The sequence below is a fragment of the Vicugna pacos genome, unplaced genomic scaffold (genome assembly GCF_048564905.1).
Source record: "Vicugna pacos unplaced genomic scaffold, VicPac4 scaffold_202, whole genome shotgun sequence".
Taxonomy (NCBI): domain Eukaryota; kingdom Metazoa; phylum Chordata; class Mammalia; order Artiodactyla; family Camelidae; genus Vicugna; species Vicugna pacos.
In genome coordinates, this window is record NW_027328881.1 from 196,418 (window position 1) to 268,506 (window position 72,089).

The following is a 72,089-nucleotide window of genomic DNA, read 5'->3' on the forward strand; positions in this document are numbered from 1 at the left end:
AGCACTTCCTGGAAGGAGAAGCGCCGTCGTGCTGGGATCTCTGTGAGGACAGGTGGCAAAGGCCAACCGCCCAAAAGGGGACGGATACTGTGCCAGGACCTACACCTTCCAGGTGTTTCACAGTAGGCGTTCTGTTTAAGGGAGGCAGTGGGCATCGAATCCAGGAAGTCCTGCAGGCTAAGCATGCATTCACTCTACCGCAGAGCTGCACTGCTCCCTCCGAAAATTGAGTTTCTGGACAGACGCCTGATCAAGCCAAGAGAGGGACAGCAAAGCCCCAGACGTGTACACTAGCTTACCGAACGTGTCAGCTGGGCCAGCTCCATCAACACAGCTCAACGTGTCATGCGCTGTGACTGGCCCTGGAGCAAGTCCAAACGTCTGGCTATCGGTTGCTGGCTCAGTCGCCAACCCCTAGGAACACAGAGGGCAATTAAACAAGAACCGAACGCCAGAAACCATCACATTCACGCACGGGCTCTTTCCCCCAGTTAGTCATGGGGACAACAAGTACGCACGCCACCTCTCAGATCATAAGCCCTCTCCCCTGGGAGGAGCTGCCGATACACATAAAAGGGAGGCCCTTCTCTCGACTCTGCCACCGGGAGGGAGCCAGGAAGACGACTCGCCACGCAGAAGTCTGACCGCTCTCCAACCCAGGGCGGAGGCATACGGCGAACGGCACAAGGGACAGGAGAGCCCGTGGCAGGTCGCTAGGTCACGGAGCGCTGGGAAGCCCGCACTGGGTCTTCAGAGACACAACCCAGTGCACACAGGGGGAAGCGAGGGCGCTTCCGGGGAAGGGCAGCCTGGGCCAAAGGCTGCGGGGTCAAGCATCAGAGGAAGTCGCAAGGGAAACTACAGCACTGTTACTGGCGATGGGCTGGAAAAGGGCAAAAGCCCCTACACTCAAGGCCAGACATCCCCTGGTAACTTTCAGATCGGGATGGCCCCAGGAAAAAAAGCCAAGATCAAACGACGACAGGAAAGCACCTGACTGCCACAGGGCTCTGTCCGCCTCCAGCGTCCCCTCATAAATGCTAACGGAAAAGAACTGGGCCACACCACGTAGATACAGACACCCGTTTCACGAGGTGAGTCTCCAAAATTACTGCAGGTGCGTCGGTCGTGCAGTCACACGACGTGAAGCACCCGGTAACTGTAGGAGGTGTGCACTGGGATAAACCCTGTAAGCCCGCAGACCTTCCCGGGCAAATGCAAACTTGGGGACGCAGGCTCAAAGCACCCAGGCGTCCCCGCTGCAGCGTGCCCTGACGCTTACCTACCGAACGAAGGAGAAGAACAGTGACAAAGGGAGACGGTACCTCTTTATCAGAAAAGAAATCGGCCTCGTCCGGTTCTCCGCTTTGGGGCACTGTCACGTGGCCTGTAAGAAGGAGTCACACGTACATTAATGGGGACACGAACCTCTGGGGACTTCAAACCCCCCCCTCCTCTCCTCACCTATCCCCAACTCATGCGTGCTTCAGTGCAACCAAGGGGCACAAAAGGAGGTCAGGGGGCTAAAGCGCTTCCTGGAAGGAGAAGCGCCGTCGTGCTGGGATCTCTGTGAGGACAGGTGGCAAAGGCCAACCGCCCAAAAGGGGACGGATACTGTGCCAGGACCTACACCTTCCAGGTGTTTCACAGTAGGCGTTCTGTTTAAGGGAGGCAGTGGGCATCGAATCCAGGAAGTCCTGCAGGCTAAGCATGCATTCACTCTACCGCAGAGCTGCACTGCTCCCTCCGAAAATTGAGTTTCTGGACAGACGCCTGATCAAGCCAAGAGAGGGACAGCAAAGCCCCAGACGTGTACACTAGCTTACCGAACGTGTCAGCTGGGCCAGCTCCATCAACACAGCTCAACGTGTCATGCGCTGTTACTGGCCCTGGAGCAAGTCCAAACGTCTGGCTATCGGTTGCTGGCTCAGTCGCCAACCCCTAGGAACACAGAGGGCAATTAAACAAGAACCGAACGCCAGAAACCATCACATTCACGCACGGGCTCTTTCCCCCAGTTAGTCATGGGGACAACAAGTACGCACGCCACCTCTCAGATCATAAGCCCTCTCCCCTGGGAGGAGCTGCCGATACACATAAAAGGGAGGCCCTTCTCTCGACTCTGCCACCGGGAGGGAGCCAGGAAGACGACTCGCCACGCAGAAGTCTGACCGCTCTCCAACCCAGGGCGGAGGCATACGGCGAACGGCACAAGGGACAGGAGAGCCCGTGGCAGGTCGCTAGGTCACGGAGCGCTGGGAAGCCCGCACTGGGTCTTCAGAGACACAACCCAGTGCACACAGGGGGAAGCGAGGGCGCTTCCGGGGAAGGGCAGCCTGGGCCAAAGGCTGCGGGGTCAAGCATCAGAGGAAGTCGCAAGGGAAACTACAGCACTGTTACTGGCGATGGGCTGGAAAAGGGCAAAAGCCCCTACACTCAAGGCCAGACATCCCCTGGTAACTTTCAGATCGGGATGGCCCCAGGAAAAAAAGCCAAGATCAAACGACGACAGGAAAGCACCTGACTGCCACAGGGCTCTGTCCGCCTCCAGCGTCCCCTCATAAACGCTAACGGAAAAGAACTGGGCCACACCACGTAGATACAGACACCCGTTTCACGAGGTGAGTCTCCAAAATTACTGCAGGTGCGTCGGTCGTGCAGTCACACGACGTGAAGCACCCGGTAACTGTAGGAGGTGTGCACTGGGATAAACCCTGTAAGCCCGCAGACCTTCCCGGGCAAATGCAAACTTGGGGACGCAGGCTCAAAGCACCCAGGCGTCCCCGCTGCAGCGTGCCCTGACGCTTACCTACCGAACGAAGGAGAAGAACAGTGACAAAGGGAGACGGTACCTCTTTATCAGAAAAGAAATCGGCCTCGTCCGGTTCTCCGCTTTGGGGCACTGTCACGTGGCCTGTAAGAAGGAGTCACACGTACATTAATGGGGACACGAACCTCTGGGGACTTCAAACCCCCCCCTCCTCTCCTCACCTATCCCCAACTCATGCGTGCTTCAGTGCAACCAAGGGGCACAAAAGGAGGTCAGGGGGCTAAAGCACTTCCTGGAAGGAGAAGCGCCGTCGTGCTGGGATCTCTGTGAGGACAGGTGGCAAAGGCCAACCGCCCAAAAGGGGACGGATACTGTGCCAGGACCTACACCTTTCAGGTGTTTCACAGTAGGCGTTCTGTTTAAGGGAGGCAGTGGGCATCGAATCCAGGAAGTCCTGCAGGCTAAGCATGCATTCACTCTACCGCAGAGCTGCACTGCTCCCTCCGAAAATTGAGTTTCTGGACAGACGCCTGATCAAGCCAAGAGAGGGACAGCAAAGCCCCAGACGTGTACACTAGCTTACCGAACGTGTCAGCTGGGCCAGCTCCATCAACACAGCTCAACGTGTCATGCGCTGTTACTGGCCCTGGAGCAAGTCCAAACGTCTGGCTATCGGTTGCTGGCTCAGTCGCCAACCCCTAGGAACACAGAGGGCAATTAAACAAGAACCGAACGCCAGAAACCATCACATTCACGCACGGGCTCTTTCCCCCAGTTAGTCATGGGGACAACAAGTACGCACGCCACCTCTCAGATCATAAGCCCTCTCCCCTGGGAGGAGCTGCCGATACACATAAAAGGGAGGCCCTTCTCTCGACTCTGCCACCGGGAGGGAGCCAGGAAGACGACTCGCCACGCAGAAGTCTGACCGCTCTCCAACCCAGGGCGGAGGCATACGGCGAACGGCACAAGGGACAGGAGAGCCCGTGGCAGGTCGCTAGGTCACGGAGCGCTGGGAAGCCCGCACTGGGTCTTCAGAGACACAACCCAGTGCACACAGGGGGAAGCGAGGGCGCTTCCGGGGAAGGGCAGCCTGGGCCAAAGGCTGCGGGGTCAAGCATCAGAGGAAGTCGCAAGGGAAACTACAGCACTGTTACTGGCGATGGGCTGGAAAAGGGCAAAAGCCCCTACACTCAAGGCCAGACATCCCCTGGTAACTTTCAGATCGGGATGGCCCCAGGAAAAAAAGCCAAGATCAAACGACGACAGGAAAGCACCTGACTGCCACAGGGCTCTGTCCGCCTCCAGCGTCCCCTCATAAACGCTAACGGAAAAGAACTGGGCCACACCACGTAGATACAGACACCCGTTTCACGAGGTGAGTCTCCAAAATTACTGCAGGTGCGTCGGTCGTGCAGTCACACGACGTGAAGCACCCGGTAACTGTAGGAGGTGTGCACTGGGATAAACCCTGTAAGCCCGCAGACCTTCCCGGGCAAATGCAAACTTGGGGACGCAGGCTCAAAGCACCCAGGCGTCCCCGCTGCAGCGTGCCCTGACGCTTACCTACCGAACGAAGGAGAAGAACAGTGACAAAGGGAGACGGTACCTCTTTATCAGAAAAGAAACTGGCCTCGTCCGGTTCTCCGCTTTGGGGCACTGTCACGTGGCCTGTAAGAAGGAGTCACACGTACATTAATGGGGACACGAACCTCTGGGGACTTCAAACCCCCCCCTCCTCTCCTCACCTATCCCCAACTCATGCGTGCTTCAGTGCAACCAAGGGGCACAAAAGGAGGTCAGGGGGCTAAAGCACTTCCTGGAAGGAGAAGCGCCGTCGTGCTGGGATCTCTGTGAGGACAGGTGGCAAAGGCCAACCGCCCAAAAGGGGACGGATACTGTGCCAGGACCTACACCTTTCAGGTGTTTCACAGTAGGCGTTCTGTTTAAGGGAGGCAGTGGGCATCGAATCCAGGAAGTCCTGCAGGCTAAGCATGCATTCACTCTACCGCAGAGCTGCACTGCTCCCTCCGAAAATTGAGTTTCTGGACAGACGCCTGATCAAGCCAAGAGAGGGACAGCAAAGCCCCAGACGTGTACACTAGCTTACCGAACGTGTCAGCTGGGCCAGCTCCATCAACACAGCTCAACGTGTCATGCGCTGTTACTGGCCCTGGAGCAAGTCCAAACGTCTGGCTATCGGTTGCTGGCTCAGTCGCCAACCCCTAGGAACACAGAGGGCAATTAAACAAGAACCGAACGCCAGAAACCATCACATTCACGCACGGGCTCTTTCCCCCAGTTAGTCATGGGGACAACAAGTACGCACGCCACCTCTCAGATCATAAGCCCTCTCCCCTGGGAGGAGCTGCCGATACACATAAAAGGGAGGCCCTTCTCTCGACTCTGCCACCGGGAGGGAGCCAGGAAGACGACTCGCCACGCAGAAGTCTGACCGCTCTCCAACCCAGGGCGGAGGCATACGGCGAACGGCACAAGGGACAGGAGAGCCCGTGGCAGGTCGCTAGGTCACGGAGCGCTGGGAAGCCCGCACTGGGTCTTCAGAGACACAACCCAGTGCACACAGGGGGAAGCGAGGGCGCTTCCGGGGAAGGGCAGCCTGGGCCAAAGGCTGCGGGGTCAAGCATCAGAGGAAGTCGCAAGGGAAACTACAGCACTGTTACTGGCGATGGGCTGGAAAAGGGCAAAAGCCCCTACACTCAAGGCCAGACATCCCCTGGTAACTTTCAGATCGGGATGGCCCCAGGAAAAAAAGCCAAGATCAAACGACGACAGGAAAGCACCTGACTGCCACAGGGCTCTGTCCGCCTCCAGCGTCCCCTCATAAACGCTAACGGAAAAGAACTGGGCCACACCACGTAGATACAGACACCCGTTTCACGAGGTGAGTCTCCAAAATTACTGCAGGTGCGTCGGTCGTGCAGTCACACGACGTGAAGCACCCGGTAACTGTAGGAGGTGTGCACTGGGATAAACCCTGTAAGCCCGCAGACCTTCCCGGGCAAATGCAAACTTGGGGACGCAGGCTCAAAGCACCCAGGCGTCCCCGCTGCAGCGTGCCCTGACGCTTACCTACCGAACGAAGGAGAAGAACAGTGACAAAGGGAGACGGTACCTCTTTATCAGAAAAGAAATCGGCCTCGTCCGGTTCTCCGCTTTGGGGCACTGTCACGTGGCCTGTAAGAAGGAGTCACACGTACATTAATGGGGACACGAACCTCTGGGGACTTCAAACCCCCCCCTCCTCTCCTCACCTATCCCCAACTCATGCGTGCTTCAGTGCAACCAAGGGGCACAAAAGGAGGTCAGGGGGCTAAAGCACTTCCTGGAAGGAGAAGCGCCGTCGTGCTGGGATCTCTGTGAGGACAGGTGGCAAAGGCCAACCGCCCAAAAGGGGACGGATACTGTGCCAGGACCTACACCTTTCAGGTGTTTCACAGTAGGCGTTCTGTTTAAGGGAGGCAGTGGCCATCGAATCCAGGAAGTCCTGCAGGCTAAGCATGCATTCACTCTACCGCAGAGCTGCACTGCTCCCTCCGAAAATTGAGTTTCTGGACAGACGCCTGATCAAGCCAAGAGAGGGACAGCAAAGCCCCAGACGTGTACACTAGCTTACCGAACGTGTCAGCTGGGCCAGCTCCATCAACACAGCTCAACGTGTCATGCGCTGTTACTGGCCCTGGAGCAAGTCCAAACGTCTGGCTATCGGTTGCTGGCTCAGTCGCCAACCCCTAGGAACACAGAGGGCAATTAAACAAGAACCGAACGCCAGAAACCATCACATTCACGCACGGGCTCTTTCCCCCAGTTAGTCATGGGGACAACAAGTACGCACGCCACCTCTCAGATCATAAGCCCTCTCCCCTGGGAGGAGCTGCCGATACACATAAAAGGGAGGCCCTTCTCTCGACTCTGCCACCGGGAGGGAGCCAGGAAGACGACTCGCCACGCAGAAGTCTGACCGCTCTCCAACCCAGGGCGGAGGCATACGGCGAACGGCACAAGGGACAGGAGAGCCCGTGGCAGGTCGCTAGGTCACGGAGCGCTGGGAAGCCCGCACTGGGTCTTCAGAGACACAACCCAGTGCACACAGGGGGAAGCGAGGGCGCTTCCGGGGAAGGGCAGCCTGGGCCAAAGGCTGCGGGGTCAAGCATCAGAGGAAGTCGCAAGGGAAACTACAGCACTGTTACTGGCGATGGGCTGGAAAAGGGCAAAAGCCCCTACACTCAAGGCCAGACATCCCCTGGTAACTTTCAGATCGGGATGGCCCCAGGAAAAAAAGCCAAGATCAAACGACGACAGGAAAGCACCTGACTGCCACAGGGCTCTGTCCGCCTCCAGCGTCCCCTCATAAACGCTAACGGAAAAGAACTGGGCCACACCACGTAGATACAGACACCCGTTTCACGAGGTGAGTCTCCAAAATTACTGCAGGTGCGTCGGTCGTGCAGTCACACGACGTGAAGCACCCGGTAACTGTAGGAGGTGTGCACTGGGATAAACCCTGTAAGCCCGCAGACCTTCCCGGGCAAATGCAAACTTGGGGACGCAGGCTCAAAGCACCCAGGCGTCCCCGCTGCAGCGTGCCCTGACGCTTACCTACCGAACGAAGGAGAAGAACAGTGACAAAGGGAGACGGTACCTCTTTATCAGAAAAGAAATCGGCCTCGTCCGGTTCTCCGCTTTGGGGCACTGTCACGTGGCCTGTAAGAAGGAGTCACACGTACATTAATGGGGACACGAACCTCTGGGGACTTCAAACCCCCCCCCTCCTCTCCTCACCTATCCCCAACTCATGCGTGCTTCAGTGCAACCAAGGGGCACAAAAGGAGGTCAGGGGGCTAAAGCACTTCCTGGAAGGAGAAGCGCCGTCGTGCTGGGATCTCTGTGAGGACAGGTGGCAAAGGCCAACCGCCCAAAAGGGGACGGATACTGTGCCAGGACCTACACCTTTCAGGTGTTTCACAGTAGGCGTTCTGTTTAAGGGAGGCAGTGGGCATCGAATCCAGGAAGTCCTGCAGGCTAAGCATGCATTCACTCTACCGCAGAGCTGCACTGCTCCCTCCGAAAATTGAGTTTCTGGACAGACGCCTGATCAAGCCAAGAGAGGGACAGCAAAGCCCCAGACGTGTACACTAGCTTACCGAACGTGTCAGCTGGGCCAGCTCCATCAACACAGCTCAACGTGTCATGCGCTGTTACTGGCCCTGGAGCAAGTCCAAACGTCTGGCTATCGGTTGCTGGCTCAGTCGCCAACCCCTAGGAACACAGAGGGCAATTAAACAAGAACCGAACGCCAGAAACCATCACATTCACGCACGGGCTCTTTCCCCCAGTTAGTCATGGGGACAACAAGTACGCACGCCACCTCTCAGATCATAAGCCCTCTCCCCTGGGAGGAGCTGCCGATACACATAAAAGGGAGGCCCTTCTCTCGACTCTGCCACCGGGAGGGAGCCAGGAAGACGACTCGCCACGCAGAAGTCTGACCGCTCTCCAACCCAGGGCGGAGGCATACGGCGAACGGCACAAGGGACAGGAGAGCCCGTGGCAGGTCGCTAGGTCACGGAGCGCTGGGAAGCCCGCACTGGGTCTTCAGAGACACAACCCAGTGCACACAGGGGGAAGCGAGGGCGCTTCCGGGGAAGGGCAGCCTGGGCCAAAGGCTGCGGGGTCAAGCATCAGAGGAAGTCGCAAGGGAAACTACAGCACTGTTACTGGCGATGGGCTGGAAAAGGGCAAAAGCCCCTACACTCAAGGCCAGACATCCCCTGGTAACTTTCAGATCGGGATGGCCCCAGGAAAAAAAGCCAAGATCAAACGACGACAGGAAAGCACCTGACTGCCACAGGGCTCTGTCCGCCTCCAGCGTCCCCTCATAAACGCTAACGGAAAAGAACTGGGCCACACCACGTAGATACAGACACCCGTTTCACGAGGTGAGTCTCCAAAATTACTGCAGGTGCGTCGGTCGTGCAGTCACACGACGTGAAGCACCCGGTAACTGTAGGAGGTGTGCACTGGGATAAACCCTGTAAGCCCGCAGACCTTCCCGGGCAAATGCAAACTTGGGGACGCAGGCTCAAAGCACCCAGGCGTCCCCGCTGCAGCGTGCCCTGACGCTTACCTACCGAACGAAGGAGAAGAACAGTGACAAAGGGAGACGGTACCTCTTTATCAGAAAAGAAATCGGCCTCGTCCGGTTCTCCGCTTTGGGGCACTGTCACGTGGCCTGTAAGAAGGAGTCACACGTACATTAATGGGGACACGAACCTCTGGGGACTTCAAACCCCCCCCTCCTCTCCTCACCTATCCCCAACTCATGCGTGCTTCAGTGCAACCAAGGGGCACAAAAGGAGGTCAGGGGGCTAAAGCACTTCCTGGAAGGAGAAGCGCCGTCGTGCTGGGATCTCTGTGAGGACAGGTGGCAAAGGCCAACCGCCCAAAAGGGGACGGATACTGTGCCAGGACCTACACCTTTCAGGTGTTTCACAGTAGGCGTTCTGTTTAAGGGAGGCAGTGGCCATCGAATCCAGGAAGTCCTGCAGGCTAAGCATGCATTCACTCTACCGCAGAGCTGCACTGCTCCCTCCGAAAATTGAGTTTCTGGACAGACGCCTGATCAAGCCAAGAGAGGGACAGCAAAGCCCCAGACGTGTACACTAGCTTACCGAACGTGTCAGCTGGGCCAGCTCCATCAACACAGCTCAACGTGTCATGCGCTGTGACTGGCCCTGGAGCAAGTCCAAACGTCTGGCTATCGGTTGCTGGCTCAGTCGCCAACCCCTAGGAACACAGAGGGCAATTAAACAAGAACCGAACGCCAGAAACCATCACATTCACGCACGGGCTCTTTCCCCCAGTTAGTCATGGGGACAACAAGTACGCACGCCACCTCTCAGATCATAAGCCCTCTCCCCTGGGAGGAGCTGCCGATACACATAAAAGGGAGGCCCTTCTCTCGACTCTGCCACCGGGAGGGAGCCAGGAAGACGACTCGCCACGCAGAAGTCTGACCGCTCTCCAACCCAGGGCGGAGGCATACGGCGAACGGCACAAGGGACAGGAGAGCCCGTGGCAGGTCGCTAGGTCACGGAGCGCTGGGAAGCCCGCACTGGGTCTTCAGAGACACAACCCAGTGCACACAGGGGGAAGCGAGGGCGCTTCCGGGGAAGGGCAGCCTGGGCCAAAGGCTGCGGGGTCAAGCATCAGAGGAAGTCGCAAGGGAAACTACAGCACTGTTACTGGCGATGGGCTGGAAAAGGGCAAAAGCCCCTACACTCAAGGCCAGACATCCCCTGGTAACTTTCAGATCGGGATGGCCCCAGGAAAAAAAGCCAAGATCAAACGACGACAGGAAAGCACCTGACTGCCACAGGGCTCTGTCCGCCTCCAGCGTCCCCTCATAAACGCTAACGGAAAAGAACTGGGCCACACCACGTAGATACAGACACCCGTTTCACGAGGTGAGTCTCCAAAATTACTGCAGGTGCGTCGGTCGTGCAGTCACACGACGTGAAGCACCCGGTAACTGTAGGAGGTGTGCACTGGGATAAACCCTGTAAGCCCGCAGACCTTCCCGGGCAAATGCAAACTTGGGGACGCAGGCTCAAAGCACCCAGGCGTCCCCGCTGCAGCGTGCCCTGACGCTTACCTACCGAACGAAGGAGAAGAACAGTGACAAAGGGAGACGGTACCTCTTTATCAGAAAAGAAATCGGCCTCGTCCGGTTCTCCGCTTTGGGGCACTGTCACGTGGCCTGTAAGAAGGAGTCACACGTACATTAATGGGGACACGAACCTCTGGGGACTTCAAACCCCCCCTCCTCTCCTCACCTATCCCCAACTCATGCGTGCTTCAGTGCAACCAAGGGGCACAAAAGGAGGTCAGGGGGCTAAAGCACTTCCTGGAAGGAGAAGCGCCGTCGTGCTGGGATCTCTGTGAGGACAGGTGGCAAAGGCCAACCGCCCAAAAGGGGACGGATACTGTGCCAGGACCTACACCTTTCAGGTGTTTCACAGTAGGCGTTCTGTTTAAGGGAGGCAGTGGCCATCGAATCCAGGAAGTCCTGCAGGCTAAGCATGCATTCACTCTACCGCAGAGCTGCACTGCTCCCTCCGAAAATTGAGTTTCTGGACAGACGCCTGATCAAGCCAAGAGAGGGACAGCAAAGCCCCAGACGTGTACACTAGCTTACCGAACGTGTCAGCTGGGCCAGCTCCATCAACACAGCTCAACGTGTCATGCGCTGTGACTGGCCCTGGAGCAAGTCCAAACGTCTGGCTATCGGTTGCTGGCTCAGTCGCCAACCCCTAGGAACACAGAGGGCAATTAAACAAGAACCGAACGCCAGAAACCATCACATTCACGCACGGGCTCTTTCCCCCAGTTAGTCATGGGGACAACAAGTACGCACGCCACCTCTCAGATCATAAGCCCTCTCCCCTGGGAGGAGCTGCCGATACACATAAAAGGGAGGCCCTTCTCTCGACTCTGCCACCGGGAGGGAGCCAGGAAGACGACTCGCCACGCAGAAGTCTGACCGCTCTCCAACCCAGGGCGGAGGCATACGGCGAACGGCACAAGGGACAGGAGAGCCCGTGGCAGGTCGCTAGGTCACGGAGCGCTGGGAAGCCCGCACTGGGTCTTCAGAGACACAACCCAGTGCACACAGGGGGAAGCGAGGGCGCTTCCGGGGAAGGGCAGCCTGGGCCAAAGGCTGCGGGGTCAAGCATCAGAGGAAGTCGCAAGGGAAACTACAGCACTGTTACTGGCGATGGGCTGGAAAAGGGCAAAAGCCCCTACACTCAAGGCCAGACATCCCCTGGTAACTTTCAGATCGGGATGGCCCCAGGAAAAAAAGCCAAGATCAAACGACGACAGGAAAGCACCTGACTGCCACAGGGCTCTGTCCGCCTCCAGCGTCCCCTCATAAACGCTAACGGAAAAGAACTGGGCCACACCACGTAGATACAGACACCCGTTTCACGAGGTGAGTCTCCAAAATTACTGCAGGTGCGTCGGTCGTGCAGTCACACGACGTGAAGCACCCGGTAACTGTAGGAGGTGTGCACTGGGATAAACCCTGTAAGCCCGCAGACCTTCCCGGGCAAATGCAAACTTGGGGACGCAGGCTCAAAGCACCCAGGCGTCCCCGCTGCAGCGTGCCCTGACGCTTACCTACCGAACGAAGGAGAAGAACAGTGACAAAGGGAGACGGTACCTCTTTATCAGAAAAGAAATCGGCCTCGTCCGGTTCTCCGCTTTGGGGCACTGTCACGTGGCCTGTAAGAAGGAGTCACACGTACATTAATGGGGACACGAACCTCTGGGGACTTCAAACCCCCCCTCCTCTCCTCACCTATCCCCAACTCATGCGTGCTTCAGTGCAACCAAGGGGCACAAAAGGAGGTCAGGGGGCTAAAGCACTTCCTGGAAGGAGAAGCGCCGTCGTGCTGGGATCTCTGTGAGGACAGGTGGCAAAGGCCAACCGCCCAAAAGGGGACGGATACTGTGCCAGGACCTACACCTTTCAGGTGTTTCACAGTAGGCGTTCTGTTTAAGGGAGGCAGTGGCCATCGAATCCAGGAAGTCCTGCAGGCTAAGCATGCATTCACTCTACCGCAGAGCTGCACTGCTCCCTCCGAAAATTGAGTTTCTGGACAGACGCCTGATCAAGCCAAGAGAGGGACAGCAAAGCCCCAGACGTGTACACTAGCTTACCGAACGTGTCAGCTGGGCCAGCTCCATCAACACAGCTCAACGTGTCATGCGCTGTGACTGGCCCTGGAGCAAGTCCAAACGTCTGGCTATCGGTTGCTGGCTCAGTCGCCAACCCCTAGGAACACAGAGGGCAATTAAACAAGAACCGAACGCCAGAAACCATCACATTCACGCACGGGCTCTTTCCCCCAGTTAGTCATGGGGACAACAAGTACGCACGCCACCTCTCAGATCATAAGCCCTCTCCCCTGGGAGGAGCTGCCGATACACATAAAAGGGAGGCCCTTCTCTCGACTCTGCCACCGGGAGGGAGCCAGGAAGACGACTCGCCACGCAGAAGTCTGACCGCTCTCCAACCCAGGGCGGAGGCATACGGCGAACGGCACAAGGGACAGGAGAGCCCGTGGCAGGTCGCTAGGTCACGGAGCGCTGGGAAGCCCGCACTGGGTCTTCAGAGACACAACCCAGTGCACACAGGGGGAAGCGAGGGCGCTTCCGGGGAAGGGCAGCCTGGGCCAAAGGCTGCGGGGTCAAGCATCAGAGGAAGTCGCAAGGGAAACTACAGCACTGTTACTGGCGATGGGCTGGAAAAGGGCAAAAGCCCCTACATTCAAGGCCAGACTTCCCTTCATAACTTTCATATGACGATAGCTATGAAAAGGAGAAAGAATGCAAGGAAACCTAACCTCCACTCGTAAGTACCATGTTTCAATGTTCTTTAAGAAAATATTATTTCAAGACCCCAAATGAATGTGTTTAGATACAATCAGTGGTTTGATTAGATCAGTGTGGCATATTATAAAATTACGTCATGTTGTCTTGTGACATTAAGGAAAGAATAATTTCTCAGTAATACATTAAAAATTGTAGTTAAAACGTTTAATCCACAAATGGAAATGAGAGACTGCAATGTGAAAACAAACCCCTGTTTATTTTTTATTAATGTGTTATACTTAAACTTTTAAATAATGGGAAAATTATTAACAAGAGGAAGTACCTCCATATTGTAAGAAGATTTTTCTTTCACTTCTTCAGATGGACACATTGATGTAGCATCTGTAGAACGCAGTGAGACATACATTAATGAGAGTATCTTTAGTATAAACTGAAACCCCAGTAGGCGTCTATACTGTTTTGTAGGTAGTTCAATAGAAATCTGCAGAAAAGAAGTTGAAAGACAGCATTTTCTGGACAAAATATTTAATCAGTTAATGTATATTTCAACATGCACACTAATAATTCATGTAAAAAGGAAGGGTATGAAACTTAGATTTCCACACTGTAGTTTTGTAACATTTAAAGCCTTTTTATATGAAGGTACCGGTGATTCAATCCAGGGAAGCCTTCATGCTAAGTAAGCATGTATTCTATTTACAACTCACCTATATCCTTCCGCGCTGTAAACTAGCTGCTCAGCGTTGATAAAATACAAAAAGAAAACACCTTTCAGTGTTTACTGTCTTACAAAACATGTTAGTTTGCTGAAGCATAACAACGTTTGAGCCTTCCCTGACAGATTACAAGCTTTCTCACATCACACTGAGTGGGAGACAGGTGTCAGGACCCTTGAGGAAGATACCACAGGCCACAGGTTCAGGTGTTTGCATAGCTAATCATCAGCTGTGGAAGGTCCAGGCTCCACTCGCTGGAGAAGATGATATGGGCAGGCTTCTCCTTCAGGGAGCCTAGAACGTGGTCGATGTTGAAAGCCCGTGTGAAACACAAGCATATCTTCCTTCCATCAGAGGACTCTTTTTCATTCTACAAGAGACACCTCCTCCCCAGGTCTGGGTGGGGAAGACGCGGTCCATCAAGTGTGTGTGCTAAGGGACTAGAGGAACACGCCAGTGGCCCCATTCAGGGTTGCCCATGCACTGGGAAGCTCTGGAGAGCGATCTGCCCTTCTTTTGCAGTGACTCAAAAAAGAAACAGAGTAATATGTTTTAATCTTACCAAGTGGAGCAGGTGGTGCTGGTGGGCGAGGCTGCACAGGGCACAAGGGTGGCCCAGGTGCAGGCGGCCCACTGGGTGATGATGGGCTGCTTATGAGGCATGCCATGCAGGCTGGTCGTGTGAAAGGATGGGGCCCTCCAACCCCCAGTGTCACCTGCAGAACACAAGGGAGAGCTGGGTTGGATGACAGACAAAAGGATCAAAACGGACAAAAGCTGGAACCCAACGCAGCAGCTGTCAGCACCGGGCACCCTCCCCTCCATCAGGTGCCCAGACAGCAGCACAGTGCCACACAGTCCACCCATCCCTCTGGGGCCTGCCTGCAGCCTGGGCCACACAGGAGGACATGGGGATAAAGCACGGTCGCCACACATCACCACCGCTGCCTGTACGTGGAAGAAGCCAAGGGGCCTGCCTGAGACCATGCACAGAGAGGTTCCAGCACACTGCCCAAGTAGCGCCTTCCCAACAGGCAGCCTCTCTGAGCAGAATAGCCCTCCCCACTGCCTTCCCCAACACCATGGAAGCTTGCTTGGTGTGGATTAGGAACACGGAGAAAGAAAGGACGTGGAGAGCCCATTCTCCACACATGGGAGCAGAGCCACAGCAGGGTCATCACTCTCTCTGCAGACCCCTGCCAGGCGCTCTCTGCTCCCTCCTCACAAAGGGCCCCTCTCCTCCCTGCAGGGGCTGCCCCTGGGTGTAAAGAACTCTGGAGAGCTGGGCATCCTGGAATCCTGCGGGGGCACTGCCCAAGTGCTCCAGAGGAGACGAGGTTGTTCTCAGAAGGTAGTCAGGCTCCGCTACAATCATCCTCATTCTCAGGGACATCTGCATTTTAAGTTCACTACGAAACGCACACTATGTGCAGCCTATGGGAAAGTGAAGTGGGAAGTCTCAGTCCCACAGCTGACATCAAAGGGATTTTAGCTCATGCGCAAAATCCCACAGTGTGTGATCACACAGTGGAGCAGCTCTGACAGCTTCCAGGGCAGGACCCACCCAGTGCAGGGTGAGGGATACAATGTCACCACTTTGCTGCCTATTGGAATCCCCCTGCAGGGAACAGGCATTTTCGCTGCGGGCACTTCCAGTTCCAGCCTCTATTTCCTACTACAAATGCAGCATCTCTGAGAGTCAGGCTTTTCTACCCAGAGTGCAACTGGAGGGAGCGTGGAAGATACAGTTACCTCCCCAGAAAAGACAGTGATGGGCTGTGACATTTACTACACCCACGAAGACTCACAGGTGCACAAAGCACACGGTGTAAAGCCGGAGGGAGGGCTTTGCTCAATTTTCAGTTACCAGGACTTGAGTGGACATTCTAAACAGGAGAATCCCCAGCCTGAGCCAGAAAACCTGTCAAAGAATGACGACAGGAACCTGTCTCAGTGACCCAAGAGCAATCCCAAGTGAAGGAGGTAAAAAGGAGTCAGACGAGCCAGAAGTCAGTGCAGAGCGAGGGCTCACCCTCCTCATGCTATTTCGAGAAACACACAAAGTCTGCACTCCTCAGCTTCCATGAACTCCCTGATGGCTTCTGTAGGCACCACCCAAGGTGACGGGGCTCAGGGGAGAAGCCCACTGGCTCCTGGGCAAGAGTTTGAATTTCAAACGTAATGAAATGCCAGATCTGTCACAGAACACACAATCTGGAGACGAGGCCAGGAGCGGCTGCTGGGAAAACAAAATGATCACATTTTCCAGAACGACTTCCAACCGACAACGACACCCCACTTACCTGGGCCTCCAGGGCTGCCTCAGGCTGGCGGGAGCTGCCGGGCTGCACCGGAGCCGCCCCAGGTCCTGCATTGGAGAAAAACCACAGAAAGGATGGAGGATCAGGCTTTCCTGTGTGGACCCTCGTCAAGCATTACAACACTCCCAAGCCTTCCTTCACCGCGTCACGCTGGTTCCCACACCAGAACACAGCAGTGGCATCTCTCCTGACTCTCGATGTAGAGACCACATCTTCTAGTTTCTGGTATTTTCTTGACTAATTATCTGTGCAATGTCATAGCTCAGACTAGCTAGACAAATCACTAAGGGTGTGTTTCATCTGTCACAGATCCCTGAACATGTTCTATGTTGAAGGCATGTGTTTATCAGTGACATTTTTGCTTTCTGTCAGAAGAGATTTTTTTCCTCTTCAAGAGACACCTGCTTCCCAGGTCAAGATGGGGAAATCAGTCGGTCCATCAAATAAATATGTGTGCTAAGAACCTAGAAGTATGTTACCATGCCTTACGTCTGATTTCCCCAGGCTTTGCAAAGCCCTGGAGTGACTTCTTCCCTTCCTTGCAAATACTCAACACGGAAACAGAGTTATATGCTTTCGTCTTACCAAAGAGTGGAGACAGAGGTGTTTGATAAGGTCCTGGAGAGCACCAGGGTGGACTCGGTGGCGGTGGCCTGTAACCCAAGAATGGTGCAGGTGGATATTCCGAGGGGTAGAACCTGCACGGAGCTGCTGAGATTGGATAGGGCACTCTTTCATTCCCATAGACCTGCAGGACAGAAGATTCAGTTTTGAAATATATGACTATTATGGAAAAGGACACACACACACGGTACCAGTCAAAACAGGAACAGTCCCTGTTACCCTCACATCAACCAGGGTTTATAAGCAGAGCATCAGTGCCAAAAAACTCTACCCTCCTGGGTCCCCCTGTGAGCTTACGGGAGTTGTAGGCCAGGCAGTGCATCACTGCCACTGTCTGCAAATGCAGGGAGGAAAGGGACCAGTCCTGGGGCATCACAGAGACAAGCACGCACCTACTCCCAGGGCCGCTCACCAGCACAAAAGCCCCTTGTGTGCATTTTATGAGCAGAGAGAGTGAGAGGGGATGGTGGTTTCAGGTCTTTAATTCATTTCAAGTCAATCTTTCTGAGAAGCAGGTGACAGGGACTTCAGTGTTTTACATGGCAATACCCTGTTTTCCCAGCACCATTTATTTCAGACACTGCCTTTTCTCTATTGAGTACTCTTGGCTCCCTTGTCAGATGTCAATTGACTGTATTTGCGTGGGTGTGTTTCTGGGCTCTTGAGAGTGTTCCACTGGTCTTGGGTCTGTTTTCATGTCAGTTTTGAAACCTATAGTTTGATGATACAGCTTGGAATCCCAAGCTGTGATGCCCTCCTGTGTTCTTTTCTCAGGAAGACTACTGTGGCTCTCCAGGGTTTGTGTGGGAATCCACATAACTATTAGGAATGTTTTTCCTACTTTTAGAAAAATATAAAAGGTCCCACCAAAGGTGACCAGCTGCGTGGGGAAGCTTGGGGGAAGATTCGGGCAAGAGTTTGCATTTGAAAAGTAAATGACACGGTAGATGTGTTACAAAATACACAATCCAGAGGCAAGGCCAGGAAAGGATGGCTGGAAAGATATCAGGTATTTCCAGAGACAGTTCCAACACAAAATGACCACTGGAACACAACTGGAAAAAAATCATTTACCTGGGCCTCCTCGGCCTGCTGCCTCATGTATTCTTCTGCCTGCCTCTCTCTGCAGATTGCATCCAATCTTAAAGACAGAGAAAGAACGGCTTCAACAAGAATTACATCAATTCCTCTCCTAGACACAAAACAGCCAATCCTTAAAAATCTCAAAACACCCTTAAAAATGGGTCAAAACTCTGTACCTTTGTTTCATGTGGGCGACCTCCCTTCTCCACTCAGCATTTTCCCTCTCCAGCTCCCGAGCCCTTATCTGTGGGAGAAAAACACATCCACGTTCAGTTGTGGCCGACTGTGCACAAAGAGAAGGAAGGAAACAAATTCTTACCCAGTTGTCTTGGGCCTCCTTCTCAGCAAGAATGACCTGAAAAAGTCGACACATCAAGGAACAACCCATGGTTAGCGGTTCTCAGGGCCACAATAACGATCTGCATCACGTGCTGAGGACTCGGCGTGTCAGGGGGAAGGCAGGGTACCTGGAGTCCCAAGGTGATCTCTGCTTCCCGCATTTGCCCATGACATTCTTCAAGTCTTCTCCTACGAGTTACAAATTGTTTCATCAGAGAAAATACAATGCTGGGCATGATTTTAAGTAACCTGCCCAAGTCCACATTATCTGAACTATACACTTAAACACATTACCTAACTGTACAAGACACACTTCACACGGCTGTAAAAGTACAGCAGGTCCGAAGCTATTGCTGCAGTCACTCCTTCCGTCATTATTATTTGACACCAGCCAGGTTCTGCACTGACATAGCTTCCTTTCCCATTCTCAACACTTCCCTCACTTACCCTGTGTCGAGTAAACCTTGAATCTTCTTTTCCTTACATCCTGATCCTATTTCTCTACAAGTGGGTCTCCCCAGTGGCACGGGCATATTTATTGGTCCAACTGACGTTACACCAAACTGCTGTCCTCAGATTGAGAACAGTTTACAGCACCTTCAGAAACATCTCTGTGAACCGTCTTTCCACAGACTCTGGCCAGCACTGGGGACCAGGAAATTCTTAGTAACTTAATACTTTTTAAACTTAAACTTTTAACTTAACGTGTAAAACTTAACATTTTTTTTCTCCTGTGTGAAGTATGTATACAAATGTCTTCTGAATATTTGTTTGGGTCTGTGTGTGATATTGTGTCTACACATTTTAGAAAAGTTTTCAAAAAATCCAACAGGGGTTTCGGAGCGGTGGGTGCAGAGAAGCTGAACTCACTTGTGCTGTTTTGTCTCTTTCTCAGCCAGTTTTGCCCTCTCCTCTGCTGCCAACAGCTGCTGCTTTCCCACCAGCTCACATCCTTTCACGTCCACCTTCCTGAGAGGGGAAAGAGACTCTGTGAAATTCTGCCAGTTCCCCTCCCAGAAATTGGAAGGGAACGATTCAATGTCCCTTTCGCCCTTCCCCATAAATCTCAGACTGACAAACACAGAGGAAAGAATGAAAGGCCCCCACAAGTAGATACAACATTACGCCCAGGCCTCTGGCAAATGTTTGGTATCTGGGCTTCCCTTCAGCGTCCCCACCCTTATTCATTTGTACATAAATTAAACACACGTGAAAAGCCCACGTGAGGTGCACTCTGCGTGCCCCCCCCAACCCCGGGCTCAGGCTCCTGTGACTGGGACAGTGTGAGCATGACTAAGTATCACAACCAAACCCGTTAGGGTGAAGCAAGTGTTCATGACTTGTTTGATTTCTCCCACAGAGAGCCCTGATTTCAGTCAAAGCCTGGGGCAAAACCTGGTTCTTCAGGGAATATAGGAAAATGTTTGGTTCTGAATGTGGGCTAATGGGTGTGAAGTCCATGACCTCCTCCTGAGAATGACAGGAAACTCTGGACAAATTATGAAATCCATCATTGAAAGTACCAAATTGCTAACAAGCCAGGAAGGAACATGAGACCAAGATGGAGAAAAAGGAAGCCCAGGACTGGGTCCACCTTCCCTGGGGGGTCAGAGGAAACTACTGAGATGCAGAGCAGCCTGGCAGCTGGTGCTCCCCCCCCCCACGGGGACCGCAGTCAGCCAGCTGGAGCTCACGGCCAATCAGTGAAGGTGATTCCCAGAGACACCTGCAGGCTTTAGCTGGGATCCGTGAGATCATGCCAGGAACAAAGGTGAGGAGACACATGGGCCTCAGGAGGGCTGGCTGCACTCATTGATCTCAGCTGCTAACTAGGTTAACAGGATGCAGCACTCTGGCACCCTGATGACCTGCCAGCTGTAATGCCCACCTTCTCTGCAGCAAGTTAACCTCACACTAGGCCTCCAATTTTCTCTATTTTCTACCCAATGTCTAGAGTTTAACAAAAATGATAGACACATGGCAGGTCATGACAACATGATGTGATTGAAACCTAAGGACAATAAAAATGGACCTAGGGGGATTCAGATAATACAGTGACTAAATCTGGTCCAAAAACCCACTAAGATCTAAGTACAAATAAATACAAACTAAATACAAACAAGAACTCTGGTAACCACTTAGAATGAACAGAAGCAGCAGACTACAAAAACCAAGGCAGAAAAGCAAATCTGTACTGATTGAATATGGTAAAGAAAATAAGGTGGCAAGTATTCTGAAACATATTATAATATCCACATAATTCTACACACTCATTCACAGATTATTCATCATGATTAACACGGGAATGTCTTACCCTTCAGTGCCCATATTTCTCTGTCCACAAGTTTCATCAAACCAGCGTACTTTCTTCTTCCGCCTTTGGAATCTGGCTTCCTCTGCTGCTTTCACAGATCCTGATGCAGCATGGTGGCCTTGCATTTTCTTTTTACGTCCTGTAAACATAAAACAATTGTCTCTGTGGGTGCACAGTGCACTCAAGAGCTTGGTTGTGGTGGGGAGTAGACAAAGGAGAGAATCCTGAAGGTAGGAACCCACTTTTTACCTTCCCAGTGCAAACTCGTTTCTACAACAGGCGTATCTCGTTTTATTGCGCTTCCCAGTAATGCATTTTTTTAAACAAATTGAATATTTGTAACAATCCTGAGTCCAGCAATTCTATCAGTGACATTTCTTTCCAACAACATTTGCTCATTTCTTTTCTGCATCACGTTTTGGTAATTCTTGAAATATTTCATTATCATTTTAATTAAAATAGGCATGACATTCCTTTAAGGCAAAGCCTAATCCAGCAGAAGTCCCAAATTCTCAGCAATTCTATAAACCCTGAGAGAGATGAAGAGACTACAAAAGGAAAGTCTGAAGCCAGCAGGAGTTGGTCCATGAAGTTTAAGGCAAGATTCCATCTCCACTGCATAGCTGTGCAAGGTAAGGCAGGAAGAGCTAATGCAGAAGCTGCTGCAAGTTCTCCAGATGAAGCTAGGATACCTAATGAAGATGGCTCCACGAAACAACAGGTTTTCAACGCAGAGAAATGCAAGAGGAGGCCACCCAGCACTTTAATAGCTGGAGAGGAGAAGTCAGTGCCTGGTATCAAATCTTCAGTGCACAGGCTGATTTTCTTGTTAGGGGCTAATGCACCTGGTGACTGTAAGTTGAAGTCAGTGTTCATTTAACATTCTGAAAACCCCACGTCCAATGAGAATCATGTGAAATCTACTCTGTGCTCTTATAAATGGAACAAAGCCTGAATGAAAGCACATCTATTTACAACATGAACATTTTAGCCCATTGCTGAGACCCACTGCTGAGAAAACAAACAAAAATTTCTTTCAAAATATTACTGCTCATGGACAATGCACCCGGTCACCCAGGAGCTCTGACGGAGATATATGAGATGAATGCTTTTTCCAAGCTTAACACGACATCCTTTCTGCAGCCCATGCATCAGGAGTAATTATGACTTTCAAGTCTTATTATTAAAGAAATACATTTTGGAAGGCTTTAGCTGCCACAGACAGTGATACCACTGATGGGTCTGGGCAAATGAATGGAAAACTTTCTGGAAAGGATTCACCATTTTAGGTGCCACTAAGAATATTTGTGATTTATGGGAAGAAGTCAAAATATCAACACGAACTGGGGTTTGGAAGGGATTGATTCCAATCCTGATGTGTGACTTTGAGGGGCTCAAGACGTCAGTGCAGGAAGGTACTGCAGATGAGCTGAAAATAGCAGGAGAACTAGAGTTAGAAGTGGAGCCTGAAGACATGACTGAGTGGCTGCAACCTCCTGATAAATGTGCATGAATGAAGAGCTGCTTCTTATGGACGAGCAAAGAAATTGGTTTCTTGAGATGGAATCTACTGGTGAAGGTGCTGTGAAGAATGCTGAAATAACAAAGGACTTACAAGAGTTCATGAAGTTAGCTGATACACTACCGCAAGGTTTCAAGAGGACCGACTCCAATTTGGAAAGAGGTTCTGCTGTGTGTAAAATGTATCAAATTGCCTGCTACAGAGGACTTGTTCCTGAAAGGAAGAGTTACCCTGTGACAAACTTCACTGTGGTCTTACGGTAAGAAATTGCAAAAGTTACACCAATCTTCAGCGACCGTCACAATGATCGGTCAGCAGCCGCCAACATCAATTCAATACCATCCACCAAAATGACTATAACTCTATAAAAAAAAAAGTTAAAAAAAGACCATCGACCAACAAAAAGATTACCCCTCACTGAAGGCTCCGACGATGGCTAGTAGTTTTTAGTAATAAAGTATATTTTCATTAAGCTACAAACATTGGGGCTTTTAGACACAGTGGTATTGCTCACTTAATAGACTACCGTATAGTGTAAACTTAACTGTCATATGCACTGGAAAACCAAAAAAAAATCATTTGTCTCTCTTTATTATAATATTTATTTTATTCTAAGGGTCTAGAACTGAAGCCACATCATCTCCCAGGAAGCCTACATATGGTTTTCTTCCCAACAAACAACATACCTTCCGGGTTGCAGTCCTCAGTCATCACAACTGTCTGCATTGAGTCCTCAGATCTGGTCTTCAAAACACCTGGCTGTAAGACAGATGTGAGAACAAGAAGTTGAACAAGAAGTACTGGTCCACAGCAATGTGAATGTACTTAACATGAGAGGATTGCACACTTGGACGTCAGCCAAGACGGGTCATCTGATTTATGCGCATTACAGCACAATTAAACACTGACAAAGTGATGCTCTGCTCTCTGAGTTCAGTGTCTCTGGGGTGAGTAATGTTTCTTACTCTCTTCTTGCTGCTGAGCTGAACGTCCTCCTGCACATACATTTCTTCAGATTTCACTGTGGCTTCATGGACACGAGTTTTATTATGAGCAATTTCAACCCAAAACATTCTCATTGATGACTAAATTCCCAAGAAAATAATTTGAACAGATATCAACATTTAATCTAAGACATGAGATTGTTGTTCCTTGTGAAAGCTAATGTGTACAGTGGCAATCCTGCTGCAACTAGAGGCATTTACCTCTGAAGTTCCTGAAGTGTTCATTGAAACAGCATCTTCCAGGTTCTCTGGAGATGTTCCTTTTCCCAGTATCTTCACGCAGAACAGAAACAAAGCATGTACTAAGATTTCAATGAAAACTCAGGATGATAGGCTTAAAAAGCGTGTAACTTTTTTTTCAAAAACAAATTATTTTGTTAAGTGCAAAATAAACATAGTAGCTCTGGTACAAAGACTTTGGTGAGCATTATCTCCAGAAGATATTAAGGCAGTGATATGATTCTGAACATAAAATTTTAAAAAGAAAGGAAAACAAGTGTCATACGTCCCCTTACACATGTGTGAGAGCATCTGGGGCTTTCCATGAGTTTCAGTTTGAGGTCAAAGACAGTGTCTACTCCACTTGAGAGTTTACAGCAGACAGAGCCTCTTCCTTCAAGTTCTAGCACTGGGCCCCCTAGCAGCTCGTTCTGATCCTGTTTGTCCTGCATTTCCTTCTTCAGCTGGTCCTCTTCCACTGCCAGCCTGTCAAGCTCTTCCAGCAAGTCTTGGTTTCTTCTGTTGGACAGTTGCTTCTCTTCAACCCATTTGGAATCCTGTCCCTTCTCAGCCAGTACCCACAGCCACCCCTAAGTTTCCTGTGATGGCAGCTGATCCAGGCTGGGCCCAGGACAAATGTCAAGCCCATAAAGAAATGCAGAAAAAAGAGACCATCAGGCACAAGTACTCCCTAGCCTCCACAGACTTCCTCCTCACTGGACGATGGAAGACACGACTGCATGACAAGGGGAAAGCAAGGGTGGGAAACTGCTCATGTCAAAGAGCTCACAAATGAGTGTCCCTAGTGGAATATAAATAAAGTTTACCCAAACTCACATGGAAAGTTCTCTGTTTAACATAAACAGGGCAAGGGGCTGCACAGCTCGACTAGTAACTTCCTTCACCTCTCCGGTGTTTCCTGGCATTTTCTGTGTATCTTGGAGGACAGTGTGAGTGGAGAGAAAACTCCCTAGGTTGTGAAAATAAGACATATTTCCTAGTCTCTGAAGTTAAAAAGTCACGGAGGTTTTAGTCTGTGAAATTCTGGATCACTGTTCAGAGGGAGGTTCCGCTACCGGGCTCCCAAATTCTGCTGTGGCCAAAAGCAAGTGGACCTGGAGCGCGCAGCTCGCCCAGGGCACAAAAAGCCTCAGAAGCCCAGTTATGGTCAACGTTGCAGCCAAACTCTTACCGAGTGTGGACTCTTGGCATCCTGAGCCCTCGCTGCCTGCAGTTTAGCTAGAGTAATTTGAATGATGTTATTCAAATACGCATTATCCTTCTCAACGGTTTTCAAGTTCTCCTTCAAAAAAAACATATTGAATCAGTAACAATTACTCATTACTTTCATTTGTTTTCAGAATGTAATCTAGGAAAAGAAGAGGTTTGCACCTTAAACGTCAGCGCTTCACCAGAGAGCATCTTCTTTTGCCTAATGGTCTCCTCTAAGCGCTTCTTTGAGTCAGTGGCCTATGCAAATATGTAATAAAAGAATTACAAATACTAATTACACTGGTAGCTGAACGCACGTTGTGTGTGACCCCTTCCACTAATACAGAAAGTGGTGCTTTACATCTACGACACTTGCTTTGTTTATTTTTTTACTGCAATATAGTCAGTTACAATGTGTCGGTTTCTGGTATACAGCATAGTGTTTCAGTCACACATATATATATACCTATATTTGTCTTCACATTCTTTTTCATTATAGATTACAAGATATCAAGTAGAGTTCCCTGTTCTCTACAGAAGACATTTTTTTTTTTTTATCTAGGACACTTGCTTTGAATCTAGACCTCTTATAGAACATACGGAACAGAACAGAAGGATGAGAGAAAAGAGAGCCAAATAACTGAAGCTGAAATTGGAAAAAGAATATCAGAAGGACAATGATACCTTCTGCTTCCAAGCAGATATATTTTCTGCAAGTTCTCTGCTTTTTTCCTCAACATTCTTGATCTTCTCAGCCATCTGCCTTAAAGGAACTAAAAGGAGATAAAGCAGTTTCTCATATTGGTAGGAAAATCCAGTAGAATAGAATTACCCCAATTTATTAGCAGCAAAGACATATCTTTGGCTGGCACTAAGAGTATAACTAACTTTTTAACTTTACTACTGTGCTTAAAGGAAGCAAATCTTAGTGGCATTCTACATGTGAGATCGCTGAGATTCCTAGTTCAATTTTTTTCAAGGATGCAGAAACACAATAAAGTCTTCTCCTAAATTCTCTCCCAGCTATAAGCACCATTCTTAGGAAATTCAATCATTCAAATACTTCTGACATCACCAGAGATGAAAAAGAAAAACCAAGCATCCTGTCCCCTTAAGATTCCCTCCTCCAATTACTAAGGTAAGTAAACATGCCCCTGCTTAAAAGAAAAAAAAAAAACCCTCATCCCACGCAGGTTCACCCCACAGCCAGGCCCTATCCTATCCGCAGCACCACAGAAGGCAAGTTCAACACGTCGCCTGACTGGGCCCGCACAAGCCCCCAGTGTCGTCCTGCTGCCTGGCAGATCATCTTTCATGAAAACCATGCTGGGGGCCCTGGAGGACAAGGTCGCTGGAATTAAACACTTTGGTACCACGTGGGCTTCACCACCTAGTCACTGAAGGGCCTGGGTAACACACAGTCCCTGAATGACAAGCTTTTCTATCGCCAGGATGAGAATGTTCCCATCACTGCTTCAGGAAAACAGCACACACAAAGCAGCCGGTCACAGGCGACTCCACGTGTGATGCTCTAGAACACGACCCTCAGCTCCAGGCTCCTCTCTTGGGCATCTAAGTCCCTCATCTGACCGCACAGCGCACATGCAACTTCTCTCTGCCCAGCGGGGACGCTGTGATGCTGAGATCACTCTGCCAAGCACCAGCATTTCTGTATCCACCGTCACCAACACCAGGCCTCGAGGGCCTACTGAGTGCCAGGCAGCCACCCTGCCCGCCAAGCACAGCCCCACTGAGTCAGCAGAAAGTAGCATTCTCAGGCTGAATCACTTCCATTAAGTCCCCACTGGCACGAATGGCCCCCTTCACTTCCGAGTCACAGCCCACGGCTTCCCCTCGGCTGTGACACACACACCTGGATACATCTGCATCCCTCCCTCAGCCTGGAGAGTCCTGACAGGCTCCAGTGGTGTTTCAGCATCTTTCCTTTTCACCAAGAGCCAGGTCATGTCAGGTAGTCACTGCGAACATTCTCACCACCTGCTTCCTAAAGGTTTCTATGCAAAATTAAACTCATCTTACTCTCCCTACTCCTGTGATCCTCCTGGTCTCATATCTCAATAGATGCCAACTTCCTCTATGGTGTCATTTAGACACCATCCCAGGAGTAAAATTTTCAAGAGTTAAGTCAGTTAGACATCAGAAGTCACTGTGTTAATTCTTAGTTGAATTAAAACCCATATTGAATCCCAGTATTGAGAAAACATTACAAAGAAAACTAAACCCTAACATCTTACCTTGAGGCTTTGGAGGCTTTACCTAGAGAGGAAGAAACATTAAATTTGAAGTCAAAACATATAATTAGTAAATATATAGTTCCTAGTAAACTATTAAAACAGTAATCCATTGAAATTACAATTATCAATTTGGATCAGCATAACGATTCATACGATTAAAAATCAAGAAAAATCAGAATTTCCTACCTAAGGCATGATCTTTCACTCACCATTCCTGATAGCACAATGGTAAATAACTTATTTTAGAACAAAAGATCTGTTACATTCTATTAAACAAACACCAATCTACTTTAATTTTCATAATGCATATTCATGTTTAATAACACTGAACTGTATTATTTTCATAATATGTTGTAATGCATCATTTATCCGATTTTTTTTTTGTCAAACCAAACATCCACACGTAAGTCCAGAACCTGGATTGCTGTGCAACCTTTGAGAGAGAGAGAGAGAGAGAGGAGAAACTAAAAGAAAAATAAAGGCAAAATCTTTATACTAACATGCACAACTTTCATTCAGTGAAAGCTTTTTTGAAATCGTATAGAGTTGACTGTTGAATTGACAAGCAATTGTAACATATGAAGTCGTAAGATTTGTCAAGACCACTAAAAACAAACGGACATCAAATGAGACATGAGATGAGAATGAAAGTGAGCAATGGCTGTAATACAAGCACAAGCAGCAGCAGGACCGACAGTGACCATTTTCAAGAAGCGAACATGCTTCCTAACTCAGACACGAGTCATCATCTGAGGAATAACAGCTCAATAAAACCCAGGCAGGACTCCACTGTAATACCATGTAAAGACACACTTCCCTGACCCTTAACACATATTTTTTCATTCAAAACTTTAAGTGATGATCAGAGACTGAGGCCAGCCCTAACCTTGCCAAGATATTGGAGTATCATCACAGGGTTGAAGCTCCAGCGGCAATAATGTGGCTATAGAAGAATGTATGCACGGAGGGCAAACAGAAAACCACAGATGTTCCCTTCACTTCACACTTGCTCAGGGAACAGAGAGTCCCTGTCCCCTGTCACCCAACACACAGACAGGGGCAGGTGGGGAGAGAGATGTGCTCACCAAACACTTAACCTTCCTGTTTTGCTACTGAAGAGAAGAGTTTATAAATTGCCATTGTCTCACTGAGAATATACTGTTGTCTTGCTCATTGAGTTCTTACTATAAAGATAGTATTTTGCAACAAATTTCCATTTCAAAATTAATTTCTGTTCAAGTTAGTTATCTAAAAGGAAACAAAGAAAAGACTCCTGGATTCTGGCCCAGGCAGGCAAATAAAATGTCCAGTGACTATAAAAATTCATGTTAGGTGTGATTAAAAGGACACTATAAGGTACTTTAGTAATACTCACAGCGCAGACGGTCCTCCAAAGAAACAAGAGAAAACTAGAAACTCCCCAGGAGGCAGCAAGAAGAGTAAGCTTCCACAGAAGTTCATAAATCTCGAGGATCTGAAAAGATATTGGAGATAATGAGGAACCTCAAAGACATTTGCAGCTTATCTGTCACAGAGAATCATCTTTAGAAACCCTAAACCACAGCTCCTCAGAGAGGCAAGAAGGGACACTTGAGTTCAAAAGGAGCAGGAGCAAGCTGTTAGGAGTGTGGGCATGTTTACTGCCTTCATTTGGTGATAGTTTCACTACTGCTCACATATGTCAAATATCAATAAACTGTATCACTGGAAAGGCGCTGATATTACATGTAAACACACCAGACTAAAGCTGCAGAAAAATATGACACACAAAATGTTACACACTTGACTTTGCCGACACATTGCAAATATTTTTAAAATAGTTAACAGAACTTAACTTATGAATGTAGAAGCCAACTTGAAATTGAAAATGAGGAAACGCAAACCTACAGGGGATGGGAAGCCTACATCTTCTATTGTATGTTAATGAAGTATCTGGACAAACTTCTATGAAATATCTCCAAAAATGCACCCAAAATGTACGGAAAAGTCACAATGAAAATGTGTTAGAATACAGAGATATGTACAGAGATGTATTTGTACATTTATAGATTGGACATGAGTGAGAAAGCAGACCAGCTCTTATAATAATGTCAAAATTACTATTCCAGCAAAAATTAATGATTAATTTTAGCCCAACTTTCTAAAAACCATGGAGGTTTTTTCAATGTTCACTCTGATTCTGAACTAGAGCATGTAATGTCAGACTTCTGAAGTAAATAAGGATTTGTATTATTGAGTAATCTTGTATAATATGGTTAAACCCTAAGAATGAAGTTAACATAAAAAGAAAATTCAAAATAATCAGTACAAATAATTCACATGCATATTTCATAGTATTGCACCTACGTCCATTAACAGTTGCAATGAAAATTAATTCGTATTTCTGGAATGTACGGTCACCAAAACAAAAGACAAACACTCAGTTTTGTAAAAACTAGATTTATAAGTATTATAGGAGGGAATAAATGTACAATGTAATTTGTACTAATCTAGACACCAAGTTTCAGTCTTGTGCAAATAAAACCTCTAGAAAGCAGCCTCTGAAATCGGTAACATAGTCATTGTCAGCTGCTCTCACCGTTGAGGTCAGTAAAATGTGTGCTGTGGGAAACACACACTGTCTTTGCGTAACCACAGTCTGAGAGAGCAGTGGGTCTCAGCACAAAGGGGAGACATGCAGACCAGGGGACAAAAAGACAAACACCATCTAGGCACCAATTGGTAAAACCCCTTCCGTCATGAGCATGCTTGTCACACACGGTCCTGTCTAAGCGCTGATGTCAGTAGCTGACTCCTACCTATAGTCTATCCACCAGGCTGATGGACTCAGGTTCTGTCAGCGGCCATGAGCAACGGAGGAGGAGGACAAGTTAGTTTATCCAAATGCTCAAAGACGTGGTAGGGAAAGAGGGCTTAACTAACCTATGAGAACTCAGCCTCAGCCTCTTTGAGGGAAAAAATTCCAAGAAATACGACCTAGAAACGTCCTCCTCAGTAGGCTCGAAAGAAAAAGAACAGACTCCTCTTTGGGTGGAGTGTTCATGTGGTGTGATTCTGCCTCCGTGCAAAGACTGTTCCTGACACTCAATTTTTCCAGGTCCATGAGAATCTGCTGAAAGCCCATCAGAACAAACCCACTTAGATCCATGAGGTGTTCTCAGTCTTTCTTTTTTGGGGTGTGGAGGTGCTTTTTCCTGATAGAGTGAAAATTTCAGAGCATGTATCTCTATTTCTTCATATTTGGACAATTCTAAGGACATGAAGGGCCCTTTCTGCTTCGGGAAAACCAACACTCTGAACATGGACACTTTACTAAAGAAAGAATGACAACTCATCCCCCTCCTGGTCATGTCTCTCCCAGGCATTTCCCCATTATAAACATCCCAGCAGGCTGCAGCCACTCATTTTCACATCGACGGGGCTCTCAGGGCTCCTGTCAACCTAGTCAGACACAGAGTCCCTGGGGGTAGCCTCCAAGATGAGAAGGAAAGAGATGACTCAGAATTTGCTAGAAGTCCAATAGAAATAAAAGCAAAAATAAACAAATGGGACCTGATTAAATTTGGAAGCTTTTGCACAGCAAAGGAAACTACAAATAAAACAAAAAGACAACCTACAGAATGGGAGAAAATATTTGCAAAAATGAGACTGACAAAGGCTTAATTTCTGGAATATATAAGCAGCTCATATGACTTAAGAAAAAAACAAACAACCCAATCTCAAAACGGGCAGAAGACCTAATCAAGCAATTCTCCAATGAAGACATACAAATGGCCAAAAGACACATGAAAAACTGCTCAATATCACTAATTATCAGAGAAACGCAAATCAAAACTACAATGACATATCACCCCACACCAGTCAGAAGGGCCATCATTCAAAAGTCAACCAACAACAAATGCTGGAGAAGCTGAGGAGAAAAGGGAACCCTCCTACACTGCTGGTGGGAATGTAGTTTGGTGCAGCCATTATGGAAAACAGTATGGAGATTCCTCAAAATAGACTTACCATACAATCCAACAATCCCATTCCTGGGCATATATCCAGAGGGAACCTTAATTCAAAAAGGTACATGCACCCCAATGTTCATACAGCACTATGTACAATAGCCAAGACATGGAAACAACCTAAATGTCCACTCACAGGATAAAGAATCTGTGGTATATTTATAGAATGGAATACTACTCAGCCATAGAAAATGATAAAATGATGCCATTCTCCAGGATGGACCTGGAGAATGTTATTCTAAGTGAAGTAGTCAGAAAGCAAAAGAAAAATGCCATATCACTTATATGTGGACTCTTAAAAAAAAAGACAAACTTATTTACAAAACAAAAACAGACTCAGATGTAGAAAACAAATTTATGATAATTGGGGGGAATGGAGTGGGAAGGGAAAAGTTGGGAGTTTGAGATTCACAAATACTAATCTATATAAAGTAGACAACAACTAGCTTATACTGTACAGCACAGGGAACTATATTTAATGACTAGTAGTAATTTATGGTAAAAAAGAATATGGAAGAGAACATATGTATGTTCCTATATGACTGAAGCATTCTGTTGTACCCCAGAAACTGACACAGCATTGCAAACTGACTATATGTCAATAAAAATATTTTAAAAATTACAGGGCTACTGAATACTTTTGTTACATTAAGATTTCTGAAAAGAATACACTTCAAAGAAAAAAGAATTGTTGCTAGAAGTTAACAAACCAGAAAGCACAGAGCACAAATGACACTTCACTGTTTAACAGGCTAGCATCAACCCAGTGCTGAGACACAACTGCTCCCAGGGCTGCCACATGTCACCACTGGGAAGAGTGTACTCACAGGAGAGCGCACTTCACAGCGACTGCACCCAAACATGCACAGCTTGAAGCAGGATCTTGACAAGCTTTCCAGAAGCCAGTCTAACTATGACTTCTAGTAAATAAGCTTCTCACTTTTTAAAAAACAGCTTTATTGAGATATAATTCACACATTTCCTCATTTTAGGCATACAACTCAATGGCTTTTAGTACATTCACATTTCCTTCTTTGATGCAATAAAGTAACTATTTCAGGTTTCATCCTGTCAGCCTGCTGTGTTTGGTCCAAGAGGTCGTGACAGGACCCAGATCTTGATGAAAATGCTGGTGGCCAGGGCCGCTGCAGGCTGGTCAAGAAACCTGCCCAGAGGGCCTTGGTCTGCACCAACGATGTGTTCCCATCAAGGACCCCGTGAGAAAGCAGATATTTAACCATAGTGTGGAAGAGCCCAGGAAAAAGGAGGAAACCCGATGCCCAATGTTTACTCACAGTTGTATTTTCATATCCAGTACACCCCAGCACGTAGCGGCAGAAAAGCATCCCCATTATCTCCATGTCCTGGTCCTCCCAGGGCCCTGGGGTCCGCAGGCAGGAGGTGGGGGGAGGGGAAGGGAGGGGAAGGGAGGGGAGGGGAGGGGAGGGGAGGGGAGGGGCTGGGGATGGGATTGGGGAGGGAGTGTGACAGGAAGAAGGGCTGGGCACTTGGGAGGAGAAGGGGTCACAGAAAGGGTGAGGGTCAATCAAACCCTTGAGGGGAGGAAGGAGGGTTCAGTCGGGGGAGAAGGTCAGCAGGGCAGGAAAACAAACAGCAGGTCAAGCGGACTCTCAGGAGCAGCTGGAGGGGACCAGATGCCTCCCTCCAAGCCTTCTCCTGTCTGAACGCTGCCTTAGCAACGCTGACGCTTCATGCCCTCTCTCGACCAATCACCTGCCTTTGCCCCTGGTCCTCACAGTGGACATTCCGGGTGACCTCACTTCTAGAATGCGGGGGCCCCGCCCACCTGATCCCCGCCCCCACCAACTGCCATCCAACCCTGGGTCCTCTCTGCAAACTTTCCTGGCCTTATGCTTTCTGGTCCTGCCCAACTCAGGTTCCCTGCCCTCCAATTCTGGGCGCTTCCTCCCTCTTCTCCAGATTCCCAGAGTTTCCCACAGGCAGTGGCTGAAAAAGACTAAGAAAAAGAATGACAGAACCAAGAGGAATCACCTGCACAAGCAGGGTAGGAGGTCTTCACTCCCCCTCACTCAGCACTTCATACAAAAGGCAGATAGAATGTCCACAAGATGGAGAAGATCTAAACAGCAAACCATCCTAATCACATCACCACACCCATACGGCCGTCCTTATCTGTAGTACACCTGTATGTGACACATTAATTTTAGGTACACATGATACATGCATAAAAATAAACCCTATTATTTTTACCATATATATAACTACACAGTATAATTGTATATTGTCACACCCTCCACTCTGCACTTGGGTGACTCAGGTACACCCAGGTCCGAGGAGGCAGAAACTACCGAGGTGAGGCAGAAGCAAAGTTATGCTTTGGGGCAGTATTGGCTATGAGGGGGCTAGAGAAATCCTTCTGGGGTGGTGGGAAGATTTGGTATCTTGATATGGGGCGTGGTTGTGTTCACTCAATCAAGAAATACTGAGCACGTAGGGCCTGCCAGTCTCAAGGGTCATAGAGAGCCTATCTGTCCCCGTGAAGTGGCCAACTGCTGACAGTGAGGGATGGCTAAGGTGCCTGGAGTGGCCACGGGAGTCCAGTGAGAGGGCCCCGCACTAACACAGGCTTTGTGCCCCAGCCCTGCCCTGCCAGCTGCCCTCAGGAGCCTCAATTCCAGGCAAACTCTGAAAAGGACTGAGGGCAGCAGCTCCCTCCTAAGTCTAAGGAGCTCAGGAGCTCTTAGTGAGAAACAGGCAGGGGACAGTCAGTGGTTTGGGACTCTGCCACTCACAAAGAGGAGGTGGGTGAAAATATCTGGCTCCTTATACGTCTCTCAATCCAATCTCCCAGGAGCCCCTTAAGCCCACAGGGCCCTCTCCCCTTCCAGCTGGGGGAGGTGGCCAGCCCTGCAGCAGCTCTGGGGTCCAGACTGGGCCACGAACAAGTCAAGGACCACCAACAGGTCAAGGTGAGGCTGTGCTGCCCAGAAAGAGGGGGGAACAGTGGTGCAACAGTAAATACCAGCAGGAGCAGCCTCTGTAACCGGGCTCCTCCACTGTGTGCAGGGCCGGGGCCACAACTTGGCTGTGAGAGTGGGAGGGCTGGGAGAGCTGGGGCCCTGTGGCCCTGGACAGTGCTGGACCACAGCCCAGGGCCTGAGCGTCTGGGTGGAGAGACAGAGAAAGAGACGGGCAGGGAGAAAGACCGCGTGAGTGCTTCAGATAGACAGGTGGTGGTCAAGTCCTAGAGAGGAGGTGACAGAGGGTAACCAGGTAGTGAGAAGCAGAGACAAGAGAAGGCAAGAAGGCAAGAAGGCAAGAAGGAGCCAGCCCACAGTGCATGGTGGGGGACGAAGGGCCAGGGTGGCCTGACTCTGGGAAAGCCCAGAGTGGAGGGAGCAGAAAAGGCAGGAATCCTGGCATCACAGTCCTTCCCACTCTGAGGCTCTGATCCCCCTGGAGCTGAGCTCCCCAGGAGTCACCATACTTTCAAACACTGGTACCTCCCATTTTTCTTGGGACTGCTGTTCCAGCCTCTATATCTATCCCTGTAGGGGCTGACTTCCAGGAAAATGGGCTGCCCTGAGGGAGGAAACTCCAGAGCCTGTCCTGTGGGGAGTTGACCCTGATCCTCACAGACACAGTGGGGCTGTGTTTCCAACTACACCATGGGCCTTCCTGCTTCCACAGCCGGGCTTCAGGTGCTGGGCTGGCCTGAGGATCCCCCAGCCTGGAGGGACTGAGCCCCATCCAGGGTGAGCAGGCTTCAGGTATCCTGGGTCTCCTCGTACTGTCAGAATTCCTTCCAGCCCTCAGGAGTCGGCACCACCTATAAATTACCAATGAACACCAGGTCAAAGGTATTGAGGTCTCACATTGAGCAATAAAACGTGCCAACTGGCCAAATTCAAAGTGCAGTACTCCAATTACACAACACTGTCAATAACCCATTTTATGGATGAGAAGACAAAGGGGATTTGAATCACCTAAGGGTCTCAGGGGTGGTGAATGCTGGAACTTTACCCTGAACCAAGGTCTGCCTTGGAAAGGGACCCACCTGGAGCCCGTCCTTTGACCTGCTCCCTGAGGCTCTGAGGGAGACTGCTGGCTTTGTCTCGGGAAACTCCTCTTCCAATGGCATTGAGTAACGCAGCTGTCAGGACAAGCAGGGCGAGGATATGTTCCTGAGCGCTCCTGACTTCTAACAGCAAGTCAGCTTTGTCTCAGGAAATGGGTCCTCTATCATCAAGTCAGGCATCAAAGTAAATAAGAGTAAAAACATAAGATCCGTCATACCTATGAGTACTACATATGAATAAATAACTTTAAATAAAATAAATAAATAACTTTATGAACTATAAATGGATGCATTGCATTGATCCATGAGAAGCAGAACACTACATACATTCATTACAAAGTAGTGCTGTCACGGATGGGAATGTGGTGACAAGAGCAGGGTGTTTTTAGCAGAGAAGGAGATCCTACAGCTCTCAGTACAAGGTGGGTAAGTTTACAGTATTTCACCCCATGACCAAACTCTCAACACACACACACACACGCACACGCAGGCACAGGCTAATGCACGTAGATCCTAAAAAGATAATCTACCTTCTGATCAGAAAAATGATAAAAATATGTGCACACACCACCTAACAGCACACTGACCACACACACTGTTCCCATAATAACTTCTTAATACTTCAGTTCCGTGAGCCTCCGAAGTTCCCCTCACTTGCGCTCACCATCATCTAACAGAAAGAAGTCATAAACAATACTTCGTCTGATTCATTACAGTTGCTCTGGGAACTTATTTTACATCACTGCTAGCCTCAGGAGAATATAAAATTCACAATTGCAGATGGAGTTTTTGGCTCAGTAGTTTTCACGGCTAAAAGCTTCCACTGACTACACAAAATTATTGGCTCTACTTTTCTCATTCTGTGCTTTCTATACCAGCTAAAATTTCCCCTTACATCTAATCACTTTGGATTTCAATCCACGGCCTGATACTGCGTTTTGTAGATGAAGTGTGATTGTTCCTACAGGTCGCTATCTATTGATGACCATTTTATTCTTTAGACTTAAACAGTACAACTGACTTCCAACCTACAGCTTTTCGTGTAACTGGAGAAAGAATAATAAAGCTTATACTGACGTCACTCACCAGTGCACTGCCAGACTCATAGCTTGTCCTGGTCACACTCTGACCTCCTCTAATAAGTGTCTGTCCAGAAAAATCAAGCCCACACAAGTGTGGGTCTGATTCTACAGGGCCAGCACGCCCGCCTTCTCCATTTATTTACTCTCAGTTGTCACTACTTTTCGATTATTTGACCTAGAAATTGGCCTCCTCCTACCCCTACCCTGAACATTTCAAAAGAATAACTTAAAAACTAAAGTTTTCATAGCACACACTCTATCCTCATTGCTAGTAGCCATAAACGTAGCCTATAAATGAATTTACAAGGATTAGAATGAATGCATGATAATTAGTTTAAAGAAAAACATTCTGACTCGTAAAATTATAATTAGCTTCATAACTATCAAATGGCATCAGTCTACATTACTGTTATTTTTGCATTTATAGCATCCTATATGGATACTAATATACAATCACACTTAATACCCCCATTACTATGCTTAGATGGCATAATATCGTCATTATTCATTACAGCAACTGTCAGCATGCTCAGCACCCATTCTACATTAGCTGGCATAATACCTACCGTCAGTGCTCACCGCCTGTGTGGCTGCACCGCTAATAGCTGTGGGATCCAACGGCTACAGTACTGATTATGTACAAATTCTTAACCTTCTTCAAGGCTAAATAAAACTCATTATTACAAACATTATATTAATACCATTAACATAATTACCAAAAGTTATATCCTCTGAATTAATACTACATCTCATGGTCTATTAACCAGCCTTATTAGCTCATTCTTCCTGAATCAACTCTGAGTGACGCTAGCCTTCACTTTTCACTAGCCTTTCTCTCTACCACAGTGCCTCCTCTTGCATCAGCAACTTGTCTTCTTCCCCCAGCACACATAGCCAGCCCACTACATCTATCCCAGGAATCATTAGCCCCTAAAACGGTATCATCACAATGTTAACCTTACTACAAGTATCCTTAGACTTCCACACTTCACAATTGACCACATTCTATAGTTTAATCAAAACAACATTAGTCAAAACCCTAATCATTTTTTACCCACTGGGAAACTCAAACAAGATGATTCAATTCAGGACTTAATTTCTTACTGTATGTACTCCTTGGATCATTTCCACTTTTCATTGCACTAAGTTTGATCCAGAATCTTTTCTGGGGCAGGGGTTATTTATTTATTTACTTACTTTTGCTTACTCACTTGCTTTATTTATTTATTTATGGTGGAGGTACCGGGGATTGAACCCAGGACCTCACGCATGCTAAGCACATATTCTACCACTTGAGCTATACCTTCCCCCCTAATTCTGATCCTGAATCTTGTACATTCATTACATTCTCTAATAACTCAATACTAAACTCAGGCAGCATCCATTTCTTAATCTGGTGCTCCCCATGGCTGACGTGTAAGACCGTTTATGGTAAACATGCCCGTTTAGGACCTGCTCCTTTTGTTCCTGAGAGCATAACTGGAGCTTGCATTCCTGGACCCAGAGTACCTGCAGTTATGCTGCTCACACTAGGCAGCTGGGGCACATTACACATAATAATCAATCCCTTGGAAAATAAGACGGCATATCCTGACCTTACACCATCCTTGTGAGGAATAATCATGACAAGCCCCATCTACCTGTGCCACACGGATTTACAGCCACTCCCCACAGGGCCCTCCAGTGGCCACACACACTAGAAGCTGTGGGCATCCATGCTCAGACAGCATGAGGTCCCAGCGCTGCTCCAGCCCTGACAATCACCCGCAACTTACGTCATGGTTTGAACCATGTATTAGGCACCCCAGGCATGGGGTTCAGCACTGGGATAAGGAGCCCCCTCAGCTGGGGTGAAAACCAGTGGGCTTGCTGGAGCACTGTAAGAAGCTGAGCCTCTGCTCATGAAGAGCCTGTGCAGAGACCCAGTGACTCCGCATCACGGCAGGGACACAGCAGGCTGAACACTGCCTGGGGCTCTGGCCGGATTGCAGGGGTGGCTCAGATGGGGGCCCCCTGGACTTCCCCAGGCTCCTGCTCCCCTCTCAGATGGAGGCTTCCACTGCCAGTCAGCGTGCACACAGTGGAGGAAAGTGGCGCTGGCCTGGGTGTGGCCCTGCCTCTGAAAAGACGGCCAACAGTCACGGCCAGCTAAAGTGTCCCTGCACACCCTCTATAGGGAACAGCACTAGCACCAGGGCAGAGCCTGCCATCCCCAGAACTCACTTTCCTGTGCACACCCAACAAGCGGTGGGGCCAGCTCAGGGCTGCGGCCCCAATCTCTCTGGCCCTGACCCACCCTCTAGCCAAGCTGTGCATGTCAGAGAAAAGGTTATACCAGTACAGAAAGGCCGCTGCAAGCCCTCAGGCCTCAGCCACATCCCAAACCAAAGCAAAGACTGCCACCACACCCAGGCGAACCCCACTCCCACAGAGTTCCTGCTCCAGCCCTACGGGACCCTATGCCACCCTTGATAGGGCTGGAACAGTCACTGAGCAGAGGAGAAGCCCCTGCTTGATCCTGGAACTGGCTCCAGTCCCTCTGACTCCAGCCCTGCCACCCCCATTGCAGGGGCTGCCAGCACGTCCTGAGGGAAGAGGGCAGCCCAGAATCACTTCAGGTCCAGCTCTTCCCCACAAACCTGCTGAGCACAGAAGACTGCACAGGAGTGCTCTCACACAAGGACACACCTTTAATTCTGACAGGTAACTGTTTCATCTAATTTCACAGAGATATAGCAAATTAAAATGAGAACACACAGGAACATATATTATGTGAAAGAATAAGAAAATAATCATAATGAAAATAAATAAATAATTTACCTGACAAAAAGGTCAAAGCAACAGTATTAAGAATGATAACTGCACTGGGAAAAAGAACAGATGAACACAGGGCGAATTTTCAAAAAGAAGTAGAAAGTCTAAGAAAGAACCAATCAGAGCAGAAGTGTAGGTAACACAGAAGATCAGGCAGTACAGACGACCCATTAGCAATCCGTAAGATAGAATAATGAAAAGCACCCAATCAGAAAGGTAAGAAGAAAAAGCACATTACATGAGGTTAAGGGACTTCTGAGACAGTATCAAGCACAGTAACACTCACATTATAGGGGTCCCTGAAGGAAGAGAGAGAAAGGGTGAGAAAACCTTTGATAAAATTATGGCTGGAAACTCCCCTAATCTGAAGAACAAAACTGATACCCAGGCACAGGAATCAGAGAGAGTCCCAAATGTGATCAGCTCAAACCAACTCACACCAAGACCTATCATTATTCAAAAAGTGAAATTTAAAGACAATGACAGAAACAACCAAACAACCCAATCCAAAAATGGGCAAAAGACCTAAACAAGCAATTCTCCAAGGAAGAAATACAAGTGATCAACCAGCACATGAAAAAATGTTCAATATCACTAATTATCACAGAAATGCAAACCAAAACTACAATGAGGTATCACCTCACACCAGTCAGAATGGCCATCATTCAAAAATTCACAAATGACAAATGCTGGAGAGGCTGTGGAGAAAGAGGAGCCCTCCTACACTGCTGGTGGGAAAGCAGGTTGGTGTAGCCACCATGGAAAACAGTATGGAGATTCTTCAAAAGACTAGAAATAGACTTACCCTATGACCCAGGAATCCGGCTCCTGGGCATATATCCAGAAGGAACTCTACTTCAGGATGACACCTGCACACCAATGTTCATAGCAGCACTATTTACAATAGCCAAGACATGGAGACAGCCTAAATGTCCATCAACAGATGACTGGATAAAGAAGAGGTGGTATATTTATACAATGAAATACTACTCAGCCATAAAAACCGACAACATAACGCCATTCGCAGCAACACGGATGCTCCTGGAGAATGTCATTCTAAGTGAAGTAAGCCAGAAAGAGAAAGAAAAATACCATATGAGATCGCTCATATGTGGACTCCAAAAAAACAACAACAACAAAAAAAACAAAGCATAAATACAAAACAGAAATAGACTCATAGACATAGAATACAAACTTGTGGTTACCAAGGGGGAAGGGGGTGGGAAGGGATAGACTGGGATTTCAAAGTTGTAGAATAGATAAGATTATACTGTAGAGCACAAGGAAATATATACAAGATCTTATGGCAGCTCACAGACAAAAAAATGTGACAATGAATATCTATATGTTCATGTATAACTGAAAAATTGTGCTCTACACTGGAATTTGACACAACATTGTAAAATGATTATAAATCAATAAAAAAAAAGTCAAAAAGAAAGACAATAACAGAATTCTAAAGGCAAAAAAAGAGGAAAATGTCACATTAAAGGAAATCCTTCATAAGCCCATCAGCTCTTCTTACTGCATGTATTTTTTAAATTTACATATATCTACTGTTCACTGTCTCTAAGAAGGTTTAGAGCTGTAGCTTTTTTAACTTACATAGTTACTAAAGAAGTAAAGCCAACCACAAAGCAAGAATTAATTCAAAAAGGTAATACACCCTGCTATTAACAGCAGCACTTTTGCAATTGCCAAGACATGAAAGCACCCCAAGTGCACATCAACAGATGACTGGATAAAGAAGATGCACCATACACATTACCTAATGGAACACAACTCACCCGTAAAAGAGAAGGATATTTTGCAATTTGTGGCTTTTCATTCACTTTTTTTCACTTCAAAACCCAGAATCTCATAACTGGCATAAACATTTCCATTGCATCAAAAACAACAAAACACCTAGAAATAAGCTTAGAAATAAATAACCAAGGAGGTTACTATACTCTGAAAACTGATGAAGGAAACTGAAGATGATACAAAGAAACAGAAAGATATCTTCTGCTCTTGGACTGGAAGCATCATTATCAAAATGGTCATCTACCCAAAGCAAACTACACATCCAATGCAACCTCTGTCAAAACACTTATGGCATTTTTCACAAAACTAGAACAAACAATTCCAAAATTTATATGGAACCGTAAAAGACCCTGAACAGCCACAGCAATCTTGTGTATGTCTTCCCCCCCCCCCTTTCTTCTTATGGTTCTGTTTTCTTATGGTTAGATAACTAGAGAAGCTCCTTTAACATCTGTTGTAAAGCTGGCTTGGTGGCGGTGAATTCTTTGAGCTTTTGTTTATCTGAAAAGATTTTGATTTCTCCATCAAATCTGAAAAAGAGCCTTGCTGCACAGAATATTCTTGGCTGTAAATTTTTCACTTTCATCTGTTTAAATATGTCGTGCCACTCCCCTCTGGCCTGAAGACTATCTGCTGAGAAATCAGCTGACATAACCTTATGGGAGCTCCCTTGTATGTCATTTTGTTGTTTTCCTCTTGCTGATTTTAACATTTTCTCCTTACCCTTAATTTTGTAAGTTTGATGACTCTGTGCCTTCATGTGTTCCTCTTTGTGCTGATGCTGTGTGGTACTCTCTGCACTTCCTGGACTTGGGTGACTGTTTCCTTTCCCAAGTTGGGGGAGTTTTTGGTTATTATCTGTCCCCAAATTTTCTCACGTCCTTTCTCTCTCTCTCCTCTTTTTGAGACCCCTATAATATGAGTATTAGTGCACTTCATGTTGTCCCAGAGCTCTCTTAAACTATCCTCATGCCTCTTCATTTTTTTTCCTGTTCTGCAGTAGTGATTTCCACTAATCTGTCTTCTAGCTCACTGATCTGTTCTGCTTCATTTAGTCTAGTCTTAGTTCCTTCTAGTGTGTTAGGTCATTAAAATCATTTCAGTGATTTTATTAGTCAACTCTGGGTATTCTTTATATTTTCCAACTTTCTGCTAAAAATTTTGCTCTGTGCATCTATACTCCTCTTGAGTTCTCTGAACATCTTCACCATCACTACTTTAACTTCTTTTTCAGATAAACTGCCTGTCTCATCACTTACTTTTTCTGGGATTTTATCTTGTACCTTGGCCTAGAAGATACTCCTCTGTCGTCTCATTCTGTATGTCTTTCTATTTCTACTTTTAGGTAGGATAGTTATGTTTCTCAACCTTGGAGAAGTGGCCCTCTGTGGGAGACATTCTATGTGTCCCAGCAGTACACTCCTCTTGTCACCCAAGGGCCAGAGTCCAGCCAGTCCCAGTGAAGACTCTGGCCTGTGTTTGTGGGCTCCTTCCACAGGCTTTGGGGCCGTTGTTTTCTTCCTTCTGGTATCAGCTCCCTGGTGGATGAGGCTGGACTAGAGGCTTATGCAGGTCTCTTGGCAGGAGAAGTCAGTGCCTGCCCACTGCTTGTTCCTGGACCTCTGGTGGGAAGGGCCTTGTCTCGATGTATTTTTAGGACAGGAAGCCCACTGATAGGTGGGGCTGTGTTCCCACCCAGTATGTTCTTTGGCCTGAGGCTTCCCGGCCCTTAAGCCTACAGGTTGTTGGGTGGGGCTAGGTTTTGGTGCTAGTGATTCAATCAAGATGTCAGCCTCCAGGAAAGCTCACATAGATAAACACTCCTGGAATGTCAGCCACCAGTTTTTATATCCCCTGGGTGAGCCACAGCCTTCCCCTATGACCCCAGGAGACCTTCCAAAACCAGCAGGCAGGCCTGGCCCAGGTTTCTATGAAATCACTAGTTCTGCCCTTGAACCTGGCACACATGAATAGATTCTGTGTACGCCTCCCAAGAGAATGAACTCTCTGTTTCCCCCAGCCCCATGGGGCTCCTAGAGCTAAGCACCCCTGCCTTCAAAACCAGATGTCCTGGGGCCTCTTCCTCCTCCCAATGCTGAAATCCCAGGCTGGGGAGACTGACATGGGGCTCAGAACTCCTGTGGGAGAGTCTCTCTGATTTACTCTCTAGCTTGTGGGTAGCCCACCCCGGGGGGTATGAGGCTTGATTATATCATGAGCACACCTCTCCTACCATCCTGCTGTGGTCCCCGCTTTGTTTCCAGTTGAAGATCTTTTTTGCCAGGTGCATCTTTTTTTTGATGCTTGTTTAGCAGTCAGCTGTGGTTTCACAGTAGTCGTGAGGACAGGAGAGCTCATGAAGGCCTATCAGCTGTTTTTCAGCAGTCATTGCAGGCCAGAAGGAACAGCCATGATATATTTAAAGTACTTAAAGGGAAAAGCCTAGAACCTAGGCTACATAGTCAGCAAAGTTATTAATCACAGTTGAAAGACAGTTAAAGAGTTTCTCAGATAAGCAAAACCTAAGAGTTCATCAATCCTAAACTGACCTTATAGGAATTATTAAAAGGTTTTCTTTATGTGAAAAGGAACAAGAAATAAGAACTTGTGTGAAGGGGGAAATCCCACTTTTAGGGCAAAAATGGAGCAACGGCTGTGAATCAACCACTTAAATAAGCCACTATAAAGACTGAAAGACAAAACTTGTAAAAACTATACTTACAGTAAACATTTATACAAGGCATATGAAGATGTAGAAAATAAAATCAAATCCAAAAAAAAAGAACTTACATGTCCTTAAATCACAATCACTTTAAGACAATCAGATATTGGAACAGAGCGAAATATATGAACCTCATGGTAATCATAAATCAAAAACTGACATTAGATATGCAAAGGCAAGTTAGAGAAACACAGACATAACAACAAAGAAAATCAACCAACCATAAGAGAAGAATATGAAGAAAGAAGGACAGAGAAGAACTACAAAAACATTTGGCAAGGTAGAAGGATACAACATTAACATACACAAATCAGTTGCATTTCTTTACACTAACAATGAAATAGTGGAAAAAGAAAGTAAAAAAAAATAAAAAATCCCCTTTAAAATCACATCCAAAACAATAAAATACTTAGGAATAAATCTGGCCAAGCAAGTGAAAGACTTACACATGGAGAACTATGACACATTGATTAAACAAATTAAAGAGGACTTAAAGAAATGGAAAGATATCCTATACTCTTGGATTGGGAGAATTAATAATGTTAAAATGGCCACACTGCCCAAGGCAATCTACACAGTTAAAGCATTCCCTATCAAGTTACCCAGGACATTTTTCACAGAACTAGAACAAATAGTCCTAAAATTCACATGGAATCATAAAAGACACAGAATTGCCAAAGCAATACTGAAGAAAACAAATAGAGCTGGAGGAATGAGCCTCCCAAACTTCAGACAATATTACAGAGCTACAGTAATCAAAAAAGTGTGCTACTGGCATAAAAACAGACACATGGATCAATGCAACAGAATAGGGATCCCAGAAATAAAACACACAGACCTACAATTAATCTTTGGCAAAGGTGACAAGATATATAATCGAGAAAAGACAGTTCCCTCAGCAAGTGGTGTTGGGAAAACTGGACAGCAGCACGTAAGTGACTGAAGTTAGGGCACTACCTCACACCATACATAAAAAATAAACTCACAATGGCTTAAAGATTGAAATATAAGACATGGCACCATAAAACTCCTAGAAGTGAAAATAGGGAAAACATTCTGACATGAATTGTAGCAATGTATTCTTAGGTCAGTCTCCCAAGGCAAGAAATAAAAGCACAAATAAACAGATGGGACCCAAACTTACAAGTTTTTGCACACACAGCAAAGCAAACCATAAAGAAAATGAAAAGACAAACTACAAAATTGAAGAAAATATTCACAATGTGACCAAAAAGGGCTTAATTTCCAAAATTTACAGATAGCACATAAAGCTCAGTAACAACAACAACAAAACAAATGATCCAAACCCCAAAACAGTCTGAAGACCTAGTCATTTCTCCAAAGAAAACTACAAATGGCCAACAGGCACATGAAAAGATGCTCAATGTTGCTAATAACTAGAGAAATTCATGTTAGAACTACAATGAGGTATCACCTCACACCAGTCAGAATGGCCATTATTGAAATGTTTACAAATAACAAATGCTGGAGACACTGGGCAAAGGGAACCCTCCTACACTGTTGGTGGGACTGCACATTGGTACAACCACTGTGGAAAATGGTAAGGAAGTTCTTTAAAAAACTAAAAGTAGAGCTACCATGTCATCCAACAATCCCACTGTTGGGCTCATCCAGAGAAAACACTAAATTAAAAAGATATATGCATCCCAATGTTCAAACAGCATTATTTGTAATAGCCAAGACATGGAAGCAACCTACATGTCCCCTGTGAGATAAATGGATAAAGAAGAAGTGTTTTAGATATACATATATTTTATAAACACACACACCAGAATACTACTCTACCATAAAAAAGAATGAAATGATACTATTTGCAGCAAAATGTATGGATCTACAAATTATACTAATAAAGTTCGTTACAGAAAGACAAATGCCATATGATATAATTTTTATGTGGAATTTAAAACATGACACAAGTGAACTTATTTACAAAACAGAAACAGACTCACAGGCTTAAAAGACAAACTTTGATTACTAAGTGGAAAGCAGGAAGGGGGATAAATTAGATGTTTGGGATGAGCAGATACAAACTCCAGTAGATATAAACTACTACATGTAAAATAAGTAGAAAAACAAGGTCCTTCTGTATAGCACAGGGAACGTTTTTCAATATCCTATAATAAACCATAATGAAAAAGAGTAAGGAAAGGAATATATATATATATATATATATATGTGTGTGTGTATATATATATATGTGTGTATATATATATATATATATGTACACTATGCTGTACATATTCAAACAAAATATTATTATATGAATTAAGCCATTATATTAACAGAGTAATAGTAGACTATACTGAAAATGCAATACTGGTCAAGATTCAAAAATAACTATTCAACACCCATTTATGATAAAAAAAAAAACTCTCACCAAAGTGGGTATAGAGGGAACATATCTCAACATAATAAAAACTATATATGACAAACCTACAGCCAGCATAGTACACAATGATGAGAAACTCAAAAGCTTCCCACTTAAAATCTGGGACAAGACAAGGCTGCCCACTATCACCACTCCCATTCAACATAGTCTTGGAAGTCCCAGCCACAGCAATCAGGCAAGAAAGAAATAAAAGGGATTCAAATTGGAAAAAGAAGATGTAAAATTCTCACTATATGCAGATGACATGATACTATATATAGAAAACCCTAAAAGGTCCACAAAAAAACTACGAGAACTAATCAAAGAATTCAGCAAGGTAGCAGGTTACGAGATTAACATTCAAAAATCAGTTGCATTTCTTTACAGTAATGATGAATCAACAGGAAAAGAAAGTAAAGAAACAATCCCCTTTAAAATAGCACCCAAAGTAATAAAATACCTAGGAATAAATCTAACCAAGGAGGTGAAAGACTTATACACAAGAGAACTAGAAAACATTAAGGAAATTAAAGAATACTTAAAAAACGGAAAGATATCCCATGCTCTTGGATTGGAAGAATCAATATTGTTAAAATGCTCATACTTCCCAAGGCAATCTATAGATTTAATGCAATCCCTATCAAATTACCCGGGACATATTTCACAGAACTAGAACAAATCATCCTAAAATTTATACGGAATCACAAAACACTCAGAATTGCCAAAACATTACTGAAGAAAAAAAGGCTGGGTTGGAGCCTAAATGTACAGACTGGGAGAGAACAGGATTTTAACTACTCTGACCATTTCCTGCTGAATGAAACACAGGCTGAACCCTCACATTTCAAAAGTGCCCAGTTGGTGAAAAGACCCACTGCAGGGAGGAGAAGGGAAGAAACCTCTCCTTAACCCAGGTCCCAGATGAGGAAACAGCTCAGTGACACTCGGCCCAGTGACACTCACTCAGCCCAGAGGGCCCTCAGTCTGAATGTGCACATGGGAACCCGGGCAGAAGTGGGCTCCAGGCATCCCCTCACCTGCGCAAGGTGGCGGTGGCTCTCAGCACCCTCCTCAGCACCCACCTGCCCAGCCTTCCTCACTGAGTCACAAGGGAACTGGGTGGGAAGGATTTCAGCCTCATGTGTTTGGCCCCGTGTGGGGCTGGGATTCCGCCTCCATCCAAGTGGAGCGCAGTGATGTTCATGGAATAGGGTGTGTCTGGAACCAGCTGCTCCAAGTGCGCCGTGGGGGTGTTCCCTGGCACCACAACCTGGAGGGGATGACATGCCAAATTCTGTCTGGTAACAACCCAAATGCTTATTTACTCTTTTATTAGCATAATAATGTTTATAGTGAAGGACTGAGCCCAGACTCAGCAGAAGCCAACCTCTGTGCTACTTCGTGACATCTCCCCAGGCCACAGCATTACATGCACTTTTCCCTCAGAAATTCCCTCTCCACTAAATCTGAGTACACACTTGACCCTTAGCAACCTCGACAACCTCCCATTTAGGTTCCTGGCGAAGGTTCTCAAATACAACATCCAGGGCTTACGATAGTGACCCCAAAGCACCCTGAATGTTAGAGACACTTCTCAGGGAAAGGTTTTTCTATTAAAATGGAGCTACTCCATGCGATGGACAAGGGCAGTGCTGTCTGAACATGTCCTGCCACACACAAGGGTGCAAATCAACACTCGGACAGGCTCAACTTGTGTTTATCTTTGTCCATGGTCCCTGCTTCTTTTTGTAAAGTCTCATAAATTTACTTTCCCTCAGGTGTTGTGACACTCTCCCTACTCAAATTAGTCATTTCTGCTCTCTCTGTTATTAATCTACTTAGAGAATGGAATAGTACTAAGCCAGATTGGGCAGTCTATTAAGAGCCAATGAAGGCAAACTTTTAGGTAGGGTCCTAACAAAGACGTGTGTGTTACAATGAAAGTCCATATTGACAAGGTGTATCAACGACTTGCATTTACTACTAGGGTTTTTAACTCATATAGCTAATTTGCTTTTTCCCCAAATTTGCTTTTGCTTACTAACCCTACAGTTCATACCGTTACAATTTAATTCATCAAAAGCAATCACTTAATAAGCATTGTACATGGGCATGTTTGTGGCCTGTGTTCTCACAGGCTGCCAAGCATGACACAAATATGAGACTAAGTTCATCAGGAAATGAGTGTGCCTGTGACCCAGGGCCACACCAACTGACCTACTGTCCTGCACCAGCAACTACAGCAGGAGGCACCGTAAAATCTACAAAATTCTTCTGCCAGCTCTAAGGTTACAACAGTACTTACAAGTTCCGGGGGCCTCGTGCTAGCCAGGGGAGTGCACACAACGCGGTACTGCGGCACTGGCCAGGGGCGGGGTCGAGATCGTCCCAGCTGTTTGGGGTCGGACTGTACACTTGGACATCTCTGGCCAGTCTTCTCACCACTGAGGAAAGAAAAGCCAACATGTATTTCTTACATCTATTTATACATGTCAAGCTTTTGTTATCACTTCCCCCAAACTTCCACTTTGTAGCAGGATAAAATACTGACCTCTTTAGACTTTGAATTATCTGCATTCAAAAGCAGATGAAAACTCTCCAAATCCACATTTAGCCAAACTTAGCCAACTAGGGCCTTGGTCTCTATGGAAGCTAAGTTGTTGCCAATAAAAACAAGGGAGTACAAGTAGTAGTACTGGGTTGGCCATAAAAGGACAAGGGACAAGGAGCAAGAGCGAGAAATTGGAAAAGAAGCTTCAGTCTTCCAGCACAGGTCATGGAGGGAGAGACAAGAGGATTCTACCATCTCCGCCTCTAAATGAGAACTGACAACACCGAGGACACCCATCTAACTGTGGCAGCTAGGTTAGCTGGTTTCAATCATTCATTTCTTCTCATTCAACAGACACTGAATGTCTTCTGTGAGTCAAAGGAAAGGCAAATATAGGGAGAAATCAAAGATAACTCAGTTCTCAATTAACTGCCCCTACAGGGACTTAGAAAAACATGCTAATTAAATCCATATATTATCCCCAAACTCCATTTTACCAATAACATCATTTTTCTAGATCACTAATCTTTTGCCAAAAGAAGTCATCCACATTTGCTTTCTTTTAGCCATCAACACATAGATTTTTAAGCCAAATAAAATATTTAGAGGTATGCACCAAAGACTTTAAACAATACTACAAAGAATTGTAAAACCACTATAAACTGTTTTCCCAAGATGTTAATAGCAAATGAAAGCAGAGATTTTCAATGCCAAAAAGCACTTCATCAGCAGAGAAATGTGCTATCAAGTAACGTGACCAACAGATTTCAACAACTGCCACTCAAAGCCAGTGACAAAACGCTGCTTCATACAAATTTATCGAGCACAAAGCAAAGCTCATGAACTTTTGTCAGTGACAGAGAATACTGGTAACTGTATACACATTTATAAATCCTAAAGTTAACACTTCAGAAGAATGTCATTTTTATTTCATATACTAAAATATTAACAATTGGTGGGGGTTGGGAGGTAAACTATGTGTCAATGTTACATTTTTATTCCATCATTATGAATTTCCCAAATTTTCTTTATATGTTAAACTTTACGCCACACTAAAAAGCAAAATGCATCATGAAAACGCTAAATTTGTCTGCCTTCTTACTTCCACGTCCTTCCAGTGTCTGGTGTACACCCTCCATCGCCCTCAGGATAAAGGGGAACCACTGTAATGGTGTCTGGGGCATCTGGCTGCGGATTCCTATGAACGGCATCATTGGTATTCACAGAGATTGGCACCTGAAGATTTTAATAAAATGTAAAGTACTTGATTTGAAAACCTACAAGAAATAATACTTTGAACAATCACTCAAAATATTAACTGAAGACCAAGTCAAGAAGCAGGTTCTGTAGTATTGGGACCTAAGGATATGCCCCCATATGAACTGTTGTTAAGAGTTGATGAAGGCCTCTCTGCACACAGCCAGCTCCTTCTTGAAAAGCCCCTAGAATGATTTGATTCCCCAGCCCCAGTCCCCCAAAAGTTCCCATCACCCAGGCACTGAGGCCCCAACCGACTACCCTCCGTCAAGTTCTAAAGAAACATGAACTCCTTCAGCGCTATGGTACACTAGTTAACTCTTGATCTCCACTTTGCAGTCTACAGCTGAAACTAACACACTTTTCCCTACAGGAAATAGTGACCAGTTCCTACAGACCACCTGCTGTGGGTGCATAAAAGAGCTTCTACTGGTGAGGATTTCACTCTGTGTGCTCCCAGCGAATGTGCAAAGTGCTGGTGGAAGGGTCATACACTGAGGTTCCTCGCGGTATTCAAAGGTTCTGAAATGCACAGAAAGCACATCACTGTGACTCTAACAACCCAGCACACACGAAGCCCAGGTTTACTGATGAGTCCTGGGAACCCTAGAACACAGGATCCCTTTAGTAGGCACCCCACAAATACCTGTTGAAGTAGTGAATAAAGGAAAAAAGGTCTGTGATTATCGGGTACATGTCTCATCCCTCCACAAGGTACTGTGGCCTCAGAGCATAGTTTGTTTGTGTTATCCTAGAAGGTAATAAACACCTTTCTCCAAGACCAGAGACAGATAACTCCAGTAAGGATATTAAAAACAATTTAGATCTTTGGGGGAGGGTATAGCTCATGGGTAGAGTGTATGCTTAGTGTGCACAAGGTCCTGGGTTCAATCCCCAGTACGTCCATTAAAAAATAAATAAAACCTAATTACTCTCCATCCCCAACAGAGACCGAAAAAAAAAAAAAAAACAAAGATTAACATGCAATCTTAAAAGTTTAGCAAAACTCTGTGTCACCCCAGTGTTTCCAGTGGAAGATGTGATTCCATCCCCATGATGGTTTACTAAAAAATGCCACAGGAGTCCAGATTCACTTACTGGTCTCGCCTCTTCCCGTCATGCAACCTCCTTCCATATCAGGATACAGGGAGGACAGGGTGATGGTGTAAGGAGTGTCAGGCTTCAGCTTCTGCAGGACCACACTGTTCTGCTGTCCGCCTATCCTGGTCTGGAGTAAAACAGGGATTGTCAGCTTCGCTCCCTCCAGCTCACTCATCTGCTAGGAAAAGCTCTTTCTCTGTTTGAGACCTTTGTCAAGATCTGGAAACATACTCCACCGTGAAAGTTTAAAATATATCCTAGGGTATCATTTTAAATGTAAACTAGGCCCCTTAAATCATAAAAAGGATTTTAAGCCTTAAACTAGTGATCTTAAAAAGATATTTCAACTATCAAGCGGCCAGCACTGCAAAGTTCCATCCAAAACATGTCTCACAGATCTCTTCTCCAAAAAGGCATTAGTCCTAAGTGAGCTGCAAAGGACCTTGAAAAGACAGCAAAGGTCTGCATAATAGTAGAGGCCATTCAGTATTATTCTCACCTTTTTACAGATGGTTTTTACTAGATTTAGAAGCACATTAAAAAAATTCAGCAAAAGATCTAAAGCTTTTTGGTTTCCCCCTCCAAAACTTCTCCATGGCCAGTGTTACCCGTGCAGACTACATGACAGGACCCCCTGCCAGGCCACAGTCAGGCAGGGCTTCCCAGTCCTCTCCCTGACTCCAGCCTGCTGGTATGAAGAGTTTTCAATATCCTCCAATTATGGAGTATGAAGGGTTTTTTTTTTTTTAATTCACTGTTTAGGGCCATCTAGCTACCCTGTTGAATGAATATTCAGCTGTCTTGTTAACAGTCTACTGAATTCAGAGGTTTATGCCATACCAATTAAAATCGCATGAAAATGGCAGGCTGCCCGCAGTGGGTGCACATGCGGAGGGTTGGATGCACTAGCACAGTCCAGGTGTTTCCCACTGAGTACCATCCACTCAAAGAGTCAGTTTCAGAGAAAACCTCAGTGGATCACTGGACTCATCCTCATGATGAGCAAGATGAGCTACAGCAGCGAATTTGGACAACTTTAGTAAATTTGGGAGTTTGAGATTTGCAAATGTTAAAAACAGAATAAAAAAGAAATTTTTCTGTATAGCACAGGAAACTATATTCAATAATCTTGTAGTAACCTTTAATGGAAAAGACTATGAAAATGAATATATGTATATATAAGCATGACTGGGACATTATGCTGTACACCAGAAATTGACACATTGTAACTGACCATACTTTAATAAAAAAATAGAAAAAATCAGTATGTGAGGTTGTAAGAGCAAAGCATCAACATGACATTTTTGTTACTTGACAATCTGAAAGCATCCACTTAGTAGAACCAGCCTCATAAGGAAGCAGGAGGGTGTGTGCCCACTTCTCCCATCCAACTCTCCAAAATCATTCCAGCACCAGGGAGTCATCAATTTGATTATTTCTTGGACTAGCATTAAAACGCAAATATGCCAAAGAATAACAAATCTTAAGGGATTATCAGCTAACATGCTACACGGGATAAGTTTATGAGCTGTCTTCTAATTATGAGAAACAGCTGAGAGACAGTAAGAGAGACTCAGAGCAGCAGTTGGAGAGTCAGTATCACCAACAACAGAAATGCTAAGCTTTGCCTAAATCTGGCCTGACAAAGACAAAAGTTCTGTTTCTGCCATTGAAATACTAATCCATCAAATGTGTCTTTTACACATAAGACAGTTGATGGCCACTGGTTATTTAGTTTATTATTGATAAGCTATAGGACAGATTCTCAACCCAAGTGTCTCATACTAAGTTTAGTTCTTTGGAAACTGCAACAGGGCAACTCACAAGTCACACTGGGGACAGGAGAGTCTCTGATTCAGCTAAACCCACTTACTGTGCAGTACAGAGACCTGTAACCACTGCCAACATCCACCTCTGCTAACACCTCGAACATGGTAACAGGTATGACCTACTTGCTGGAGTTCAGCAAGTCAGATGAGTAAAAGGGGAAAACTCACCTCTCTCAGGCTAATCGAGGAAATACGGCAGCCCCCAAAACATCAACAAAATGCTAGCCCTCATCAAAAGAGGTATTTGGAGTAGATCAGAAAGCATATCCCTGTTTTTGGTGTTTTTTTTTACACTAAGTGCCTGCCATGACTCTTAATAAAGTATCACTAGAGAAACAAGCAAGTGGATGAACTGAAGACTCACAGGTGCTGTCTGGTTGCTTTTAAGAGCCCACAGAACCCCTGCTGCCCTGGGTACCGGTTTCCTTTCCAGGCTGGCCACCATGCCTCACTCTCAGAGGCTGTGCAGTGATGGCCCCACATCCTTCAGATTTACTTCCTAAACTTCCCTCAAAGGCGAGTACCATTCTTGGCTCCAAAGAAATGCCATGTTCCTCACCGGGAAACTTACTCCTGAGAGAGGGGTGGGGTCCTGACTTCCTGAGCCCACTAAGAGCCCACCTCCAAGCAGAGTGGGCCCACCACAGCCAGATCCTAAAAGTGGGCCAGGCTGGCTCTCCAGAGAAATCACTCTGCAGCTGTCCTGGGAGGCCAGATGGCACAGGCCACAGAAGTTGTCCTAATCAGACTAGTGAGCTCAACTCCTTGGAGACCCTCCAAGAAAGAGCCTTCAAGAACACACACAGTCCACCCAAGCAGGAGAAACCATCAGCACCGAGTCTGGAGACGTGTTCCCTGAGAGTCACCTAACTGAAGCCCCTCGTGGGAAGTGTGGGAACAGCCAGAAATAGGCTGAGAGTGAGGGACCCCTCGAGGGACTGCCTGACCGACTCTCTTATCACAGGTGAGGCCAGCGCACAGACCACACAGTAAAAAGAGCTGGCTTTGCACGTGGACTCCCACTGCCTTTCCCAGGAGAGCAACATCGACTCAAACCTGTTGTTTGCAGCTGGTGTTAAGCCCTGGAAGGGGCACATGCAGTAAACGCAACAGCCCTTCTAACAGCAGGCGCAGGAGATAAAGAGGAGTCTGCAGCCCTGCACCCCCACCATCCACCCCGAGGCCCACAGCTTAGCTCCCAGAAACCAGAGCGTTTGTCGTGAATAAACATGAAATCACCCAGAACAGGCTTTGTGACCAAAGACAACAACACCTACTTGAAAACTTGGCGATCAGATGGGAAGATGGTTATTGAGTAAAAATGACTTATATGTAAACCTGTGGTTGATCAGAATGATTAACCAGAGAATACTTTGCCTGCTAACTTCGTATTTGGTGGCCCCGTAATTCTTTTATAACTGACATGTGGCAATGCTTGAAATATGACTTCCATCTGGCCAAATGATGAATCAGTTACTTTTATTGTGTCCAGTGAATGACTATAGCATATCCATTCCAAGGGTCAATAAATAACACATTTGATTAATTTCCCTTTAAAAATCTATGATCAACATGTATATCATTCAACTCCTTGAGTAACCAAGAAACCATGAAGTTTTTCCTCAAATAGAAAAGGATTATAGCATTTATTCAATTTCATCGTGCAGGCACAGGATGAGAGACACTCTGTCAAAACCACAGAAAACAAATCCTATAACAAATTTAAAATACGAGAATTTAGTTTCAGAACTGGTTGGATTCTGGGTGTTCAGAATCCTATGTGATTCAAATTTGGCAAAGTTCTTTTTTCCTTTTAATATTTAATGTGAAATTTCCACCAACTTCAAAAATGAAGTAGACAAAAATAAGAGAAGCAACAGATTGCCGTAGGAAGACATTTACATCGCTGAGAAGAAATCATGCAAAGTAATCTGAACTACATAAAAATAAACACTTTGTTATTAATTCATTTACAACTCAGGAAACCCAAAGCTCACAAAAACATTGCTAAATAAACCCATGTTTATTTCTGTCTCCAGCAGCACCACTTAGGACAGCTATACTGTAAGTGCAAAGCTCTTTGGAAGGAAAGGGAGAAAATGATTAACAGCATTGAAAGTTGACTTAGACGTCATATTTCAGAAAGTATCTTTGTGGTGAGAAACCTCCAATTACGTCATCACTTTGTATGATCTGATAAAGAATTCACTGTGCTCTTAAAGCTAACCCTGATCACTGGGATAATTTATTCAACACTTATGGACTTCTTAACCAAGAGCAGAGAAAATTAGTGAGGGGAGGCCACAAGGGGGCAGGAGGGGCTCATAGACACAAAGTAGCCTCCCTTGACAGGAGCTCAGGGAGAATAAAGGCAGGCTCACACTTGTGGAACTCCTGACCTGGGACGGACCGAGGTGGTGGGGGAAAGGGGCAGTGTGCTCCAGGATGGGAGTGCTTCATTCTGTTCCTGTTCAGTGGGTCCACAGACCTCCCAGCCCAGATGTGCCTGGGCAGAATACTCCCCACAGCCTGCTGGTCATGTTGCCAGATGTGGGGTGAAAAATATTCTAAGTCGTTCCCTTCCAAGCCATGAGAAAGTCACACAGTCTAGAATTACTATCAGAGTCACATCTGTGAGTCACCCAGCTGCCTGCACCAATTTGACTACTGGAAATTCCTGATTAATGACATTTTTTTAAACACCAGAGCAAAAACTTGACCTGCCCCAAATGACCATTTTTTCTTATTTCACCATTTTTTTTGCTTTGGTTACCTATTATTTTCTGCAAAGAACACACAGGAAGTAAAATGAAAATAGTAATTTAATGTACCTCAAACCTGAATGCTGTTCCTTCCAAGGTGTGGGAAAGGGGAAAGGATTCTGTGGTGGTAGCTTTGAGGGAGTGAAAGACTCCTTTTTCGCCGGGGCTCTTGGGCTCCTTCAGGCCATGCTGAGACACCAGGGTTTTTTTTAATAACTAATACAATTACTTCACATCTGCAACTAAGAGTCTTCTTGAAGTCACAGATTACCAGGCCTGCGAGTTCCAATCAGATACACTGTCCACCAGGAGGCACAGTTACTGTGAGGAAAGCCCAAAGACCCCCCCAGCTGAGGCCCCTCGGTAAAGCCTTGTCTGAAGTTCTCCTCTGATGACAGAAAAAGCAGGTGCGCTTTACATTTCCGGCTCCGAAACCACCCACAGCCTGCACTGGCAGCATTAATCACAGCAAAGAATCCCTGATGGTCACTTTATTTTTACTCCATAGGAGCCAGGTAAGTCCTGAATCCGGAGACCTGCCAAGTAGCCATTCATGGGGGAAGCAACACACTGGTGGCCAGAACACTTTCCAAAGGAGAGCGAGCACCTAGGGAGCCGCTCTTTAGTTTCCAACACAGGTCGCCCCCTGGGGCTGGTTCTAGCCCCTCTCCCTCTGCAAACCCACCGCCCCTGGGATCTGTGCCCTGCCGCCCCTCTCCACCCCCGACTCTTTCCCTGGCCCCCACCGGATCACGTGCACCCCACTCCACGTCTCTCCATGCAGCACGTTCTACAGGGTGGGGGTGCCAGGAACCGGGCACCCACCTGACCCAGAAGGGGATCACCATGCATGCCGCCCCCACCCCTCGCTGGGAAGACTGTAATAATTACAACTTTCGGCTACCTTTAGCCAACCAGCCCAGAACAACCGCTGCTGCCAGGGGAGACTCCTTACAGAATTCTGAGCCTCGCTCAGGAACTGCCCACAAAAAGCCTCCGTGCTCCCCTTCCACTTGGAGAGCCCAAGGCCACACTCCCGGGGCAGTCTGTCAGCCCCCTGGTCGCCGCGGACGTCCCACAAGGCGTGAGTGGCTCCTCCAGCCTCCCCGCTGCGCCCCGCGCCCCTTTCGCGCAGCCCAGGCTCCCGGCGCCTTCCATCCATTCCCAAGAGTGGTTGTCTACCGGTCCCCGCTGGGCGGGGAGAGAGGATGCAGTTTGCTGCAGCCCCCACCCCCTCGCGGTACCTAGCCTGAGCAGGGCGCACAGCCCCTCGGCAGCCGGCGCCCCATCCCGGGTTTCCTCGGGTCCCCCAGCTCGTGGGGCTGAGCGGAGAAAGTCACCTCTCCGTGAAGCCCTGCTTGGTGCTCGCTCCCGCACCCCTGGGAGCCTCGTGAGCCAGGGCCCCGTGCAAGGCTGCCACGGGTGCCCCCGCCACCAGCAGCCCTAGCGGTGCCCCAGCTGTCCTTTTCTCCGCACAGCCCTCGCCCCGCCTCCAAAACCCCAATGGCTCCCGCGTCCCCCACCGGGTCCTAGCACGGCTTTGGGCCGGCGGCTGGCACCTTCCTCAGTGTAGACATTCTTGGGCTCTCCAGTTCAGCAGGTGCCCGGGGACATGGCCTGACCGCACGTCAGCCAGCCCTCCCAGGGATCCTCGCCGCTGCCGCCGCTCTGACCCGCTGGAGCTCCTTGCACGATCGAGCTTTATGGATGGCGCCTGCGCACTGGGCGCCCGGGAGGCGCCACGCACGGCACACAGATGGGAAGGCCAGCAGGAGACATCTGCAGAGGGGCGGGGCTCGCACCTGGGGGAGCACCAGGCTTCAGATCCTTTACCCTGGCACGCAAATTCACGGGCATAGGCAGTATACTCCCACACATAAGTCCTGGCAATATATTTTTGAACCAGCTCCTGGAGTAATTGAAATGAAAGCAAAAGTAAATAAATGGGATCTAATTAAACTTAAAAAACTTTTTTGCACTGATAAGGATACCACCAACAAAATGAAAAAACCACCTACAGAATGGGAGAAAATACTTGCAAATGATGCGACCAAAAAGGGACTAATTTCCAAAATATAGAAACAGCTCACACCTCTTAATATCAAAAAAAAGCAACTCAATTTAAAAACGGGGACAAGACCTAAACAAGCAATTCACCAATGAACACATACAAATGACCAATAGGTACATGAATTGGCTCAACATCACTAATGGTCAGAGAAATGTAGATCAAAACTACAACGAGATATCACCTCACATCAGCCAGAATGGCCATCTTTATAATGTCTACAAATGATAGATGCTGGAGAGGGTGCAGAAAAAAGGAAAACCTCTACACTGTTGGTGGGTGTGTAGACTGGTGCAGCCACTATGGAGGACAATATGGAGGTTCCATGTGATCCAGCAATTCCACTCATGTGCATATACCCAGAGAAAATAAAATTCAAAAACATATGCACCCCAATGTTCACAGCAGCACTACTTACAATAGCCAAGATGTGGAAACAACCCAAATGTCCATCAACAGATGACTGGATAAAGAAGTTGTGAGACTATATACATACATATATATATATATACACACACATACACACACATATACATATAAATACATACATACACACACAGAATGGAATACTACTCAGCCATTAAAAAGAATAAAGTAATGCCATTTGAAGCAACATGGATGGACATGGAGATCATCATTCTAACTGAGGTAGGCCAGAAAGAGAAAGAAAAATGCCATATATCACTTATATGTGAAATCTAAAAAATATAAAAAGGGGGGGACACAAGTGAACTACTTATTATTTATAACTTTAATGACTGACTTCTTAAATATGTGTAAGCATATTTGGCTGTCCTTTATGATCAGATTACTGCATTTTATTGATTCTTATTTTCTGGTTGGCTTTATTCCTTTGATAACTAAGTTTAAAAAGCTAAAGCTCTAATCTGTTCTTAGAACAATCAATACATATACATAAACTAACAAAATATGTGCAGTATATTGTATATATGTATTTACATGCAATATATTGTCAATTCTACCTAATAAAACTGAAAAAAAGATCTTTTTTGTTTGTTTGTTTTTTTGGGAGGGGGAGGTAATAAGATTTATCTGTTTTACTTTAATGGAGGTATTGGGGATTGAACCCAGGACCTCATGCATGCTAATAAGCACGTGCTCTACCACTGAGCATAGAACTGAATTTCTGAGAACAGTAAAACTAGGGAGGCACGCCTGATAACAGCCTGAACTTAGTGCCAGGAGGCAGTTTCCAAGCCACAGCACAGAGAAGGGGAAACTCAGAGGACAGCAGTCACAGAGTTGAGGGGTAGAGATCAACATTCACGGAGGCCAAGACAGCTAGATTTGGCAGTGCCGCACCCCTGGGAGGAGGGGGCAGCACAGAGGTCCCCTAGAGTCAGGCTGAATTCTGATCCGTGTTAAGCGGAGACTATCTAAATTTTGGGAAAGCAACAAGTTTATACTATACAGCAGAGAACTTTATTCAGTATCTTGTAGTAACTTAGGGTGAAAAAATATAGAAACAAATACATGTATGTTCCTATACGACTGAAGCATTGTGCTGTACACCAGAAATTGGCACAACACTGTAAACTGACTATACTTTAATAAAAATATATTTAAAAAAATAAAGCTGGGGAGACAAGCACCAGAGAACAGTTGGTCTAAGAAGCCCAGAGCTCACACAGGGCCAGGACGAGTTCATGGCTCCACCACCAAGAGTGGAAATGATTCCTAACACACACGGCAGCAGACACAATCCTCAGAAGATCACCACCTTAATAATGGAGCTAAATCATCTCTAAACTAACAGCTGTCCTAGACCCACCCTAACAAAGCCTAAAAACTAGCTACAAAATGATACAACTAAGCCCAGTAACTTAACTGCATGCCAGAACAAAGTCCAGCACTATTTGAAGGAGTACAACAAAATCTGGCACCCAATAATGTATGTCTGATATCCAAGCAAAAATCATCAGGCAGGCAAAGGAAGAAGAAATTATGACCCATAACCAGCAGAAAAAGCAATCAACAGAAACAGACTCAGACAAGAGATAACGGAATCAGCAGACAAGAGCATTAAACAATATTATACTGGTATAGCTTCTTGCGGAAAAGTTTGGCGATTCCTTAAAAGGTTAAACATAGGGTTATCATAAGACCCAGCAACTCCACTCCTAGGTACATACCCAAGAGAAATGAAGAGTTATGTCCACACAAAGGCCTGTACACAAGTGTTCACAGCAGCATCATTCGTAACAGCCAAAAAGGAGAAACAATCCAAATGTCCACCAACTGACAAAATGAGTAAAATGTAGTATATCCATACAGTGGAGTATTATTCAGCAATAAAAAGGGATGAAGTACTGAGCATGCTACAGTGTGGATGAACCTTGAAACCACTATGCTAAGTGGGGGAAAAAAAGTAGTCACAAAAGAGCACATATGATCCATTTACATGAGGTGTCCTGAGGAATCAAATCTATAGACAGAAAGATGATTAGTGGTTGCCTGGGCTGGAGAGGAGGACAGAATGGGGAGTGACTGCTAATGGGGACAGAGTTTCTCTGAGGGGTGATGAAAATAATCTAAAATTTAGATTGTGGGTGTAGCTGAACAACTCTGTTACTAAAGGACATTGACTTATACACTTTAAGTGAGTAAATTATATACCTGTATGATTAGGTCTCAACAAAGCTATTATGAAGTTATTATAAATATATTTCATGTAGTAAGAAGGTAAAGCAAAAGGAAGCAGAGAAATGGTAGATACAAAGTAAACAAATCCAGCTGCACTTCTAGCAAAGGAAAGTACAAGTTTGGAAATAAAAAATACACAGGTTAATAGCAGAATAGACATTGCAGAAGATCAGGAAATTTTAAGAAACAACAATAAAAACTGTCCAATATGAAGCACAGAGAGACCAAGAAAGACTGAAACATAAATTAACAAAGTATCAGCGACTGGTGGGACAATATTCAGTTGAATAACACACATGTCATTGGGGTCAAAAATAGGAGAGAGGGAGAGGACAGGAGAAATAATGTTTAAGTAATGACTAAATTTTTTCAAGATGATAAAAACCATAATCCCACAGATTCAAGAAAACTTAACAAATCCTAAGCAGAATAAATATAAAGAAAAACCACATGAAGGTACATCACATCAAAATTAGTGATAAAGAAATGAATTTAAAAGTCAGAGAAAAAAAACACACTAAAAAGAACACTGACAGAATGAGAGCAAACTGCTTTTCAGAAACGATGTACGACAGGAGACAATGGAGGGGCGTCCTTAACACGAGAGGGGAAGGCTAGCATCCTAGAACTCCACTCCAAGTACAAGTGAAGGTGATGCAATACCACACAAACACAAACTTAGAGGATTCACTGCCAGCAGGGCTGCACTGTGAGACATGTCAAAAGAAATTTCATCAAGTGAAAAGACAATGACACCATCTAGAGGGAATTTAAAGGAATCGCTGAGCTGGAAATTATTGATACTGGAGTAAATATAAAGATCTTTTCTCACTTTTAATATTTTTAAAAGATAATGGTGATTTAAAGCACACTAACAATAATGTATTGTGGGGGAACATACATATGAAGAAGTAAAGGAGGACTAAATATGGAGGGAGAAATGGAAGTTTATTGTTTCAAGGACCATACACTCTATGTAAACTGGTGTATTATCTAAAGATCGGCTATAATCAGTTAACGATGTGCAAAGTCTAGAGCAACCATTGTAAAACAACAGAGGCAGAGCCCATAAGCCAGGAGTGCAGATAAAAGGGGTTCATTTAAACAACAATAAAAACTTAACTCAAAAGAGGGCAGGTAAGAGGGGAAAGGACACAAAGAACACACAGGACAAACAGAAAACTAGTCACACTAAGGGCAGCTTGAAATCCAAACAAATCATAATTATATTATATGAAATGATCTTTTCTGAAAGAATCTCAAATAAAAGGCAGAGATGGGCAGACTGGATCAAACAGCAGCAACAACAACAAAAACAAGACCAAACACTCCATGCTGTCTACACACATACAGACACAGATTCAACAGAGACAGAGACAGGTTAAAAGTACAAGGAAGGAAAAAAGACATCCCACAAAAACACTAATCAAAAGAAAGCTGGGATAACTACATTAATATCAGCTCAAAAAACACTGAGGATGGAGAGAGACATTTCATACTAACAAAGGACTTAAGGGACCAAGAGGACAGGACAACCTTAAATGTCTGTTAGTAGTGAACTTCAACATACAGGAAGCAAAAACAGAACAGAAGAGACATCCACAATTACAGCTGGACAGCTAAACATTTGTTTCACAATAATTGACAGAACAAGAGGTCACAAAATGAAGCTGACCACCTTGATCTAACGATCATTTATGGAATACAATACCCTAAACCAGCATATAAACATTCTTTTCACATACACTTAAAACATTCACCACAACAGATCATGTTCTAGGCCATAAAACAACTCAATAAATTTGAAGAGAACTGAAATCATACCAAGTCGTTTCTCTGACCACAAAAAGATTAAGTTAAGACAATAACTGATAAGTCCTCCAAATACTTGGAAACTAAATAATTCACTTCTAAATAAACTCTGAAGGTCAAAGAAGAAATCACAAGATAAAATAAAAAGGGATTTTCAACGGAATGTTAAAAAAAAGCGTTATATGTAGCTAAAACAGTTGTCTGCAGGAAATCTATTCTTTTTTAATGTTTATATTAGGAAAGAAGAAAAGTCTCAAATAAATGACCGAAGCTTTCATCTTAAGTTACCAGGAGAGGAACAAATTAAACCCACAATAATCAGAAAGAAATGATAAAGAGTAGAAATTATGGAACTAAAAACATAAAACCAATAGGGAAAAAAAATCAGTGATACCAAACATTAATTTTTTAAGGAATCAATGACATCATATGTCTCTAGCCAGACTAATAAAGAAAAAAAGAAATGACAAATTATCAACATTAGGAATAAAAACAAAAACACTACAGATCATACATGTATTAAAAAGAGAATAATAAAACACATTTATGCTCACAAACTTTTGACAACTTAGAGGAAATGGAAAAATTTCTGGAAACACCCAAAATACCAAAACTCACTCAGGAAAAAATAAAAAAGTCAGTAACAAACAGCACTCTGTCTATCAAATGAATTAAATAAGTAGTTAAAAGCTTCTCAAAGAAAACTCCAGGCTCTGAATTCACTGCTGAATTTCACCAAATCTCTGAGAAAGAATACAAATCCTACCAAAAAGCAGAAAAGGGGACACTTTCCAATTCATTTTAAGAGACAACCACTCTTCTAATACCAAAATCAGACAAAGATTTTACCTTAAGAATGCAAGGTTGTAAGTTTAACACTGAAAATCAATCAATGCATTTCATATTAAAAGAAAAACCATAGGATCCTACCAATAAATGTGGAAAAAGCATGAGGTAAAATTCAGTATCTAATCATGACTTTAAAAAAGAAAAAAAAATTTAACAAACTAGGATTAAAAGGAATTTCCTCTGCGTAATAAAGGGCACACATGAAAAACTTACACCTAACTTCATACTTAACAGTGAAAGAGTGAATGTTTGCCCTTAACACTGAGAATACAGCAAGGACTTCCCACTACTTCTATTCAAAATGGACTAGAGATCCTGGCCAGTGAAAAAAAGCAAAAAAATAAGTAAGTAAATAAGTAAATAAATAAATATATATATATACACACACACACACACACACACACACATAATCATATACATGAATAAAAGGAAGATATAAAACTTTCTTCATTCACAGATATGATCAAAATAGAAAATCTAAGAAATCTACAAAAAATGGTATTAGAATGAATATGCGAATTTAGCAAAGCTGCAAGAAGGTCTGTATAAAAATCAACTATACTCCTATGTGTCAGACATGAACAGTTGGAAGCTATAATTTTGAAAATATCATTTACAATGGTATGAAAATATTAACTACTCAGGAATAAATTCTACAGATACATGTGAAAGAGCTCTACTCTGAAACGTATAAAATAATGCTGGAAGAAATTAAAGAAGACTAGACCTAGAATAGTTCAAACAATTTTGGAAAAAAAACTAAGTTGGAAGACTTATACTGTTTGATTTCAAGACTTACTATAAAGTGAAAGTAATAAACACAGTATGGTATTGTTAAAAAAAGAAAAGATATGTCCATCAATGTAACAGGAAAAAATGTCCAGAGATAAGCTATGTCAAGATAGATCAATGAATAAATTAACATACTAAAGTTTCTAGGTGAATGAATTGTGGACATCCCCCTCAATGAGCATGTGCATTCCCACCCACCATGTTTTCCTAGGAACAACCCCAGGCTCCTGTCTTGCTTCTAAGCCCTCACTGAAACAAAACATTTTGGAACGGATGTGAGGATTCACACTTCATTTTTGGGCAAAGGCTCAAGACAGTAACGTCTAAAAATAATCTACTTGCTCAGTTTAATAACTATAAACCATTGCTTTACTGAATGTGAATTACGCTAGGCCAATCTGAAAAACATTAAAGAACTAAGCTCCTAAAACCAATACCACAGAAATACAAAATATCATAACAGAATACTGTGAACAACTATATGGAAACAAACTGGACAACCTAGAAGAAATGGACAAGTTTCTTAAAACAAACAGTTCATCAAGACTGAATAAGAAGAAACAGACCACTTGAATAGACCAATCACTAGAAATGAAAGAGAATTAGCAGTAATTAGCAATTAGCAAAAACCTCCCTGCAAACAAAAGCCCAAGACCAGATGGCTTCACTCAGAAATTCTATGAAACATACAAAGAACTTACACCCATCCTTCTCTAACTCTAAAAAGACTGAAAAGGAATGAGTACTCCTAAACTCATTCTATGAAGCCACCATTACCCTGATACCAAAATCAAAGACACTACCAAAAACTAAAATTACAGGCCAATATCACTGATGAACATACATGTAAAAATCCTCAAAAAAATATTAGCAAACAGAATCCAACAACACATAAATCATACACCGTGATCAAGCTGCATTCATCCCCAGGGACACAAGGATTGTTCAAAATACACAAATCAATCAATGTGACATACCACAGCCACAAAATAAAGGACAAAAACCACATAGTTATCTCAACACTATGACAAAAAAGCATGACAAAATTCAGCCATTTATGATAAAAACTCAAAACAAAGTGGGCATACAGAGAACATATTTCAACATAATAAAAGCTATTTATGAGAAACCTATAGTCAGCACAATACTCAACAGTGAAAAACTGAAAACTATTCCACTAAAATCTGTAATAAGATAAGAGGCCCACTTTAACCACTTCTATTCAACATGGTCCTGGAAGTCCTAGCCACAGCAATCAGGCAAGAAAAAGAAATGAAAGAGATCCAAACTGGAAGAGATGAGGTATAACTGTCATTACATGTGGATGACATACTGTATATACAGAACCATGAAACCACCACACACACACACACACAAAATCTAGATATATTAAAGAATTTAGCAAGGCAGCAACACACAAGATTAACATACAAAAATTAGTTACATTTCTTTACAATAACAATGAATCAACAAGAAAAGAAAGTAAAGAAACATTGCCTTTTAAAATTGCTTCCAAAAAATACAATACGGAATAAATGTAACCAAAGATGTGAAAGATGTATATGTGGAAAACTACAAAACACTGACTAAGGAAATTAAAGATGACTTAGAGAAATGGAAAGATACCCTATGACCTTGTATTAGAAGAATTAATATTGTTAAAATGGCCATACCTGCCCAGGGCAATCTATAGACTGAATGCACATCCCTATCAAATCGCCCAGGACAATTTTCACAGAACTAGAACAAATCATCCTAAAATTTATATGGAATCACAAAAGACCCAGAATTACCAAAGCATTACTCAAGAAAAAGAACAAAGCTGGAGGAATATCCCTCCCAGACTTCAGGCAGTACTACAGACCTACAATCTAAACAGCACGATATTGGTACAAAAACAGACATACGGATCAATAGAACAGAAATGAGAGCTCAGAAACAAATCCACAAACTTTTGGTCAATCAATATTTGACAAAGGAGGCAAGAACATACAATGGAGGGAACAGCCTCTTCAGCAAATGCTGTCGGGAAAACTGGGCAGCTGCATGGAAATCAATGAAGTTAGATGACTCCCTCACACCGTACACAAAAATAAATTCAAAATGGCTTAAAGACTTAAACAGAAGTCTAGAATCTACAAACCTCTTAGAAGAAAACATAGGCAAAACATTATCTCACATAAATCTCAGTAACGTTCTCCTAGGGCAGTCTACCCCAGCAACAGAAAGAAAAGCACAAGTAAACAAACAAATGGGACCTAACTGAACTCACAAGCTTCTGCACAGCAAAGGAAACCACAAGCAAAACAAAAAGACAACCGACTGAATGGGAGAAAATACTCGCAAATGATTCGACTGACAGAGGCTTCATTTCCAGACTACATAATCAGCTCATACAACTTAATAACCAAAAAACAAACAACCCAATCCAAAAATGGGCAAAAGACCTGAACACGCATTTCTCCAATGAAGACATACAAATGGCCAACAGGCATATGAAGAAATGCTCAGTATCTCTCATTATCAGATAAGTGCAAATCAAAACTACACACAAGTCAGAAAGGCCATCATTCAACAAAAGCCCACTAAGGAGAAATGCTGGAAAGGCTGTGGAGAAAAGGGGACCGTCCTACACTGTTGGTGACAATGTAGTTTGGCGCAGCCACTGTGAAAAACAGTTTGGAGATTCTTCCAAAGACTGAAACTAGATTTGCCAAAACATTTTAATCTTGGGGGCAGGCCAATGAGTTCCCAAAAGCCCGGGCCTCATCTGTTACTCCAACCTGGAGGGTCCAGGGAGGGCTACAGTTGCCAGGCAGGTGCACCTAAGCAGGAAGGCCATGGCCTGAGGGCCAGTCGGAGGTGCTCCAAGGCCAGTCGGGCGCCCTCCCACCTCCTGGGGCTGCTCCCACTTTCCCAAACCCACGTGTGAGCGGCGATGAAGACACCGGGGTTCAGTAACTACTAATGGCGGGGGCGATCCACCATAAACCAGGGCGGCGGCCCTGGACCCCCCTCAGGGTCCTAACAGGCCACGTGGCCCGGGCCTCACCTACGCAGCCCTCCGTACCTGTGCACCTTCCCAACGCAGCCCAGGCCTCAACCACCGGCTCCCCGATCTGCGCGCCCCCTTTACCTGCCAGGCGACAGCAGCACAGGCGAAGGCACGCGGTGGCCCAGACCTCAGGCCGTGTTCCTCCTCTGGGAGTTGGGCCAGGAGCACTCGGCTCCGGCCCAGCTTCCACACGCTCTGAGCGCGGTCCCGCGTCTTCGCGCTAGCGCCTCCGCGTGCGCGCCCCTCCCCCTGCCGCTGGCAGCACTGATGCTCGGGCTGGGGCTCCCGCACTATGGGACACTGCGAGCGGGGCCAAGAGGAGCCAAGCCCGGCCATGCGAGGCCAGGCCGTGGGGTGGTGGGGCTGGCCCACCCCGTGGCCCAGGACTGGCCAGCTGGGTTCCCAACCCCAATGCCCCCACCCAGACACCAACAGGGTCCCAGCACCCATCACAACCACCACAGGCCCCGGGCCAGGCCGCACGCCACAGTCCCATTCCCTCCACTGGCCGCCACACAACCCCCTCACCCCCCCGTCACGGCCCCCGCACCCCACCCCGGCCAGGCCTGATTCCTGACCTGATCCCCAAGACAGGGCTCCTTCTCCTCATACTGAGGTCCCCCCCAACACTATGCCCTACTAGGTTCTAAGCTACAGCCCCTGCAAACAAGTTGACCCCTCATGCCTCACCCCGGGTCCCCTCACCCCTCACCCCAGGATTACCCCCACCCCTCAACCGGGTCCCCCTACTCCGAGCGCCCCTCACCCCGGGACGGCCTCCTCACGCTTCAGCCAGGTGACTTCCACTCTGACTGGACCCTCACTCCTCAACCTGGCCCCCCTTACCACGGGATCCCCTCTCACAACGACTGCACCCCTAACCCAAGATGACTCCTCTCACTCCTCATCCTACCGTGGGTGGGGCAGTCTGCGCTCAGGTCATCATAGTCACAGCCACCAGACAGGGATCCCAAGCAGTGCGGGGACACACGGCCCAGTGTCTGAGGCTCCTCCGGGGCGCCACGGGTGGGGCTGGAGGCTGTGCCAGTTCCTACCAGAGCGCCCTGCACCCCCCAGCACCTCTGTGCCCAGGGCCTCATCTGAGCAAGGGGGTCAGGGTGGTCCCAGGCCACAGGCCACTCGCCACTGGGCCTTGGGTGGGTGATAGCACACGTGGTGATCCGAACACCAAGGGCGGCAGGCCCTGGGCACAGGGGCCTGCCAGGATGAGCATGCGGCCCCAGGGAGGACAGCAGGCAGTGGTGGCATCAGCGCGTGCCCATCCTCCTCTGGCTGGGATGGCAGATCCTAGGTTTGGGTCTCCTGCAATCTGGGACACCCATAAAACTGGCTTCGAGATTCCTCCGTTTGATACAACTCCCTCCTAATGACCTCTCTAACCTGAACCAGATGGGGAAAACTTCACCCACATAATTCTGAATATGCTGACCTTGTCCACATAGTACAAAGTAGAGGTCTAGAAAATCTAATTTGAAGTCCTATTTTCCTTTCCTTAGAGTATGGCAGAGAAAATTCCTTAAACCTTCTGAGGTCACATACTTGTAGCTCTGCAAATCTGTAACATCTCCCTTCCCTGTCTTTTATTCTAAAATAGGTTTGTTCCCTGAGAACTTTCAGTGGCCTCCATTCTCCCAACTTTTTGAGGATGGTCAGCTGGAAGTCCGGCTCCCTGCTTGCATTCTCTGTGTGGCTGGCAAAGTCATTCCTTCCCCTGTGGCCATCCCCACACAATGGCCTCCATCTTTCTATTCATCAGAGTCACATGCTTTACAGCTTAAGGACAACTAACCACCTAAGACCAGAATTCAATCTCTTGTACCTGAAGACCCTTTGGTCTGCTGCTTCCTCATTAACATTCGTGCTGTGAGGGACCCCAAATGGATTTGCTTCCTGAAATTATCTTTTCTTTCAGACTAATGTTGATGAGAAAAAAGTCTTGTTTGCAAAATGGAATCAGAGCTTCTATGTTGATGTTTTCATTTAGATTATTCTGCTCTTATTTCTTGCTTTCTGCTTAATTCAGTATTGGGGACAGTCTGAGGAAAATGTCTTCAGAAATAAACACTGACACAGTCACACCAAAACAGATCAGGAGACTTTCACCTGCTGGTGTGTTGTTTCATTCTGCAGAGCACCTGGGCAATTACTAGAATCAGGGAAGTGTGGCTTTGAAAATAACTGTTACAGCATTTTTCACTAAGCTATACAGCTTTTACCATATAAAGATGAAGTGTTTCAAATATGGACTCCAAGAATTGTAAAGAGCATCAGCTCACCTCTGGCTGCAGAATATGACTTTCCCACTCTCTCTGTGATTCTTCTCCACAGGTCTTACAACACACACTTTCCAGAATCTGCCCACATTTTGTCACCCACTTTTGCCCTAGTCTCAGCCTCGTCATCTCCTGCCAGGACCTCTAAATAATCTCCTGAGTGGTCAGCTTCCCCTCTCACCTCCTCCCTACAGCCCATGCTTCATACAGCTGCTAAAGTGGTCTTCACAGGGTTTGGCCAACTTTTTCTCCTAGGACCAGATAAACGGTATTTCAGGCTTTCAGGCCATATTATCTTTGTTACAACTACTCAACTCTGGTGTCATAGTAAGAAAGTATGAAATCAAGCATGAAACTAGCCACTCACTGAGCATAGCTCAAGGCATGTGCACGGCTGTGCTCCAATAAATTTTATTAACACAAACTGAGGGTAAACCCACTGGGCAGAGTTTGCCAACCCCTATTTTAAAACTATCAGAACCTATCACTGTTGCTGAGGCCCTCATTCGTCTTCCTGTTCTAGGCAGGATAAAATCTGCACTGCTGGTAAAGGCTTACCTCTCTTGACCTGCTTCTTCACAACCCTAACCAGGCACCCTCCCCACTGTGTCCCTAACAAGATCTAACTCCTCTAACCCTCCAGCTGTAACTTGCCATGCTGGGCTCTCTCTGTCTCCTGAGACCTGGTCCACTCCCATCAGCACTTGGCTGGGGTATTTTTGGTTTCATTTTTAATCAGTTGGGTTTTAATTCAAGCTCATTTCTGCTGAAAGCTTTTGACTCTCCTGTGGAAAATACTGTTCACCGTCCCTGTGGTAATGACTATTATCTCTTTTACAGACTCACTGTCTTCAGAGTCCTTCATTATTTCAAGTGATCTTATTTTGCGTATTTCTTTGTGTTATACCACTACAAAGAACATCAGCTCTGGGAAGGCATGGATTTTGCTTTCCTGATATCCAGAGGCATCCTTGAATCACAGTTGGTGCACAATTTATTGTTTGCTGAATGAATGAATGAATAGATGTGTGCAGTTTGTTTAGTGTGAGTGCAGATTCTAAGTATTAAGTATTGATAGAGGAAAAAAATAATTCCCTAAAGGCGTGATTGAGCCAAAGTAAGGAAATGATGTGGAATTTTTTTACATCTTACTTGTATGAAACATTAGTAAGTAGAGGTTTAAATTTCTTCAAGTTTTCTGTCAAACCAGTTATGGCTTTAGCAAGCAGCAGAGTTTAGCATACATAGTTTTTTGTAAAATGATAACTTACTAAGGGATTAAGTGGAGTTGCTGAAACAAGTGTATTTTAAGAAATGTCTCTCTCTGGTGTCATGTGTCAGACTCAGACATATCGCTTGAGTTCTGTCTTTCTACAGAGCAGGGCCATACAAAGTAAATGCAACACAAGTCACATGTATAATTTACAATGATTATAACCACATTATAAAAAGTAAAAATAAACAGGAGAAATGACATGTAATAGTATTTTTACTTAACCCAATCTATCTAAAATAATATTTCAACATGTATTAAATACAAAAAGATTAATGAGATCTTTTTGCATTCTTTCTTCTGTACTAAGCCTTTGAAATCCAGTGTGTGTTTTATACTTAATGGAACATCTCAATTTTGTCTAGCCATGTCATGCTTGATGACTAATGGTTACTGTACTGGACCAGGCAAGACTATAGCTGTTTGCCTGTGTGACTATTGTTTAGAAGCTATAACAGGCTACGTCACTTCAGCCGTGTCACTTGAAAACTTCGGGACTCCACCTTTTTAGTGATGTTAGCTTTGCTAATAGAGGAAAATTCTCTTTCTTCACTAATCTGTCTGTGAATCTCCCAATATAAGAAAGATGGTCTGATCATAAAGGGCACATTATGGCTTTTCAGGAAAACATTAATAACAATATCATGTGTTTAACTGTACATTGAACATGCCCCAAGTTATTATTCAAGGCTAAATTTCATGGTACAAACTACCCAGCTTTTATACATCATTCACGGCAAGGTGTTACACATTGAAAAATCCTCACCAGAGAAAAGAACTTCTGTTCACAAGATCATCTTGAGAAAAATCTGACTATGTAGTAGGAAAGCCTCTCATGTCTTGATACCACTAGACATGTAAAAATGTTCTCCACCAAGAACACTGGCATTTTCCCCTTTATAAGGTTTTTTTCAGTCATTCGTCAGTGTGCTATGTATCATTTTTCTAAATAGTATTGTCAAATTATATTGAAAGAGATACATATGGAAAAAACACAGAAACCCATTCTGACAGAAGTGGATTATTATACTTACTTGAGGGTAGGTGGTTTTTAGTTTAATTTCTTATCCCCAATTTCTATATACTATGGTTGTTTTCATGGTATATTCAGAAGGTCTTGAGCTATTTACAGCAACCTAGAAATCAGACCTGGGGACAAGGGAGAATAGCTGGGGAGCTGAAGACAAGTGCATTTCTCCTTGCCACTTGCATGTGGGGCCACTGTGCATTTGAGAACTGTGAACCACAAACATGCCCGCTAGATAGAAAAGGGCTCCCTTAGCTTCTCAGCCTGGCTTCCTAAGTCCTCTTCTCTTCCTTTCTCTCTGCTCTACCTTATCTGCCCTCCCTCTGCTTTTCTCCACTTGTGAGACCTACAGACATGTAGCAACAGCTGAAGGACAATAGAAGCTAAAGCCAAGTGAGAAATCATAGTGTGTTTGGGCATAAAACATTGAAGGAATTTGCTGTATCACCTCATCACACACAGAGCCTATATTATATTTGATATTATTAGCTTGTACTATTTTATTTTCAAAGTAGCTCAATATCAGAAAGAATTATTCTGGCTATGAAGCAAAGACAATGTGCCAGTCTGTCTCCTTCCTCTCTTCTTCCTTTCCCCATCTTGCCCCTTACCGCCCTCATTCTATGCTCAGTCCCAAAGGACTTTGGTATTTATAATTCAGAATCTATTTGTTTCTACAAACAATAGCCAGGAAACAATGCAAGGATCAAATCTGGCAAGAAAAAAAACCTCTCTGACTGCCATTTAACAACAACAACAACAACAAAACAACAACAACAGAATCCCAAAAATTCTCTAAAAATTGAATTTGAGGACACTTGCAAACAGTTTTTCTATAAGAAAACTAGACAGGATTTTATTTAAATCTGGCCTTTTCTATTAGAATATTTTATAGTCTTTGTTAACTTAATCAAACAGTAGGCAAACAAGCTGTCCAGAACTGTGTGTCTTAATCTCTTCTGTAACAGTTATTAACATGACATCTAAAAAAAAATGACTTGAACATATATGTAATAAATATTACTTACACTAGAAGCAACCACAAATCTCTTTGAAATACAAAGAAATCCCACATACACT

General features: G+C 45.7%; 2 long non-coding RNA genes across 2 annotated transcripts; both read right to left on the reverse strand.

Annotated features, from left to right (window-relative positions):
* Positions 1–299: 299 nt before the first annotated feature.
* LOC140695384 (uncharacterized) lies at positions 300–3,470 on the reverse strand. Its single transcript, XR_012071115.1, has 5 exons — positions 3,354–3,470; positions 2,853–2,914; positions 1,827–1,941; positions 1,326–1,387; positions 300–414 (listed from the first exon to the last, which is right to left on the reverse strand). It is a non-coding gene; the product is annotated as an uncharacterized lncRNA (long non-coding RNA).
* Positions 3,471–4,879: 1,409 nt separating this feature from the next.
* LOC140695391 (uncharacterized) lies at positions 4,880–9,018 on the reverse strand. The gene is made up of 6 exons (XR_012071118.1): positions 8,962–9,018; positions 7,936–8,050; positions 7,434–7,495; positions 6,408–6,522; positions 5,907–5,968; positions 4,880–4,995 (listed from the first exon to the last, which is right to left on the reverse strand). It is a non-coding gene; the product is annotated as an uncharacterized lncRNA (long non-coding RNA).
* Positions 9,019–72,089: the final 63,071 nt, after the last annotated feature.